The sequence below is a fragment of the Nyctibius grandis genome, chromosome 1, assembly GCF_013368605.1.
Source record: "Nyctibius grandis isolate bNycGra1 chromosome 1, bNycGra1.pri, whole genome shotgun sequence".
In the NCBI taxonomy this organism is placed as follows: domain Eukaryota; kingdom Metazoa; phylum Chordata; class Aves; order Nyctibiiformes; family Nyctibiidae; genus Nyctibius; species Nyctibius grandis.
The window spans coordinates 53,799,245-53,871,333 of NC_090658.1; the positions used below are offsets into that span (position 1 = coordinate 53,799,245).

Below are 72,089 nucleotides of genomic sequence, written 5' to 3' on the forward strand. Positions count from 1 at the left end.
CAAACGATCGCACTAACCAGAAGATTAATACGAATCGTACATGCAAATGTCAAAATCAAATACAAATGCACAAACAAACGACTGCACTAACCGTATGATTAATACAAATCGTACATGCAAATGTATGCCACCCGGCGGGGTTCTCACGAACCGCGACTTATGAGTAGCTCCAAATGACCGGTCCCAAAAACAGAAACAAAAACAAAACAAAACAAACACAGAAAGAATGCCTTTTCTTACCAGTGGTCCTTGTCTGTCCCCACATGGATCCGCCGAATCGGAGAGTCCCTCCAGAGAAGTCTCCGGGGCCGGCCAAGGGAGTCTCCGACCCAGGGGTCCTGCAGCCGGACAGAGAGTCTCCTGCCTGGCTCGCCAAAACTGATACAAAAATCGGAGATCTCCAAACCCCCTTGCTTTCTAACTTTCCTCACCGAAGTGGGAAGCTAGGTGCGGCTGGGTAAGGAGTCCGAAAGAAAACTCAATAACACCAGAGTGTGTTATTAAGCAGGCATTCTTTATTGCAGCGCTGGGCAGCACTGGGGATTATCCACCATGAGTGCTCCGCCGGTTTGGCAAATTTTCAGAGAATATATACCATAACGTTATACATAGTCATAGGATTTCCGAGAAGTCATTTACATAGCCATGAGATATGCAAATGTCCGTTCGCATGCGCAGTTGTTTTCCCTGGTGGTCGTCGGGGGTCTTCAGATGAAGGCCGGTAGTCTTCCTCACTGTGTTCGCTGATTGACCCCTGCTTCTGCGCAAACTCAGTCTGAGGATCACGTAGGCCACATCCTTCGGGTAGCTGTTGCAATTCCCTTATCTCATGCATTGCCCATCCTATGGCCCAGCCATCTGAAGTGAGACCATCCTGGAGTCTCCTTATCTTACAGCCATTACCACTCTTCAAATTGTAAAAGCTTCCCTTTGTTTTGTATATCTATGTTAATCAAGTGTCTAAGGTATTTTCAACATCCCTTGCTCTGGGGACCCCAACTGTTTCATGGTCCCACAGAGAATTGGTTATGACAACCTTCTGCAAGCTGCATGAATTGTTGTCATCCTATGAGTGAGCTAAAGGAATAGCTTGAAAATGCTAAAAAAAAGGCTTGTGACATTTGGACCATTTGCACTACAAAAAACAATGACACAAAAGCTTCATTAAAATCCAGTACATAATCTACAGAACAGTGTCCCTACTGCATATCCAATGGAAAATAAGTCAGTCTAGTAAAGCAGATCCTCTCTTTGAAGCACATCTGTGACTGTCATGGGTTTTCACAGCTGTGCTTGTATCTACCCTACTCTCAATATACATACTTTGAACTTGGTATTTGCAAGAGGTGTTCCTCAGGACAACTCCACTAACACTGTCACATTCCAGGGCAAAACTGTCTGACTCTGGTCTCACCCTTTCAAGCTGAGTCACTAATGATCTCAGAAGATCTTACTCTCAGGTAAGAGACAAGAACTTACTCTCAGGCTCAGGACAGCTCCTCATAAGTAATTCCAAGTACCTCATTGTTCTCTTAAAAATCCTTCAAACACCTCATCTCTCTATGCTCTGTCTCAAAAAACTTGGTATCTGTTGCCCTGAGGTTATGGTCATTACCCGTCTCACCAATCAGTATTGTTTTCCCATGTCTTAGACTGTGTTACCTGAGTCTTGGACTTTGCTGTCTGTGTTTCTACCAGAACTAGTTCAATGCAGTTCCAGTCTTGTAGCTAAGGTTAAGAGTGATTACACACACACATACACACAACTCACAACAGGATGAGATGTTTAACTGGTAACTTGATACTGTGCTGATTCAAGCTTCAAGGACTTTCCTTCATCTTAAATTTGAATGCACTTGTTGCCCAGCTTTCACGCCATTAAGTGTTCTCCTTATTATTTACACTCCACAAGCACAGGGGAGTTCTGTCTGTATGGGCGAAGACTTGTCTGAGAAGTTATAGCTCTCTTAAATGTCTGATAAAGGTAATGTTAGCCAAACAAATAATGAAATGCCTTGAGAGTTATGAGTCATGAATACAATGTCTGTTCTTCAAAAGCAGAACAGATGACTAAGCTCAGGTGGGTGGAAATCTTCAAAAACAATACATTAGCCAACCTCTTCCTAATGATGTCCATGGAGGTCTGATCTGTGACAGCAACATGAAGCCAAGGCTGAGCCCTTCTGGCAAAAACCCTTCCTAGCACTTGTATGTGTGGGCAGAATTAGTTTTTGAGTTTTCATTTCTTTCAAGAGTTTTGCTGGAAGCAGTGGATTAGTGCTCTGGATTCACGTTCTGTCTGTACCTGGCATTCAGGTACAGCTGATCCTGCCTTGGAGTGGGAGCTGAATGCTTTCTCAAGATTCATTTTTCATGAGTCCATAAGATCTATGTAGCAATTAAAGAAATAAATCAGATGCTGACTGCACATCTACTTGCTTAAAGGTGTTTAAAGTGCTGCAGATTAGAGCAAAACCACAACCTGAGGTTGTGGCTTACATGCTTCTGTCTATCCAGGATACAGAGCACCACGTTGAAGACTTCCTTACACCCAGAAGTTGCTTTGCTTTTGTTGTGCTAGCAGGAATTCGTATGGTAGAAAGTACTCAAATACACAGCTGTTAAACTACAGCTTAATACATGCCTGTGCATCAGCTCAGACCCAGTAGCTGTTCTTGGGCACAGTTATCTTCATCAAACACAAGATCACAACACTTAGCTTTAAAGTATTTGCAAACTAAGCTCAATATCGACAATCTGCTATTTTCTTCAAGCTGAAAGCAGCGCACTTAGATGGTTACTACAGCCCAGCTAACTTATGGGAATCTTACACTCGATCACATAGGTGCATTCTAAGCTATAGAGGAGATGAGCATATACACCAGTGTAACAAAGTCCTCAGACATTGCACTCTGAATCACTAAAATAAAATTTAAAAAAAATTTACTTTCTAAGAGAATCAATTGGGTTATGGCTTACCTGGCTGGAAAGGAAGATGATAGAGTAGGTAGGAAGTTGCTGTTCCAGTAGTGCTTCCCTGCCTCACTTCGTGGCTAGCTGGATTGCTGATGAAGCACCAGGTGAACTGCAACAGCTTACAGCTCAGTATTCAAGGGCAAACTGAAACCAATGCCAGTTTAGCCATCCATGCAGTGGGAGGAGACAGGCAGTTTGCCATAGTTCCAAGCTCCAACATGTGACACTCATTTCTTTAATCATCTGGGTTGTGATGTAACCCACCATGTTGCACCTGATTTCAATTCCATTTGTCTGAAAAACTTCAGACAACGAGGGTCCTCGGATGCATACAAATTTGTCCATACAGTTAAAAGAAGAAAGTTCCCAGAAATGTTATTCAATGTTAGCAGCTTTTTTTTCCCAAAAAACCCACCCATGTTTTCATGAGATGGCATTCAATTGTTGATTGTGAACAAGGACAATAACTGTCCATAAAGAATAGTCATGCTTTGATAAAAGGGCACAAGGGTGACTCAAAGAAATGCATGCTCTACCAAGGCTTCCACACAGTGCTCAGTGAGGGTCTGATCATCAAGAGATGAGGTATTTTTTTCTTTTTTTAGAATAAGATGAGATGGCACACACTGCATCATATGGCTAGAGGGAATGGCTTGACTTGAGGCCACCTGCAAGGCATCTTTGCTGAGATAGCAAGAGGGCAGCTGCTTTCTAGTCTAGACCATGCCTACACAGCAGACTACATGGCCAGGCAAAAGTCCCCTTCCCTCACAAGAGCCTGTCACTTCACTCACGAACACTGTCCCTGCCACATACTTCTGCGACCCACACCATCCCTGACAGAAAAGGGAAAGCCCAGAACAGCCATCTGCTACTCTTGGGCTACACTTCCCCCCTTCCTTCCCTAGCAGGTCTCTCCTTGTGACACTATATGCCCTCCTGAACACCTACCCCAGCAACCTTCACGTAGCTTATGAATGCTGTTGCACAATCCTGCTGCCCTGACAGCAAATGGGAGCCCAGTACAGGTCCCTGTTGCTCCTCAATGACATGTCTCCCCTCCTTCCCCAGCATCACTGTTCTCGTAGGACTCTAAGCCCATGCAAAAACCCCTCAAAGAACATAACATTTAGGTCATGAACTCCATCAGTGCTGCACACATCTGCCACTAGATCCCCCCCTCACAACAAAAAGAAGCCGTGGCAGCCTGTGCTCCCAGGTGACACTTCCCACCTCTGCAAGTCCACTCTCACAAGATTACAAGCCCACCCAAATGTTCCCCGCAGCAGGGTGGGGAATCGCCTAGCTCGTGAAGGCTGCCAACACCATCCTCTCAGCAAAGGGAGGCCCAGCACAGTCTGCTCTTAGGCAGCACTCCTCTCCGTCTCCTTCTTGCAAGATAACCAGCCTGTCTGAGCACCGCTCAGGCACCCGAGGTTTACCCTGTGACTGCTATCAGCCCTCCTCTCAGAGGCGTATGAAGCCACACACAGGCACCTGCTTCTCCAGGGTGGTGCTTCCCCACAGTCCAACCTCCCCACCTCCCAGAGACCAACACCCCCTGCCTACCCGTGGGGAGGCTGGTGGCCTCTGGCTGCAGGGGGGAGGGTGACTGCTGCAGCTGCAGATCTACAACTGCAGCAGAAATGTGATGCCAGGGGCCCTGATCGTCAGGGTAGAGCAGGGCCTGTGCCAATGAGAAAAGCTACAGACAGTCCCTGGAGCCTGCCTGCTGACCCAGCCTGATGTCTCAGGAGGTTTGTTGCTTGCCAGGACCAGTGATGTTGCATGGGACCTCAAGCTGCTACACCTTGCCCACTTATCCATGTGGGCACCACTAATGCTGCCAGGAGCGACTGGGAGCATACCAAGCAAGAGTGACCGGGTGGCTCTGGGAGCAGGGTGAAGGTGCTCTCTCCTCTCTAGTCAAGGGGAAAGGCCTGAGCAGGACTGGACTCCTTCAGTGGATCAACACTCACCTGTGTGGCTGGTATCACAGGCAGGGCTTGTTTTTTTTTACTACAGGACTCTTTTAGAAACAAGGGCTACCAAACAGGGATGGGATGCATCTGAGAAAGTGGGGCAAGCGTGTGTTTGGAAATAAGCTTGTTAACCTGGTAGGGGAGGCTTTAAACTGGGTATGGCTGGGCAGGGTTACCATAACCTGAAGAGAAGCGAGGGCAAAAGATGACAGGACAGGGTGCACTCTTAGCAAGTTTGGGGATGACACCAAATTGCAGGAAGTGGTTGTAACACTGGGGAGTGGTGATGCTATTCAGAAGGACCCAAACAGGCTGCAGAAATGAGCTGATAGGAACCTCATGGATTTCATCAAAAGTAAATACAAAGCCCTGCACCTGGGCTAGAATAACCCAGTGCCACTGTACAGGCTGGGGCCAGCTGTCTGCAAGCAGCTCTTCGGAAAAGGACCCTACGGTGGACAATATGAATCAGCCGTGTGCCCTTACAACAAAGAAGGCCAACCACGTCTTGGGCTGCATTAGTAAAAGTGTAACAAGCAGGAGTACTGTGTCCAGTTTTGGCCTGCTCAGTACCACAAAGATAGTGACATGCTGGAGAACGTTGAACAGATGCCACCAAGATGGTCAGGGAGCTGGCGCACACAGGGCTGTGTTGCTTCAGTCTGGAGAAGAGAAGGCTCATGGGAGACCTAAGTGCTGTCTGCACGTACCCAATTGGAAAATACAGAGAAGACGAGAAGACGAGCTCAGATTTCTCCTGGAGATACACAGCATTGTCCAGGAGGCAATGGACACAAGTTGAAACATGGGAAATTCCGAATAGATAGCAGGAAAACATTTTTTTTTTACTATGGAAGTGAACTAATACTTTGGTTGCCCAAAGAGGTTGTAGACTCTTCATCCTTAGAGTTGCTCAAGATTTGACTGCACAAGACATTAAGCAACCTGATCTAACTAGACCTGTTTCGAGCAGAGGTTTGAAGATGAATGCTGGAAGTCCATTCTAAACTCTATTATTCTGTGGTTCTAGAAAAGTCATATTTAGAGCTACTTTTGCTAAAGGGCTTAGTTCCCATCTATGTGGCACAGTCATTTTCTAATTTTCTGTTTTCACAAGAAACCGTTTATTTCTGTAGCTATAGGAGAGACTGCAAAGTGACAGAAGTTCAGCCCTCCGTAGATGTGAACTCTGAACTGAAACAAATGTAATAGGGCTTATATACATTTACAGCAGATAAAAACTGCTTTGTGAAGGGGTCTGAAATGGCAGAGCAGCATCTGCACAGAAGGAAAATTTGCTACAGTGACATTAACATGTATTCCTAATAACTGGGGACCTGCAGCCGGTCAGCCTTGATGTGATTCAGCTCATCCCTCTCTTCTTGACTAGCTTTTAGATCTTGCAAGTGTGTAGACACAGGACTTCTTTGTTTATTTTACTGTAGTTATAAAAGCTCATTTCAGACTAGGTCTGCATGAGAAACTCTTCTTGCCATTGCTGTACCACTGAGGATGTGAAGCGGGGCTAGTAAAACAGGTGGACACATAGCCAGATCAGCTTAATACCAGCGAAATGGTCTGCCAAAGAGAAAAATAGTTTTTCTCATTGGGTGACAGAGAGGTATTGACAACACAAAAAGCTGTACCCCTGCAAAATATTATCCCCTCCACTTGCTTGGATGACAACAGGCCCTGTTAAATAGGACTGACTTCAGACAAGGTGCAGGGAGTTAACTCAAGCAACCCACAAGGAAGGCTGATGCCAGTTGGGCTGAATTTGCCTGAAGTTACATGCAGCAGAGAGCAGGGTGGGAAACTATTTCACAGCATATAGACAGCTTCAGGGAAGGACTTCTCTCTTTCAGTGTTTTCATCTTGTGCTGTTCTCAAAGCCGGCAGGAACCGCAACCCCACAAGGGGGCTCTGGCAGTGCAGGTAGCAGTAACACCAACCCTTCCAGTGAGCAGCTCACACTGGTGCCCATTCACATCTTGCCTGTAAATAAGGCTTTTAGTTGGGAGTGTTACTTTTGTGACAAACAGCCTTAAAATAACCCAAAATATGTCTGATTTGGCATGACATGAAAGTACCTCTCACGTGTCAGGGTCCTTAAAGCAGTTTAAATTTCAGGGTGTTAAACTGGAATAGTTGTAGGTATAAACAGGATAACCAGAATAGTAGTTCCCTTTGGGCCACTTCCAGCGGAAGCAGCCAGTAAGGCGCACAACTGATAGCTGCCATATGATTTAACTGTGCCTGGAACATGTGTAAATAAATGGTAACAAGGAAATTACTTGGACGCCTTGTTCCTACTAGGTCTCCCCCAGCTGAAGACACTCGTACCAGCAATAGTTTAAGAAAGCTTAGTATAGACAAAGTTTTTGAGACCAATCAAGTAGGGAAAATGCTACTGCATATGAGAAAAATAGCTTCCTCCAATGCAGAACTGAACATAGTGAAGTGGAAAGGGCATTTAAATAGCACACACTGATCAAGATAAGACAGCTGAGTTTGACCTCTTTATATCTTTTAATACAACCTCCATTAAAATTCTGAAGTGAAAATAACTGTGTAATGGTAATCACGGAAGTATAAGGAGAATATACATTCCAGTTCAAGGAAAGATTTGTCCCTTAAATGCATAAGAAAAATCGAGTGATGAAGGTCATTTAAATGCCATTTCACGTGTGCCTTGGAACAACTGCCTGGGCTCATTGGTAATAGCACCTGTCAAATGCACGGTGTTTGACTGCTCGCTGCTATTAAAAAGCAGCCACTGTGATTAAAGTAGCACTAAAAGAAATACAGGTGTAAACAGCCAGAGCAGCAGTGGCATAAGAGGACAATACACGGAAACAGCAGTGACAAGGTCAGCAGGCTGCTGCTTACTAGCTGGCAGCGGGGATGTGCCCTTCCTTGTGGCACGGGGCTCACATGTCCACCATGATGTCTTCCAGCGGCTTTCGGGTCAGCGCAGGCACAGTAGCATCTTTCTTTGGATAGCCAACGGGGAGCAGCAAGAGTAACTTCTCGTTTGCTGGGCGCTGGAGCAGCACACGGAGTTGGGGGCCACAGTTGAGGGGTGTGGAGGTCACGGTGTACAGACCTGCGTTCTGCAGCAAGACAGACAGCAACAGAGTGAGACAGAGGTCTGTGCTCTGTATTTGTATCCACTACTCTCACCAGACCTGTACAGTCTCCTGTTGACTAGCCCAGAAATGCTGCTTCATTAGACTCTTCTGCAGGTTTTGGAACACCTGATTTACTAATAGCCTCAACAGTACCATGAAAGACACCTCCTTTGCTTACAGAAAAGCACAGCATTTCTCCACTGCAGCAACAGCACAGGCTAATGGATATAACCTTATTCTGCCTGACATGTCTGTATGTTGTACAGCAGGAGCCTGCCTGCAGTGCTCAGTGTAACAGGGGACTCATGGCTACACTGAAGCTGAGAGGCAGTTGTGGGGATATCACTGGAATATCATCCCATGGAGTTCATCTGGCTTATACAAAGAAATGTTTCGGTTCTTGCCCCCGTACAGCTGGCAGGAAGATGTCTTACAGCTTTGTGACCATTTGTTCCTGCTCAAGAGCTGTACCCCACAGGGACAGGGGGCACATGCTCTGCCTCAGAGTTTGTCACGGGAGCCTGTTGCCATCTCTCACAGTGGGCAATCTACGGGCTTACATCAGAACCCCAAAATAAGTCTATGCATCACTCCTCTCATATGAAATCTCATTAAAAAGCTAAACAATCTGACAAATAGTAAAGAGCTGACACTATCCCAAATATGACCCCACACCTGAGGTGCTTCCTCAGAGTTGTGCATGTGGACTTCATTCTCTCTGTCTATGTAAAGCAAGCATTTTGGGAGGCTTTGAGATATGAAAGTCGGACAGGGAGAGGTGCTCAGGCAGCTCATGTTAAGTAACCTCCATGGTCTTCTGAAGAGGAGAAGAGCTAATAGTGGCGGTGCTGAATGCTATGAGTCCATGGCACTGTGTCCTTTAATATCGACAATTAATTCCTAAGAGCTGGGAAAGAGACAGCACTACAGAGCCTAACAGTAGGGAGAAATCTCACCCAGTAGTGGGCCGGCTCAGGGGAAAGCAGAGCCTTGTCACTTCTACTGCTTCTGACTAAGGCACTAGTGACACAGTGCTGGTTCTGCCCTATTCCCTGTGCATTCCCTTTGCTCTCAGCTCCACAGAGGGAAAATAGAGAGCCCTGTGCATCTGCAGAGCAGCAACACCTCAGCAATATGCTTCTTCCCTGCTAACTTCTCAGATTTCCCATCCTGAAGGTCCTCCTAAGGAACAGCAACATGGGCAGGGAGGTGTCACTCAAAACAGAGTGGAGGAGGAACAGCAACCCCTGGTAGGAAATTGGCCTAATATAAGAGGTGGCACCTTGTTGTTATCCTGCTGACAGGCCAACTTAGCAATCAGAATAGCTATTGAAACACTTGTGTGAATACATCAGATACAACAAGCTGAACTGAGTACTGAGAAACCACCAAGAAAATCCAACTGGCTGGTGTCAAACATGCTGAGCTTTAGAAATCAGTTCACTTTCAGAAATGCCTTAGAAAGACTGAAATAGTACAGCCTGTTCTGTGAACTATATCCCTGATTATTTTTCCAGCATTCTATACTAAAAATGATTTGGGGTCAAGCAATCTTTTAGGGATTACTGAAAAGAAGGGGCCAGTGTGGCACTGTACAGCCATGTTTGGGTAATCTGCAGACCCTGTCAGCCCTGTTACCATAAGGCAGAAACCTCAGGGACTGAAGCCTGTGTCGGGAGAAAAGTGACAACTCTGGAAGTACGCTGCATTACATTTTTCTTCTTGTTAACCAGTTCTGAGGGTAGGACTAACCTTCTCAGATGTGAATCTGTGCAGAATAACTTTAAAACTCAAAACTAATACATATTGTCAGGAATTGGAGTAATCCAGAGGACGCAATGTTAAAATCTAAATTGGGTTCCACCCTCGTTTGGGTAGAATAGTCTTGGTATGTAATCCAAACCAATATATTGACTACCAGCATGCCGGTTCTGTCAATGTACCTGCAGTGCAGCAAGCAGGATACCACAGGCAATAGAAACACTGATTTCATTGTAGTAGTGGGTCTTCTTTTTGCCATTTGGAAGCCGCCCATATACCTGCTTGAAAATGAGGATCAGATAGGGAGCAGTGTCCAAGTACTCTTTGATCCAGTTTGTTCTACAAAAGAATAATGTTTAAGACATTTATTTTGTGACCTTCTCACTTTACCATAAGTCACTTTTACCATCTGCAAAGGGCCACTAAAGGTACACGACAATTATAGCAGTAGACTAAAGCTCAGAACATTTACTGCAAGGGATTAAGTATTATCAGTTTAAACAGAAACATTTCTGGGAAAAAAAAAAGCTTGAATAGAGTTCTCAGTTTTAATGGATTCGGCTGAGGAGTTGATGTGCTCACTTGGAAGAGTGGAATTGCATAGAAATAGGAGGTAGTTCTTGACCTCTTATCTATGAACTGGCCTCATGAGCATTTGCCCTTGAGATTATTTAATCCCTGGAATTTTGCAGACTTGCAGCTCTACCTGTTACCAGCAACTGTTACCAACTTTTTTGTGATTGCAGGGAAAACTGCTGGTAGAAAAGTTCAACACTTCTTGCTCTAAGGTGTAAACCTAAATATATTCTCATAGCAAAAAGTGTTATTCTGTTTCTGGGTAGTTCATCCCTGTTAGAATTCATTTGATTCAAAATTTTTTTAACAACAATATATATACTTATGATGTAGGATTTAGGTAAGAAAATGTGTGCTTTCTACTGTTCTCACTCAAAATATAAAAAGTACTATATTTTAGTTATTTACATAGCACATAAATTTACATAGCACATAAGCATCTGAAAAAATAATAACATTATGAAACAAGCAGGGCAAATCAACTCTACAAAGCTTTGCATGTATACTTCATTTGACAAGCCAAGACTCAGTAGATGTCTTCCCACTGTGTGAAGTTAAGCGAGTCAGTCAGACTTTGGAGGGCATTTAGAACAATTACATATTGCATAATTCAGCACTTGCATAGGGGCAAGCCTTGGGGCTACCTCAGTCAGCAGCAAAACTCCCAATGGCTTTGAGAGCTTCATTGTGTGGCAAACAACAGGAAAAAACTGGGACAAGAGTTAAGGCAACAGAGGTTACATAGGAAAAAAATAATGATGGAGCCAAATGCTTGGAAAAGTTTCAAGATAGAGAGTATATAACCCCTTTTACTGGAGGCAATTTTATGAACCAGCCACCAAGGCACAATTCTACACATATTTAAGTTTTTCTTTCCAAACATGAATCTTAGAAATAAATTCAAAGCAAGAAGGAGGAAGAAAAGGAAAAGGACACTAGAAGAAATCAAGACAAGGTTCTTTTATCACTTCAGTTTTCTAGACTGTGGTGCTTTCAGTAAGATTCCCATCATCTTGAGAATCAAGACAAAGCCATGCAAAAGAAAAGGGTGTGCTGAATATCTGAGTCACTTATTTCATCCTTCTGGTCAGACTGAAGTACACAGGCATAGTGAGTTTTTCTTTTGTGTGTATCAGTTGGGTGCTGCATCTCACCTGGCCCTTAGAACAAAGTAGCCAGAATTAGCATATACATATAGAAATTTTTTTTTCAGCTCCTGCTGGGTGGGAATTCTGCTTTCCTCAGACAGGAGTTTCTTCTTCCCAGCTGTAAATTAGCAAAAGGACCACAATATAGTGACCCTGGCAACTCTCTGTCTGGGGCAGTCTCTGACCCCACCTTTCTTCTTTCTCTCTGATCAGGAAGTGGGAAATACTTACAGCAGCACCAGAAAACTGAGGAAGAGTTTAAGGACCACGGACTTGAAAGAACACTTTTAAAAAAAGATTTTTAAAATTGAGCTGAATTTTTTCAGTTAGTTCTTTTTCTTCCTGAAAATAAGGGGAAAAAAAAAAAGTAACATGACTAAAAGTTCCCGGTATAGTCTTTCCTAGAGCAAAACACAGCTCCCTTCAAAACCCTTAGCGAATAGACTTTTTCATACCTCAACCTTTTCAGGTCATTAACCCATCTGTCTCCCATCCTTTTTTTGTAGTTGATTTCTTCTTCTTCTTCTACGATCTCACGAATCTTATGTTTTAAATATGGATCTTGAACTACCACAAAGGTCCAGGGCTCAGTGTGCGCTCCACTGGGTGAAGTACCTTCATACAAAAACAGGGAAAGATGAAAACCCAGTTGGCACAGTGCTGAAGGAGGGTGTGCAGGGAGAGGTAGCAGCTCTTTGTGGGCTTTCCGACTGACCATCACAGCAATGGGAAAGCAAGTTGATGAGATGGGAAGGAAAGGACTGAGATAAGTTCTGGCAGACAACCTCTGTTAATTTGTTTCTTGAAGAATGTGAAGTCCCATTCATTAACAGAGGCTAGTCCTTTCACACAGCCATCTTACAGGAAACAAAAATTAGGGGTTTATAAAAATTCCTTTGTGGTTCTTATGATGAGGCAGTATTACAGTGCGATATAGGCACGCAGTAATGTTAATGAAAAGCATCATACCCAAAGCAACACACTGTCTGAATATGCAACCAACTCGGAGACATGGTTTTAGCTGAAGGGAAAAGCTAATGGCTTTCAGGGAAACAAGGCTAAGAGACCACCTGCAGGAATCTGTCACTGACTGACAAATATGAGGAGCTGCACAACGCAGACATCTGCCATATAGCATACAAGTTTGTTTGTTGTCCCAAAGACAGCTGGTGTATGTAGGTGTGCACATGTTAAGTCTGCACTTCCTTAGTCAGCCTTGATTATTACACACCAACACCACTGAAGAATATTTTAACTGCCTAGCAGATGAAAGCCAGAAGCTGAAGAATATAGTTACCTGTACAAGTTCACAGAGAAATAGGTTAAGGAGACTGTTGAGGTCTCTCTAGCCCCTTAAAAATATTTGAAGGTCTTGAACACATACTGTATTTGGTTATCTAGGCATCAATTTCAGTTTAACAAACACTGAATAAGTAGCTTGAACTATCTTTTACATTAAAATGTGTTTATAATGTGAACCTTGCCTCTCTTCAGGTTTGGGTAAGAACTGATGACATTTATGCTTTGCTTTGTTTTCTTTTCCTCCACACAGCCCAAAGCTTTCAGGGTTACTAAGTACTTCATCTGCACTCCAGGCTTGTTTGCTTTGCTGCATTTGCCAAAACATGCTCAGTGTTTTAATGACTCCTAGCTAATTGGAGGAAGATGGAGACTCATTACAGTGCAGTAACAAAGCTGCTTACAGTTTTTAAAGGGAAAACAATGCACATCAGTTGCTCAGAATCTCTATATTATTAATCTTGCTAGAGGCTACTGAACTTTTCTCTAAGGCAGCTTGTGAACATTTTCTATACTGGTTCACAGAAGAGAAATAATGAGGCTAAAAACCACTCCTGGCTGAAGTCAATGTTACTAAAGCAGAGAGAAGATTAGGCCAGGACATTACAGAGTGATTTAAAACACATAAGTTCTCAAAAAAAAAAAAAATTCTTTTCTGACAGTCAAATAACCTTGATCGGGGTCCTCAACATAACTCTCCAGTCATATACAATAGGGACCTGACACTGATGCTAAAAGGACTGGAAGAGGTTTTTTTTTCTAGACTGAAACTTTTTTCCCCATAATAAACCCCAACCATTTATTTCAACTGAAATATTTCACAGGGCTGGGACAATTTCATCAGTTTGATCAGGAAAAAAACAACAAACAAAACCCACACATGATAAATATCATCATAATGAATGACATTTTAAAGCATGTGAAGTACACATGGTTTGACATTTTTGAGAGAAAACACTTCAATATTTCTATTTGAAAAACGTTTCACTAAACTGTACATCAATTTTATTCTAAAAAACATCTAAAGCTTGAGAATTCAATGTTTTGTTTCATGCTGTTGAAATGCTCTTTTTCCTTTTTGGGTACATGGCAAATACAAAGGAAATGGGAATGCTCCAGACCAGTCCCTGACATATAGTTGTTCAAACTGAGTAATTTCCAGTCAATCAATGGGTGCTCATTCGTTATGGCTACATAAACCAAATGCCAATTCCCTTGGCTTTTCCAGATCGCTTTTACACAGTTGAACAGCAATGCTGATTTTTTTTCCTTTCAGACCTTGAATCACTCAGTACCATACCTGCTGTTCTGATGACATTATCAATAACCTCCCTGGGGACCGGCTCATCACTGAGAAACCTGACAGACCGCCTCTTATTAAGAAGTTCGTAAAACATCTGTGACCTTTTAATCATTTCAGCCTCAGAGTAGCGCTCCGGGAAGAAGGGGACATGGGCAACATTTTCATCAAGTCCTTGCCACTCTTCATCCACCTCTGCAAGAAAACAAAAGTTGTTAGGGATTTTTTTTTGTGGGAAAACACTATTTATATCTTTGGTATTCACCACTGTAACGTACTTTGGCCTGCATTGGCATACATTGCACTTCCACACCACTGGAAAGGCAAAGTCTGAGGTTCCAGTTGACACAACTCATTGATTCCTGGCTCCAGCTACTGAATAAACACCTTGTTTAAATACCGAGAGGCAGGAGGGTCCTGGCTGGCTGTAGCAAATGTGATCCACAAAGAAGTTATGGCCTTCTCCTCTTCAGTCTGCAAGCCTGCCTGTAAAATTGGGTTGCAAGCTGAAGCAGCAGTGAAATGGTGGTCAACCTTTCAGCCCACTTTTCTCAGTAAGTAAACGTGAACATGTGTGTTCCTTCCTGAGCAGTCTAATAAGAAAATAATCAATTAAATTACTGAAGTTAAGGAGAGAGCTTAACTACCAAGATGCATAACATCTCCCCTGAAGAGCTGAATGTCAGCTTTTTCCATATTCATGTTTCATAGCAGAAGTATTACAAGTCCAGGATCTGCACAAATGTGGCTTTGTGGTTAAGTTCTTTGGTTTCATGGTACTTTCAGTATAAGAGGAAATGGATGACAGGCATCTATACTTAAGACAACAACATATCAACTGTAGGATATTGTGTTTCTTGTCTTTAATTTAAGAACTCAAAATGGTTCCTCGTTTCACTGAAAACTGTCTCTCTGGGTTTTTTTTAATACCACAAAATGCATCTTCTGTTGTCTCTGAGATCTCCTCTTTCACCCTGCATTCCTAGAATCAGCAAGGATAGCATTTTTTGTAACTATGATGTGGAAGTTAAGCTATTTAAATTTTACATTTTGACTAGTCAATAGTATTGAGCAATCTGCTACAGAGGGCTGAGTCAGGAAAAAATATTCTAGTTCTTTTTCAGTCGCCATTCGGCTATTATTCCAGAATCATAGCAATCTCCAGCGCAAATTCAAATAGCAATTATTTCTGTGTTTTAGTAGTACGCAGTTGCCTTAGGGACCAGGTTGATTTTTTTGTTCGTTCTATAAACAGCAGTGAAATATTCACAAGAGTGGCTCAGTATGTGCAAGAGGCTGCAATATATCCAGTTTCATATGTTAAATCTAAACATAATGATTCTGGTCACCAAAAAACATACATTTTATTTTGCATACAAAGTAGTCACCCGGAAAGTTTGTTTTGTTTAGCATTTCATGCCTGTGTTAAGCGCTTTTGGTCACAGTCTGCAAGGACCTGACTCCATGGTAATGGGAAGCAGTGACCCATTGTAAAAATCATTTTTGTGGGCATCTGGCACCAACTGAAAGAGGAAGAAGATGTCTCTTCCTAGTGTTCCCTTTGCGGTTTACACTTAGTTCAGTAGATTATTTACTATTCAATAGAAACTGGCTGACTAGGATTTGCCCTTTGCTAGGGGGTTCTGGTGATCTTCTCTTTCAGAAACTTTCACACCCCCTTTTTTGCTGTTCCTCCTCCACACTCAGTGAAGGGAATAGCATGGGGTTAAAAGGCTATGTTTGCACTAGCAAGTAGTGTGGTGCAATACGGTGTTGAGAGGAAGAGCTTCTGCTGGTGACCCAGTATTCAACATGATGCATGTTTTAGAGTGTTGGGTGGCTGGGGAGGGGAGGCAGGGAGACAGAGCTCTGCATCCTTCCCACCTCTTCTACGCTATACATGGTACCATAGGATGCCATTTTCAAGGACCACTATGTTAAGCTGGTAAAAGGCAATATGCAACTTCTCCTTGAATATTCACAGGGAATGCAGTTGTGGAATAGTTTGCAGGATGCATATCTCTGTCTCTTGCATCTCTGCCTGGTGGTTTGAAAGATGGTACAACCCTCAGCCCAGAGGGTAGGGCCCATGTAATCAAAGGCACAGTGACCTTAGTTCAGTTTTCCTGAGACAGTTGCTGTGAAGATGTGAGAAAGGACATGAGGTAAAGCCCTACTGGATGAGAAAGAAAAAAAGTAAAAAGTAAAAGTAAAAAACCTTCCACAAACAGAAGTTGAGACAGTGATGGCTGGCAGCCAAAGGATTTGAGAGAAAAAGTGATGACACAAAAATGTATAAAACCCTAAGGGAAAAAACAGGGAGTTGGGAGACAGCAACTCAGCAACCCTTTCCAACTTCACTGAGGACTGTCTCACCAGTAGAGAAATTCAGAAGGTGTCCATCAATATAGACAGGACAGAAAATCATGCAAGCTTTGGCCACGAAACCTCTTCTGCAAGCTCCTCTCGAAGGACTTACAGGCCTGGAAGCAGGATGGCCTCCTGCAACTGTCTTGATTGGTCCAATAAAATTAATTCTCGCTCTCCAAATCCATCTTGTGTATAGTCGTACTGAAACTACAACCAACATATTTGTTACTGAACTGAGATTTAGCAGTTACACAGAATAACGCACATCTTAATTTTATCCACAGGCACTCACATAAGAGGAGTTTCTAAATGGGAGAAATATTTTCCTTATGATAACAAAAAACTTCCTGAAATCAGCTGAGATTGTGGATTGTCTATCAGAAGGCAGAATCTGACCAGAAAACTATGCTGAAAGTAGGTATTGGATTAGTATCTTGGTGAAAATTTCAGGTTAGACTATATTATTTGTGCTTATATCAATGTGCTGTAGCGATCATCCCTATCCATTTTCCAAGCTTACAATGTTGAGTGCCCTGGGAAACAGAAATAGACTATTTGTTTCTTGTGGCCAGTTGAATGCAGAGGCCTAGACAGCAAACTGGAAGAGCTATCAGTACCTGTACAGAACGTGAAACAAAACGTGACAGGGAGGGAAGAATGGAGAGGCAATAACAACAGTAGTACCTGCTTTGACTTGCCCAGGAAGCATATCAATAAAAAAACAGGTAATAGTTGATGTTGTGGTAGATTGTAAAGAAATAAAAAAGTAGCATGGCTAAAAAAAAGGTTGCTTTTTGAGATGCACTGTCTTCTGGGATAGTGTGAAGCCTACAAAAGCGCCCAAGGTCACATCTAGATCAGGACACATCTTTAAGAGAGTCATATTGCCTCAACCACATCATTGTTACGAAGTACATGGTGGAAGCATAGCTTTCCAGATACAGACCGAAGAGGAATTATGATAATACTAGAAACCAGGCTTCCCAGTTGAAGCATCCAATACCTTAATAAAATGACCTGTTCTTTTCTCATGCAGTGACTCTCTTAGCTTTGGTTTCAGTGAGAGGAGAGGATGTTATTAAGAAAAAAAAAAAAAGTACCCCTAAACTGAGATTATCAGTTCATTCAATTTAGTTGACTAAATGAAAGGGTAAGGAAAAGTAGGTCTATAACTATGGCTCTCAATTTTTAAGGTAACAAACTTGGGGAAAATAAGGGATTAAGAAAAATTAAGTTGGAGAACTCAGGTTGAAGAATTCAGGGATCAGGAAGCAGAGAGATTTGGCATTTCTTTAAATCAGAGGTATAAAAATAATCTTAGATGTAATTGATTGAATATATATCTCAATTAAATGATCTATAGGCAACTAGGAATGGAAGAAAAGGATTAGTTAGCACAGAAACCTAGGCCTTGTAAGTCAGAGAGTATAAAACTTGCAGTATTACCTAAGGCCATTACCTAAAGGCCAAGCTGCACTAAATTTTGTGAGCTTTCCTTGCTTGTTTGGTTTGTTTGGGTTTTTTTCCACGTAAGTAGAAGAGAAGAAAAGAAGGGAAGCTGCTGTGTGGTTTGGATGGTTCAACTTAATAATAATATGATGAAACAAGAAATGTACTTTCAAAAATGTTGAACACGGGACAAAGACGAAGTGACTAGTGATAATGGTGGTATGAGAATCACCGTATCTGAGCTTAAGTTTTGTAAGCAAAACTTAAAAACCTTAATGCACTCAAAACAGGAATACAGGCTGAGGCAGAAGAAGAACCCAGAAGTAAAAGAACTGACACACAAACCCAAAACTCTTCTGGCATTTTTTTTAATAATAAATTCATCTATTATTTATTCTCTTCCACCATGTGTCTATCATTCATTTTTAGCAGTTAACATTATCCATATGCTAAGCTAAAATCGTTATCTGCACCATCTGTTTAGTGCATGCTCTCTATATCTTTAATTGCTGTGTTTGGACATACTCCTGTATTTACAGTCACATTAAACAATACTACAAACATCTTGTTTACATCTCTGCGTATTCCATCATTTGATGGACAACAGACAACCTGCTAGTCAGTCTATTATCTTGCTAGCCATGTTCTCAAGATTGCCATCAATTCTGTTGTACACTTGCAATAGTCATCAGGCTTTCTCCTTTTTAAGCAAATCTGAAATGGTTTTGGCTCAGATATCCCAAGTGAAATCTCATTTTAAAAGTAGTTTCTTTAACTCTATCAGAAATTCGTTTCTGGATACATTTTAGGATGACGTTTGTGTTCTTCCCAGCAGTTCATATGAGAGGTTATAATCAGCTTACAAATCATGTAAAAAATTTTGCCTCAGTTTATAGCAAAAATTCTTACCATGAGTTCCTAATAACAAACTCACACTGAGAATAATGACTTGTCATTTCATTTCTGTTGGCCACTTATTTTCCCTAGACTGACACTTCACTGTGTTGTTGGCTCCCAGTTGTTTATCATTAAGAAATTTCACTTGTACACTCCTTGTTTTTACGCAAAGACCAGTAGATAATATTAACAATTGGTCCTGAGACTGATCCTTGAGAAACCTCACTTGTAACCTCAGTCTAGACCAATGCATTTGCTTTCCAAAACAGCTCTTTCAGTTTGTTCTCTAAGGAATTGCTTCCTAAGCATAGAATTCCTCTCCAATCCTCTTTTTCAGTGTAAAGACATGATGCGTAGCAAAACAACTAAATGTGTATAAAGAAAGCTTTCAGATCTTTGGACTTAAAACGCTGGGCAACTGACCCTGTGTTTTTTTGCTTGATTAATGGCAGACTGCTACATAATCTGCCACTACAGGAATCCCAGCAGTGAATCTAATCCCAAACTATATGTGTGGCTAATAGGGAACTAAAAGAGATGGAGTCCCTTACTACTGGGCTATAAATAGTGGTTAGCAGGCTGATCTTGGAAATCTCAAGAGCTGGTCAGGGATCTTAAGCAAAAGAAGTATCAAGTGGGAGAGGCAGACCCTGGAAGAAAGAAGCCAGCATCAAAATATTGTAAAAATTACTTCAAACTGGAATATAGTTGCAGAAGGTTTCTTAAGATCTTCAAAGGAATGGAGTGGCTGTTTTATAAAGAGAAGATTTGCTGGTTTACCTAGTAAAAAGGAAGCTGAAAGGTAATCTGACAGCTGTCTATAAACCACAGGAGGGTATGCACCAGGGCTGGAAAAATAACCTTTAAATTAACAAGAGGATGGAACAGGAAAAATGGGTATAGAGTAGTATTAGATAAGTTTGGGCAGGCAGGCAGAGGAGTATTTTTAACCCATAGCACAAAGTTCTGGAATAGCCTTCTAGCAAGGTTAAAGAAATGGGGTCAAAAAAGACCAGTTTTCATGTTCATTCAGCTGATGACAAAGGCTGGAGGTATCTGCAGCAGCAGGGAGATAAACACAGTGATGCACCACGTCCATCTAAGTCCTGAGCTCCTAAATGACATAAAGCATGAATTGTCATTGAATTGGAAAATTAAACTGCTACTGTCTCATTCATGTCAGTAGTATTATTAAAAGATATGGGAAGCTTTTAAACTTGGGGAGAGAAGAAATGCTTCTAAGTAGGAGAGGGTAAGAAGCATCACAAGCAAAGAGCAGTGCATTTTCAGAAGAGATGGGACATTTGGGCTTTTGTACATTGCTTTCTAGTGCTTAAGTAGTGTACCTCACCAAAGTCTCCACAATGAAATATGTAGTAATAAAATGCCTTTACTATTAATCTCTCCAACTGATCCCCAGAGTAACAAGGATACAAATAAAATTCAACCTCATCCTCCACACCACTGTAAACTGAGTCTGTATTCACCTTATCCATCAATTGTATTGATTTGAGTATATGACCAAGAAAGTGACCAATACACAATAACCTTCCTGGGATAAGGACTGAACTTGTCTTTGCAACAGTCCAGATCTACTTGTGTAAACCTGACGCAGTGGGATACAAGGTACCACTGCTTTGGGATCAGATGTCCACCAGTAGAAGAAAGCCCTTGTGACTCATTGTTCAAGGCAAGGCTGAAGAAACATCTTTTTCATCTGTATCTAACTGGTAATCACACATGGCCTAATGCAAGGCACAGACAGATATACACACATACAGACCGTTCTTGCCAATCCACAGCACAACAATCTCTCATTCTGGATCTCATAAATGAAGGAAAAACTTACAGGACAGTGGGTATGCAAACAAATCTGAAGTACTGCCAGCTAAAGCATTAAACAAATGAACTGAGTGAATGCTTTCCACTTAACGACAAAACTGGGTTTCTGGCTGCTCTGAGAAACATCCTTCTCTTCAGCTGCCGAAAGCATAACACAGACAAGCTCAGGAGCACTTGGCTCTCCCCCTTCTGCCCTTCACTGCCAATAAGTGACTCTACTGAGTCTGTCCAAGCAGTTCAGCTGATTACACCTCATGCTTTGCTGCTCAAAGGTATGCTTCTCTCAGGGGAAACGTCCCTGGCAGTGCCACTTGAGGGAAGGTTGACGGGGCTGATAATGCCCGAGTAAGTTCAGTGCTTTTCTTACAGAGCACTTCACTCTCTTGGCAAAGCACCCTCACCTTGGTCATGGACATGTATTGAAAGACTTGGTCTTCAGCTGCCTCTTCCTGTTAAGGGGCTGTTGAAAATTTAGCTTGTTCACCTATGGCAGCCCTAGATTCTAGCTTTAGACAAGGCCTTAAAAATGCTTCATTCTCACCTAACTCAAATTCTCTTTAGAGGAACTTTGTCTTTAAATACAAGCCACCTTGAGACATTTAAATAGAAATGAGGTTTTCTGATAAAGTAAGATATATTAGTAAAGTAGTAGAATTTGCACAGCAGGTAAAATATTCTCTACTATTAAGAAAAAATCTCTTTTTACATCCATGTTTCCATTTCAGCATCTAGTGTAGTCAGTGAAAATTTTAACACTGACAACAAGGTGATTCTGTTTTGATCCTCAATTCTAACACCAGCAGAGTAGCAGATCCTTACCAAGGTGGCCATATGCTCTTCTCATTCAGGCTGGACTTTCCCCTGCTGAAGAAATACTTCCCCAAGCATGATGCAATTATTTTAGTTTTTCTGGGGATAAAAGACATGCCTGTTTTGCAAAGATGTTGGTTTTGAACCACACAGCATTAAGGGAAAGTTGATTATTTGTTGTTAAAAGCAACATAGCAAGAAAGACTAATGTTGGGCTACATGGTACACTGAGAGAGGTTTTCTTTAAAAATAAATCAATCCCCTTATAGCAACAGCACAAACGTGTCTACCTACCTGCCATTTTTTTGTAAGCAATTTAAAACTAGTACAGTTTTTAATTTAGTATCTGAATAAAAGGGAAAACAACAAAGACATAAAAGAACAACATTTTATATATGGAGCCGTGGCAATGAGGCTCCTTGTTAAGAGCCAATAGGTTTGTTTATTTAGAGGATTGACATTTTTAAACTGATTGAAACAGCTGTAGTCAAAGATGTCACTGACAATTCATAGATTATCACTTGAACTACCCATGTGAATTTTAATTTGCAGCAATTTAACTGAACTAGTAAGCCATTAGTGATAAATGAAATATGGGATAATTTCATACAGAATCTATTTTTCATTGTACTGATGAAGGTACAATATTGAACTAACTTTTAAAGAGATTTTGTATATTTGGGAAATAGTAAGCATGGTTTAAAAGGTTCCAGGTGTCAGCTATTTCTGGAAACTGATACACAACACTTACTCAAACTACACTGAACACTGAGAAATAAAGAGAAATAATGGTTTTTAGAAAAAGGTATATGTGCAGAAAAACAATGTAAGTTTCAAGATTCCTAGAAGCTGACTCAGGCAATGTGTCATTATGGGACAGAAAACACACAAAAATCCTTTGAAACCAGCTTGGGTAAAAAAGGCTGTAATAACTGCAAGTTTTAAAACTTCATAGGAACAGAACTCTTTAGATTTTTATTTCACAAGGAAATGAAGGGAGCTTATGGAGGATAGTCAGGAAGCAAAAAGAAGGAAGGGTACATTTTGTGCTCAGACTTTTGTCCAAGCCGGGCACCAGAAATCACTACTAAAAAAAAGGGGGGGGGGTGTTATGTACAGGTTCAAACATGCAGTTGAGTGAACAGAGATTAGCACCATCACCACATTTTGTTCTTAAATATTTGATCAACATACCTCCCAAATGATCCCAGTGCTAATCCAGCTAAAGCCCTCATGGACATTCACAGAAATCACAAATGGAGGAATTTTGTAATAACTGTAAGATACCCATTTTCAACTTTTCTGAGGGTGCCGAGATCAAATATGTAGCACTGGATGGTAAAGTGGGATGAGATGTCTACAAAATCAGCTTGCAGATGGAAACTCTCTGCTCAGGTCTTCCCTTTGCTCACATTAATGAGGCCTGTGAAGAGGCTAGGGGGACTTCAGCAGTATCTCCTTTCTTTTCCTACATTCCCCACAGAGTCCCTCACAGGTCTGAGATCTGCTGGACAGAGGGGCAGACAGTGGTCCTTCAAAATGCATTTTCTTTTTGCAGTCTGACCTGTGGGATCTGGAGGAAATAGAGATTTACACCAAGAGTGACATGACATCAGGACAGCCTCCTTCCACAGAGCTGACAAGCTCAGGGCACAGCAGCAGTAGCACTACGCATTTCCGTCACCGTGGAGAAGTCGAGAAGATCACTTCTTATTTATTCATATTGGCAGATCAAATTCAAACAGCAAAACTGCTCAGATGGATAAGATTTTTCTTACCTTCTTCCTCTAAGTGGTGGTCAGTGCCATCTTTTAAATCTTCATCCACCCATGGGCGAGATAGAGGCTTGCTTTTAGTCTCACGTTTTTCCTTCTCTCCATTAGTCTTCTTCAGTATTACCCCAATCAAAACACATATAATGGCTATAAAGACTGGAGTTAAGGAAGAAAAGAGTGCCATGACTATGGAAACATGGAGCCTTCCTTTCAAGTACAGTAGCTTCTCCTGAAAAGGAGAGAATGAACTGGGAAGAGCAGAACAGCAGTAAACAGTAAGGGGCGGACCCAAGGTTCAGTCCTTGACCCTGTCCTGCTTCTACTTTTCAGCCACCTCCCCCACAATCTTATCTGTGATGTGCTTCTGCTGTTAAGCAGACCCAGATTTATATATTTTTCTGGAGAGAAACTGCTTATAAGCAGCAAGCAGAGGCACTGACCATATACAAACACATAAATGCTGTCAAGTGCAAAATAAAAAAAAAAAAAAAAAAAAAAGATCTTTCAGGACCCCAGACTAAGGCAAAACACTTCTCCTCATTTTTATTGTTAGGGTGATCCCAGTAATCTTGCTTGTAACAACGATTACGAGAAAGAGCCAAGGAGGAATGTGGCTTTTAAGAACTGATGGCATCTCTTCAATGTTTAACTCATAAAATTAGTCATGTTGCACATATCCCAGGAAATCAGAATATCACCAATTGAATAGCAGCTTGCAGCACTACCCTTGGCTGGCTATATAAATGGGTCGATAAAACAGATAAGTGGCAGCATTGCCTCCACATGAAGCCTGAATGAGATGATTCACAGAACCCTGTATTCATCTGGGATGTCCTGGGGGAAGAAAAAAAAATAATTCAGGGAATCAAAATAAGAAATACTTGAGGGATGAAAATCTACGCTGCAGTGAACTTTAAGACTGTGATTCAGCTGTCTAATCAAAGGAAAGATTAAAAAGTCATAGGATGCTGATCTAATCCAAGAATGGTCAATGTCTAACTGCTTAACCCATTTTTTACCTCAGCCAGCTGCTAGGAAACTGAATCAACACAGCAGCACTGAATCGATGTCTTTATCTGGGACTGTTGGGACATACTGGATAATGAAGTGCCAGATGACAGTGGGTGCTGAGGGGTGTCCTGGAGAGCAGAGTACAGGGGTACTGACTGCATGCAGACACCAGCACCCATCAGCCCTATTTAGCGCCAGGTAAACACCAGCACTGCCAAGTCTTATCTCGTGCTGTACAAGGCCAGCTCTGAAGTCTCTGCATCCATGGTAAATTAATCTGCATTTTGGATAAGCCCTTGCCAGGATAAGTGGGAGCAGTTTGTGGCCATAATCGTTTCAGGAGATGGTGTGCCCCAGGGCCCTGGCATATCACGCACTGCAACTGGCACCTGCTGGGGGACATTGCAGGTCCTGCCTAGGGCACCCCCTGTTTTCTTGATATGGAAACTGGGGCACATAGGAGAGAGAGAAGTTGAAGTATGCACAGGTTTCATCCTGACAGGCTCTCAGTCCATACCCTAGCCACTCACATCTCTCACACCACTAAGCACACCCTTACTGGTCCCATTTGACACTACTACTCCAAAGGCTCCCTGCTGTACACTCCCTGCCTTCCCATGCTTCAGTGAATGTTGCTGGCTGCCTTGAAGAAGGGTCAGCATGTCAGATTAATGAGCAACTTGGTGCCTAGGCAAGGGAATGTGTGGTCATACTGGTTGGCCACACACGATGATAGCCTATATGACAGTCTAGTCAATCTCCTTGTATTAAAAGGGGCAAGGCGAAGAAAATTGCTCAGCTGTGCATACATTATCTAGATGTGCTTAGAAGCAAAATGAAGCTGCCTCTCAGCTTGTACTCAGACTGGACTTTCCCAGCTGCCCAGCTCAGATACAGGATAAACATTTCACTGCTATTGCAGTGCATTCTACCCAACACACAGTCCCTGGGTCCAAGTAGGTCCTGGTCCTTACGGGCAATATATGGGTACTGTATAGGAAGAGTACCCCCAGAACCAGCCAAATAACTGCGTAAATCCATCAGAGATGAAATAAAGAGGACATGCAAAAGTTGTGCTTAGGTTTCTAATCTAATCCAGTAAAACTGGCAATAGACACGCACCTACCTCTGGCTAAAAGGGTGACCTGCTTGAAAACCCAAGCCATTAATCTTCTCTTCCCTACTTTCTAGTCAAGTTGTGACCTGGGACACCTGCTTGGTTCGTTGGTCTTGGGTTGCATATAAAAAAAACAACCAAAAACCAAACAAAACCCATGCAGTGTATAGGAATAGTATGGACAACAATTATCATGTGCAGAAAAAGACTTAAATTTATCCTCTCTCTCCTTGATTTAGAGCGGATATTTAAACTCATTTGTCCTGCCTACTGGCCATCCAGTCATGGGGAGAGATACTTCACCTAATCCCAATTAGAAACATTAAATTTGTTCATGAGAGTAGAATAGGGACCCGCAGTTCCATTAGACACATTTTCAACAGCCTTCTCTATGGCAAGGAAGTAAAAAACACTGCGATCTGAATGGCACTGACTGTTTCTCCCACAAGGAATATATTCTTGTTAACCTTGAATATTCACATACACATAAATTAGGATCTGGATGCTTTGCAGCTGAGAATCTATCCTGCAGAGAGACAGGTCCATGCTGAAAGAGCAAGAAAAGCAATATAGAAGATTGAATGCTATTGTTTAAAATAACTATCTCTATTTGCAATGCTGGGAACTTTATAATCTCTTACTCTTCTGGAATAACTTTGACTTTCTTAGAGGTGCTAAGATATCAATTTCTTTCTTGTAGAGCAGCGAAAGAAAGCAAGCTAAATAAAAGTCCCTGTGGTATTAACTTAAGTAAAAGCTGTATTTAGTGTTATATATTCAAGATTGTTAACTTGAACTTCAGCCCCACAGAAATCCCACAATACCTTATTTTATTAAAATCTGATTTAGTTTCAATAACTCCATGCTGTAGACATTCAAAATACAAACACAGTGATGCTCTGAGGAACTGTGGGAAGGAGTGGGTAGAAGCAGTCAATTTTTGTATGGCAGATTTTCATCAGTTTTTCTAAATGCACTGTTGGATTTTCTTCAATCCAAGTTTTATATAAATGTAATTATTATTATTATCATGTCAAGTTCAAGCAAATTTACTACCATTATTTCTTCTGTTCTACCCTAAAGCCTGGCAGCTGGATTTTTTTTTTTTTTTAGTTTTAAAAAAGTCAGGAGAAACATTACAAATAACCCTACTCCTAGGAGTTAATGAAGCTTTTCGGACAGACTTGGAAAGAAGCTAGAAAATTCTGATAGAAATATAGCGATTAAGAACACAAAAGTACTCAAGTCTTAATGCATGAAATCCTTGTCAACACTCTTAAAAGATACAGACCATCATACTAAAAGCTTTTGGACCAAAAGTTCTTTCTTTAACGTTTCCCATTAAATTCTGTGTGTATTTGTTGTTGTTGTTCTGAAGAAAAAAAAAAATGTGCTGAAGTATCAAATGTGGCCCTTTTTTTCTCAAATCAAATATGTGATGAGCAAGGGTCATTTATAGGCTAGAAGGACATGTCTACGTTGTACAGTGCAGTGTGTTAGCTCTGCACTAAGTTCAAGTGATTCTGCTTCTGAGGGTTGTGGGACCCACATACTACCTCTGCTGTTTTACCATCCTACTGTAGAAACACTGTGTGAAAGCAAAGCCACCTTTCAGCACCCAGCCACAAGCTCTATCTTATGCAGCTCCATCTCTGCTTTGGATATTCCCCATGGGTTCTTCCTATCATCCCCATGACCTCAGCATACCCCCTCCTCCTACTTAGAGGAGTCTTACAGCATTACTCTGAGATAGTCTCATGGCTAGGCTGGGGCAAGTCTCTTGATGAATTCTTACACGCATATGGGGTCTAACAGAAGAGTTAGTTACACAAAAGATGTGAATTATAGAAGAGCCTCCAAAAGCACAAATTATCAATGAACATATTATCTGTATAGAATGAATGTGAGCTACACAAATGCATGCAAGTAGAAGAGAAAAAGACTGTGAATGGCCAGACAGAATCAAAATCATCAGCCTCCCTAGTGTTTCCTACCTATGTTTTTCTACCGCTATTTTATTGGAGAACTCTTAAGACTTCACACGGGATGCTATAGGAAACCAATAATGTCTAGACATTCAAAAAGGCATTCAATACATCTGTTCAGATTGAATTAACTATCAAATGCACAGTATGGTAGTTTAAACACTGAATTCAGGAAATCTCCAAACTTCTGACTGCTGAGACTTGGGAAGATATATGGAAGGAAGGACCATATCATGCAGTCCTTAGCCTTCTCATTTTTCCTCATCATCTACGTTTGGCCATGGACAGACACAGACTATAGCGCTAGATGGCCTCATGGCTAGGACTTGGTATGAGAATTCAAAGGCAGATCTGCGTAAAGGAGAGTAGTAGTAGAAAAAGAAGAATGCTAAGAGGGAACGTACAAAAAAGCAGTAGGATGAAGGAGGTAATAGCAATAAATATAGCACAACTCTAAGAGAAAACGTGTTTTTGGGTGCTGACTACAATTACCATTGCACATGTCTCTTGCTGAACATCATCAGTTACACACCTACAAAGAACACATGCACTATTTCTGCTACTAGTTAGTGCATAAACCACTGTTGGGACCCTCAAGTGATACACCAATATGAGGTGGTGAAAGCAACCACACAGACAACTTGTGTTTCTAGTTAGAAGCAGGAAAAAGTGCCCACAGAGTATTGTCTAGAGATGCAATGAAATATTTCATTGGCATCAGGGACAGATGTGAATTTCATATTGGAGTTGGTATTTATTGAAGAACAAAACCAAAAAAGGCTATTCCAATGTCATCCATGATCAGCCCCCAAATCAGTGTATGTTTGCTATGGGCAAGGCAGAAGCACACATGAAATACTTAATCCAATTTCCCAATCAATAGAGACAAATGTCTGGAATCAGCTGAAACTTATACATCATCAGGTATCAGTATTATTAAAAATATCATTAGCTTGATATGCATCTTCATCTCTGTGATACATCTAGCACATACTCTCCTGCCTTTGTCAGTGACCAGCACGCAGTGCTTCTGAGCAAGATGACCCTCACTTTTCTGCTCTTTCTTGCGTCTTCTGAGCTCCACACATACAACCGCCTCCTTCCCTTCCCCCAAGTCAGCTGTACGATCTCTTTATGACCCCTGGAGATATCAGATATCATGCCCTATAGCATTAGATTTGATTATCTTTTTCATTAACTTAGCTCAGATTGCCACAAATGTTATTACTGCTTATGAACTAGCCTTTTGAAATCTAACAGTACAGTGGGTAATACAATTACATCCTGTAGCAATGAAAGCACGAGACAACAATGCACAACAGAGTAATTCTTTCCATTTGTCCTCAGTATACTGCCCTTCAGTTGCAAGCTCCCTGTATTTATATATTACAGGGCAGAAGAAATAAATAACTTAGCAATAGACAACATGATTCATTAATATCTTTCTAAATAAATAGTCCATTTATTAGGATCTGTGGTAGCAGATAAACCATTACTCATGCCCAACCAGACAATAGTGGTCCTAAAAATATTTCTGATTTCAGAAAATAACTTAATAACTCAGAGACTAATTTACCCCCAGATTCATACCAGAAGGAGCAATTTGCTACTGCTGTACCAATGTTACCACCACGAACATGTAGGAGTAAGTTCACCAATGGCAGGAGTCTGGTAGACATTAACAGTGCTACTCATTGAAGTAAAGCTGCATGGGTGAGTTTGCAGGAACTCACTAAAACTTTCAGCTCTGTAAACAGAGATCCTGAAAACATCACTGAACTTACGTGAAAAAACCACCAAGGGTCTGCAGATAACGCAGACCTTGAAAGTTATTTGCCCCAACTATGGGATTACATAAACACATAAAAACAAAATATTATTTTTCCATAATCACTTTTAGGCATAGGCTCACAACAGGCTATGTTAAAATCTGTTCTGTGAGCACCACTAGATTAACTTTGATACCAGCCCACAGGGAAAAGCAAGAAAAAATAAAGGGCCATTTCTAAATAGCCGCTTGGTAGGTGGGAGAGCACAGCCTAATAGAGGCTCTTATAACCTCTTCAGAATATGGGTGTTCAGGGATGAGGAAGGAAGGGTAGCAATGGTCCCCTCCCAATAGCCAGCAAGTTGAGAGTAACCTCTTCCAGATTGTCACAGTTTAAAGCTGGGCCAGCTATTAAACCTGTGGCAGACGCTCTCTGTTAACCCTCCCCCCCCAACCCGAAGGGAAAGGGAAAAGAGAGAGAGACTTATGGGTTGGAAAGTTAAAACAGTTTTAATAAACTATAGTAATGAAAAAGAGTATAATAAGAATAATAGAAATAATCAAATATATACAAATATATACAAAACCAAGATCGAGAGCTTGGAAATCCTCCTCAGGCAGAGTTGCTCCCCCCAGCACAGGCAGAGGGGAAAATGCAGTAGCTCCCCTGCCATCACACCTGCAGGCTTTTAACTGCAGAATTGGCAAAGCTGGTACCAATCAGTGGGAGACAGGAGGGCCCCTCCCTCCTGGGCCCCACCTCCAGGAGGCAGTGGGTTAGTGATAAATAGGAAAGTGAGAATGACATGTATGGGATGGAATACCTCGTTGGTCAATCTTGGGTCACCTGCCCTGTCTGCTCCTCCCTGCAGGTGCGACCCCCCTTCGGCTCTTCACTTGTAAGCAGTGAGGAATTTAGCAGTGACCTTGGGTTCTCTAAGACTAATTGGCCTGGTTTGGGCCAAACCAGGACACAGATAAAATATCACAGCAAGTTATTTTTCTGCGTATCAGGCCAGAGAAGGGAAGGCAAAGGCAAAAGGCAGAGACAGAAATTCAGAAGGCAGATTATGTCCATATTGCCCAAGGTGTTGGGGCCAAAGCACGTGTATAGATAGACCTGAACCAGCACCATTATCAGAGCCACATAGTTATTGTGATGCCAAAGGCATGAGGTACCAACTTACCCATGACCCTAGGCAAGCACTCAAGCAGTTCCCCATGCCAGCAGCCCTGCAGCCTTCATCCCCAGGTACACAGAGCCTATACATGCTCTGCCTGGGCTTCCGATTGCAGCAAAGGCATCAGCCCAGATCTCTCTTCCTCATCAGTTCGTGGCACAGAAGAACGTTTACAGTGAATTTATAGCAGTGTCCCATATGACCGGAGTTCAGGAAGTTCAGGTTGGACATTAGGAAGAATTTCTTTTCAGAAAGGGTTATTAGACATTGGAATGGGCTGCCCAGGGAGGTGGTGGAGTCACCATCTCTGGATGTGTTTAAGAAAAGACTGGACATGGCACTTAGTGCCATGGTCTAGTCGACAGGGTGGTGTCAGGGCAACGGTTGGACTTGATGATCCCTGAGGTCTCTTCCAACCTGGTTGATTCTGTGATTCTGAGTTTTCAAATCATGCTGTGAAGTCAAGTAACAGCAGTAGAGAAATTAGAACTGGATACCCTTTGTAGCTGATGTAAGAAACACTGCTATTGTCTTTTTGATGTAAAGAAGAAATAGGGGGGGAGGGGCAGGGAGAAAAATTAAAACAAAAGGTAAAAAAAAACCCCTACTTTTCAGAGGTGGATTTTTATTTCCAATTGCTAATAGACTTTTTTTTGTGTGCTTACAGAGAAGAAAATTGTCTTTCGTTCCATACTGTTATGACAGGACAGCTGAATGGCAGCATGCAGCATTTAAAATCAGCATTTCAAAGCCTCAGCTATTCCTGGAATAGCTATTCCTATTACTTCACTTCTTATTTGCACCAAATCAAAACACAGCTAGCTTATTTGAAGAGTTTCTTAGCTGATTACATCTGAGCCTCTAAAAACTTCATCGAGCAAAACAGTTTCTAGCTATGAACATGAAGGAAACCTTGAATTCCTATGTAATCATAAACAGCAATGTTCAAAGGGTTTGGGCTTTTTGTGGTGGTTTTTTTTTTTTCTTTTCTTCTTCTTTATATGCTTTGAATGACTTTCATTTTCCAGCCTCTTGAGGAAATGCATCACAAGGCTGAAGCCCTGTCCTTACCACCGAGGACATCCACAGCCTCCTCTCTTCCACGGGGTGGGTCTGACCATCACTAGCTCCAATCCTCCTCCAACTTCTCCCCTTCACAGGGGCTACCTTGCTGTCTACAGCATTGCTTGGACAGTGGATTGGCCACACAGGCTTCTCGCCCAGCCTAACAGCAAGCATCTCCCCTTCTTTGCTCTCCCTAAGGAGCCTTTACAGCCCCCTGGAAATGCCTCCAAGCAAAACCCTTCCTCACTGCTGATCAGTAGCATAAGTGGCTAAGCATTAACTGTCACCGTGACTCTGGTTCGGTTGCATCAAGGATGCTGCTGCTCCAGTATTTCCCTCTCCCTTGCTCCAACATTTGTTGCTTGCGAAGGGAAGCTGGGAAGTGAAAACAGCCATGCTGGTTCATACACAGAGTCCAGATCAGCACATATGCTGACCCAGCTCTCAAGTAAACCACAGAGGCATCAGGCACTGTGGGAGACATTTTTAGAGTGTTTGAGAATGTGAAATATCTTGGTATCCAGGGAGGGTGGGATAGCTGGGTGGTCGGGTTGGCATGCTCCATAGGGGCCCTGAGGCTGGAAAGCCACATGCCAAGGGACCCAGGATTACAGATCTCCTTCCCATCTTGAGTGACCCTTTTAGAGGGCAATCTCAAGCACAGACAATTTAAAGGACCACCACAAAGAACCTGACAAACATTTTCACCCTTTTCCCTAAAGCCAGAAAGGAAAACATTTTTCCCCCTGAACCACTGATCTAAGACTCCATGAGATGCAGAACTCTTGCCCAACTCTACTGTTACTTTTACCTTGTGTGTGAATATTTCTTTCATAACCTGTCACATCAGCAAATTGCTCCTCTCAGGTTGCAGTCTACCACCTGACAGGTTGCCAAGGGGTCATTAACATTTACCATCTTCCCTCCCAGAGAAAGAAGCTGCAGCTTTCCCTGGCTAGTCCACAAAAGGCAGCATTTCTCACAATGACGCCTAGTTCAAAATCCCAGCACTGTTCAAACAATTCACTTTACTCAGCTAACACTTCCTTACAGATAGTCTCGCTCAGAAATGAAACTAGATGTTAGTGGACTGTTTGAAAAATACAACTATGATGTGGCACAATTGAGCTTTTTGAGGTTTGTTACTCCACCAGCCAGTGGACATTACACGTGGTTTCTCCAGTGGGCTAAGATCTGATTTAAGCATACAGAGCTTGGAAATGGGCTCAGCTGAAATTTTCCCTTGGGATCTTTGTGATATAAATTCTTTGAAAAGCTCAGATTAATTACATAGGCAAAATCCACTCTGCATCCCACTGTGAAACTCTTCCCTTTGTTATCTCATCAAAACAATATAAAAGCTCAGGCCATCACAGCCATTTGAAAAGATCTACTTTCTGACTGGAAAAATAAAATATTCTCTCATTCTTTCTGAAATAGGAACATGGTCCTTTACACCAGAATAAAAGTTCTCAAATGGAAATAATGCTCAGTGTTATCTGAAAGATCTACAGGATCTCATGTTACCCCACCACAGATATATTATGGCTGTAGCCATTGGTACGAGGAAGAGAAGGCTCAGACTCCACAGAGGTTATTTTACTTAAAAATTTGTGAATGGGTATTTCAAAAAAAATGATGCGCACCATGACTGAGTAAACTCAGAAATCCAGGCATTCTGCCAGCATCCTTGCCTTCACCTTGCCATGTCGCTGATATAGTGACATAACAGGCTGCTGCCCTCCCTGATGCTCCCAAATTATCTTCCAGAAGCAAGAGTCTCTGTTTACTGCACGTTAAGCTCAATTTGGGACACCTCTGCACGTATGGCTGATGCTCTTTCAAAGATCATCAAGGTGCTGCCCCAAGACCAAGTGTCTTCCCACCAGTGATCAGTCATATCTTGCCTTGCAATCAGTGCACTGAAGTCCATTACAGCTAATCAATGCTGGAGCATCTTCTGTGTACAAAAAGATAAGTAAGCTCATTTTTCAATATTGACTGCAACTGTTTGCTTTTCAGCATGATTTCACTCCAAAATTAAAAAATAATTAGGACCTATATACTGCTTTCTTTGTGCTACAGATTCCCCCTGCCCCTGCTAACCATGAGGCAGTCTGTCATCTTCTAACATGCTTTGCCACTAGGTAGACACACAGAGAGTATCCTGCTTTAGCAGTATGCCAGTGGATTTTTGTAGCTTAAGAACCCAATTGCTCATTTTAGTCAGTTTTTCTCAGTAAATGAAAAAGTATCAGAGCTTTATCTACAAAACCAAGCAGGGTCCCTGTCCTAGCCCTGCTGTTAATTGAGGTGACCCCTGAGTAGCTTTACCTCACACCCAGTGTCAGCTGCCTTTGATGTTGTGCTGACAGCAAAAATAGAGCTGGTATGTGAACAGCACTTGGTTATTTCCCCTTCCTCAGCTGATGCCTTATTATACAAGGCTCGGAGGGATGTGGCTGTACAACTAACAATCTGTGAAAGCATATTTCCCCAGCGGTTCCTTCCGAGCAGCATGAGAGTGTCAGATGAGGACAGAAGCTGGCATTACGCTACTGGCATGACTGAACCACAACAGCAGCTCTGTTGTTAACCATTTAACAGTCTAAACATACTGTATAGCACTGTCCTGTCTGGATTCTGCCTAGCACTATTCCTATTAGAGAATGTTCAGGGAGTTAATTGTCCAGCAAAACTGTGTGATGAGCCTCTGAACAGACACCGGACTGACAGATCCAAGCAATGGTCCAGCTGTACCAGCATCCTGGCAACGGTGGCACAAAATGCCTCAGATGATGCTAAATCCTCATCTCCTTCAAAATCAGGTCCTTTCATGGCAGTGGTTCCTGAAAATAAGTCTTCCCTTCAGAAGGTAAAGACTTGAATTACCATGACCCTTTTGTAGAGGAGTTTCTTGTGCTAGTAGGTGGCATAAGAAAAGGCTTCTTTTCCACACTGTTCATTGCACTTGTATCAGAACTCCTGGGGATACGCTGACAACATGCTGACACAAGCTGACAACAGCAGTCATAGCCATGGGGAAGGCAGTAAGTTCAGACCTCTCAGAGACAAGTTTCTCTTCCCCAATGTCATCTTCTTGGAGCTGCTTGGCAGCAAGCAGCTCCGCTCATTTACTGTCTGCCTGCTCATCTGCTCCATCCCCTCCTGCTGTCCTGCTTCTCCATCTTCCTCTTGCTTCAATCCCCCACCTCTCCCCTCTCCTTTCATTTTCTGCCATCCAGCTCCATAACACATTTTCCTTTTCAGTCTCCATCACGCATCCAAATATCCTTTAACAGCACAGATATTGCCTTCCCTTCCAATTAGGACATAAGAGTCAGTGAAATCCTAACCTGAGCTGTCTGGGTGATGGCAGAGGAGCTCACCTTCAGCAGTCACCACCCATACAACGGATGCCCTCCAGGAAGCACCGCAGGTTCCCCAGAGCTGCACTGCCTGGCAGGAGACCTCCTCTGAGCAAAAGAAGGAAGACAGCACTAATGAAATGCCTCTCCTGTCATCAGTCCCCCATTAAACCCATCACATAACTCGATAGGGTAAATTAATGGTGACATTTGGGATGAGATGAGGCAAACTAAGGCAAATTGTCTTGTTGCTGTTAATTTGGGGACCTCTATTGGCTTCAGGAGGGATTGTTGTAACATTATTCTAACATTCTGCCAATAAATCTAATAAGAAACATGTCACACTTTCCTTTTTCCAGCCCCCCAGTTTACAATTATATTGGTCTCATTATTTCCACAGTATTATTGCTTAATGCATTGCACTACCTCCAGCCACAACAAGATTAAAGGTAGTAGGAATCTTAACCTTACATTTCATTGTTCTTGTCGGTTCAAGTTAGCTACACAACGTCATTATTTTTTTCTATAATAAGGAAAAAAGTTGTACTTCTAGTATTCCTTTTAACTAAATGCATTCTTTTTCTAGGCAGCAGATAGTAAAACTAATGTCTGTTCTCCTAATATTTTATGATCTTGAACATCAAATATTCCTGGTCACTGAATCAATCACAATTCACTGAATCCTATTAATGGTTAACACTGTGTTCTTCAAGCAGACTTTCATAATAAGGCTTTGACTCTTGGAAATAATGCTAGGAAGTCATTTAAGTTACATGCAAGATCTGGTTTTCAGGACTAAGAAACATGAATACATTTATTTTCTTCAATGCATTGATGTGAAATACCAGCCAAAGTCCCCACAGCATAACTATAAACTACAATCTTTTAACTTCATAACTTTCATATACTCCCTTTTATTATTTCGTTGTGTTTCAGGTAGACAGAAAGAAAGACGATTGCTCTGATCATCCTTTGACACAAGACATGGCAAAATTCAGAGTGTGTAAATTTTAAGACAATATCTTTAGGAAATACAATTCTCTAATGTAAGTGGAAAATTCCCATTGGCAATTCAAATGCATTCTATAAGTGATAATAGGGACATCTTCATTTACAGTTATATGCGCAGTTGCACAGACAGTTATACAACCTATCATGAAAAGCCTTGAACAAACCAGATGGATACTTTAAAAACAAAACAAACTCTGTAAAAACAAAACCAGCTCCCATTAGTCTTAGGATTAGGGTTAGGGTTCAGAAAGCCACAAAGCCTACAGCTCCAGGGACACTGGGGCTGGGAAAGGCATGCCAAGGGGAGCATGGCAAGGCACCAACATTGCTCCCTCCAAACACCATACAACTGTCGTTGAAATGTGACACTAATAGAGGATATTTTATGGACATTTTACGTTCCTCTAGTCATAAGCAAATTAATTTATCTCACTTGTGAGTGTAACGTCACTAGCTCCAGTGGTAGTTAGCAGCATAAAGCAAATATTAGGATCCCTGCACACACTGTGCCTCTCAGAATACACATTCCAGAAAAAATTGCTCTCCTGAAAGACCCTCTGCCCTTTTCTAAATGCGGCATACTAAAAACATTGCTCGCTCTCTCTAACAAGTATGGTTCAGTAATTATAAAATCATTTTAAATTCTAAATCAAAGTAATTTGATTTTGAGGAAATGGCAGTTAATTATTCATGCAAATACCTCTGTTAGTTGTGGCTGGACTAATGCATAATCCACTAAGTAGGGGAGAGCACACACTTCACTGTGCCTCAGTCTGTGACATCTTTCATAATACTGAGTAAAACAATTTTTTTTTAATGCAAATTGCTACGTGCTAAAAGTAATTTCCATGTGCAAGTTTTAATTAGAGGTGTAGTTCAACACAAAGAATAACTGTACTCCAGTTTTAACTACTGTTTACAGACTTGCAGCTAACGTGCACCTCTGTGACAGTCCCGACCTGCTGGTCTGCGTTTCACAAGGCCTGGCCCTTTCTGCCATCCTAGTTTCACCTCCAGACCATGAAGAACTTACTTCTGATCACAGACGTGTCTGTACGTATGGGTTTACAGTTCTAAGCAGGGCCCAAAAATTCACATGCAAGGGTTCAAGTCAGACAAGAATCGCCCTGTTTGAAAAGTACTGCCTAAGGAAATGTTTTGACAGAATCACACAGAATCACAGAATGTTAGGGATTGGAAGGGACCTTGAAAGATCATCTAGTCCAATCCCCCTGCCGGAGCAGGATTACCTAGATCATGTCACACAGGAATGCGTCCAGGCGGGTTTTGAATGTCTCCAGAGAAGGAGACTCCACAACCTCTCTGGGCAGCCTGTTCCAGTGTTCGGTTACCCTCACCGTAAAGAAGTTTTTCCTCATATTTATGTGGAACCTCCTGTGTTCCAGCTTGCACCCATTGCCCCTTGTCCTGTCAAGGGATGTCACTGAGAAGAGCCTGGCTCCATCCTCATGACACTTGCTCTTTACATATTTATAAACATTAATGAGGTCACCCCTCAGTCTCCTCTTCTCTAAGCTAAAGAGACCCAGCTCCCTCAGCCTCTCCTCATAAGGGAGATGTTCCACTCCCTTAATCATCTTTGTGGCTCTGCGCTGGACTCTCTCTAGCAGTTCCCTGTCCTTCTTGAACTGAGGGGCCCAGAACTGGACACAATATTCCAGATGCGGCCTCACCAGGGCAGAGTAGAGGGGAACGAGAACCTCTCTTGACCTGCTAACCACACCCCTTCTAATACACAGGGGAAACCGGTGCCTCTTCCATGAGGAGAGACTGATCCTGCTGTGCTCAGCCAGGGCTTCCCGACTCCCTCCCTGCAACACATTCCTTGCACGTTAGCCCTCTCTCCGTCACACAAGGTTTGCAACACTTCACTGGTGCTGTGTGTACACTGTCCCTCCTAGTTTTCGCTCTACTACGGCACCAATTCCAGTAGTAAATAAGGCCCTCACTGTTTGCAGTCTATTTATCCAACCCTAATCCTATGAGCTAGGAAAATACCACTACGCTCACAGCATCATGCAGGGGAGAGAAGCAGAGAGAGACTAAGCTGCAGTACAGTAGGGACTGAACACCTCCCTTCCCATGTGAGCTCCTACCTATGTTCCCTGCCTATGCTTTAAGATAAAAGATGCTGCATGATGTGCCTATAAAGCCCTTCCCCCTGACCACAGCGTTTTTCACTTGAGAACAGTGTGATGTGTCCCCATAGACTGGCCAGAGAAGGGGCCAGGACACCAGCAGGGTGCTGAGCTCCTGGAGACCATCTCTTCAGCTTCAGGATGCATTGCAACATTCAGTCATGGCTATGGATGCAAGTGACACCAATTTTTAGAAAAGCACCAGAAGAGATATAGGAAAGGTAGCCTGACCTTTGAACCAGGGCAATTAGGGGAAGTTGTAATAAAGACTAAAATTAGTAGGCATCTAGAGAAGTACAATCTACTTGGGATGATCACACCAGGAAGAGTTAGCATGGCTTTCATAAGGAGAAGGTCTGCCTTGCTCTCACTGGAGATCTGCAAAGGGATCGACAAACCTGTGGATAAAGGTGATCTGGTTGACACAGACCACTTTGATTTTCAAAAATGTCTGCCATGGTGTTAGAAGAAACCAAGCATCCATGGAAGGTCCTGGCACAGTTGGGAAATACAGTAGCAGCGTTTTCTCAGTGAAGAGTAAGCAACAGTTCAAGAGGAGTCTGTGCTGGGACCTATGCTGTTCAGTGTATTTACAAGCAGTTTCGAAAAGGGTGAACTGAGAAAGCTTACCAAGAATACAAAGTTATTCAGGGTAGTAAGGACTAGCACCAACTGTGAAGAATTGCGGAGGATTCATATGTGACTGAGCAAAAAAATCCCTCAAAAGGTTTATAGCAGAACTAGCAAATGTTCAGAGAAAGGCAGGATAGAAGATGAAAGGCAGAGAAAGCTGCTGTACAAGGAACAAATCAGTAAGGTAGGACACAGCAGTCTGGGAAAGAGTTGACTTCTGGTTATATGAAAAAAAGTCTGCAGAACTGTGACTGGGTGTAGGGAGGGTGGGTAAAGACTAGTTGTCTGCTTCTCTAACAGTACCAGCACTAGGGCAGCATCAACTGAAGCTTGTAGGAGCCAAGTTCAAAATAACAAAGAAAAGGGCAGCAGGAATGCCTCGACAAAGGGCACTGCAGATGATATAAGTTTCTGTGGCTTCAAGGGAAGGCTGGACATATTCTCACTGAGCGGAACTGCCCAGGGACCACATCTAGCCATAAAGTCTCTGAGCTCAAAAAGGTGAGGGCTAGGAAAGCATCGAGTATCACACACACTTGTCTTAACCAGACTCTTCCGCAGGGCTTCACTTATGGACACTCTTAGGAACAGCACTTTGGGCTAGGTGAACCTTGGGTCAGGCTCTGCATCACCAACGTTTTCTTCTAAAAGCACTAAAATCTCTCCTACAATGAGCTTTCAACATCTTTATGGATTAACTCACCTCTGGAGTTCTGTGTTAAATCTGTCATTTGCTTTATCTTCTTCCCCAAACGTTTTATAATACTGAATTGCACATTTTTAAAAAGTTCATAGCTCTCTTCATAGCAGAGGCAAGCCTGGCTGCACCTCCCAGGGTCAGAAATAAAAGCACAAACACCAAAGACTACAAAAAACTTGAACTTAACTCACAACTTCTAGGCTACTCTCCTGATAATTTTAAGGCTTGGCAGCAGCAATAAAGCTCTGTGCACAATTCAGATTAAAGAAAAAAAGGCCTTACAACTGAAAATTCCTGGCGTTGCGACATGCTGTCTCAAGGATGCAAAAATGCTCTGGGAAAGAACTAGGTGGCACACATAAGGACAAGGAAGATCTCTAAGACGTCCAAGAGATGATTTTTGAGTTCTATTTCACTCATTCTCCTAGGCTAAAGGTTGAAAAGAGGAAGAAACGCTGTTGAAATGTGACACTATTTTACACAAGAAGTGTTTTGAGATCTACCGGCCAGGGGGAAAGAGGAATGCAGTGGTAGTAGGAGTCCAGTCATGATATAGTGCTGAGCAAGACCTGCTTGTACTGAATGATTTTTTCCACTGAATTGCTGCCTGCATTCTCCAGCAAATCAGTATGCCAGGCAGGGGAGAAAACATACTGCAGCAAGAAAAGAAGAAAAGGAAAAGGCAGGTGTCCTTTTCTGTTTGCACATTTCTGATACAAAAGGAGAGATACCAGGAAGCTGTCCCTTAAAGCAGAGCTCACTTGGTATTTGTGGTTACCTTCTCAGAACCTACAGAGGGAAGATAACAAACAAAATTGCTAGGCCACTCTCCATCATCTTTGCAAAGTCGTGGGCAACGGGAGAGGTGCCTGAGGACTGGAGGAAAGTGAATGTCACTCCAGTCTTCAAAAAGGGCAAGAAGGAGGACCCGAGTAACTATAGACCAGTCAGCCTCACCTCCATCCCCGGAAAGGTGATGGAACAACTTGTCCTTGGTGCTGTCTCTAGGCACATCAAGGATAGGGGGATCATTAGGGGCACTCAGCATGGCTTCACCAAGGGGAAGTCATGCTTAACCAACTTGATAGCCTTTTATGAGGACATAACCCGGTGGATAGATGATGGTAAAGCTGTGGATGTGGTCTATCTCGATTTCAGTAAAGCGTTTGACACGGTCTCCCACAGCATCCTCGCAGCTAAACTGAGGAAGTGTGGTCTGGATGATCGGGTAGTGAGGTGGATTGTGAACTGGCTGAAGGAAAGAAGCCAGAGAGTGGTGGTCAATGGGACTGAGTCCAGTTGGAGGCCTGTGTCTAGCGGAGTCCCTCAAGGGTCAGTACTGGGACCAGCACTATTCAATATATTCATTAATGACTTGGATGATGGAATAGAGTGCACTGTCAGCAAGTTCGCTGATGACACAAAACTGGGAGGAGTGGCTGACGCACCGGAAGGCTGCGCAGCCATTCAGAGAGACCTGGACAGGCTGGAGAGTTGGGCGGGGAGAAATTTAATGAAATGTAACAAGGGCAAGTGTAGAGTCCTGCATCTGGGCAAGAACAACCCCATGTACCAGTACAAGTTGGGGGCAGACCTGTTGGAGACCAGCATAGGGGAAAGGGACCTGGGGGTCCTAGTGGACAGCAGGATGACCATGAGCCAGCAGTGTGCCCTTGTGGCCAAGAAGGCCAATGGCATCCTGGGGTGTATTAGAAGGGGTGTGGTTAGCAGGTCAAGAGAGGTTCTCGTCCCCCTCTACTCTGCCCTGGTGAGGCCGCATCTGGAATATTGTGTCCAGTTCTGGGCCCCTCAGTTCAAGAAGGACAGGGAACTGCTAGAGAGAGTCCAGCGCAGAGCCACGAAGATGATTAAGGGGGTGGAACATCTCCCTTATGAGGAGAGGCTGAGGGAGCTGGGTCTCTTTAGCTTAGAGAAGAGGAGACTGAGGGGTGACCTCATTAATGTTTATAAATATGTAAAGGGCAAGTGTCATGAGGACGGAGCCAGGCTCTTCTCGGTGACATCCCTTGACAGGACAAAGGGCAATGGGTGCAAGCTGGAACACAGGAGGTTCCACATAAATATGAGGAAAAACTTCTTTACGGTGAGGGTAACCGAACACTGGAACAGGCTGCCCAGAGAGGTTGTGGAGTCTCCTTCTCTGGAGACATTCAAAACCCGCCTGGACGCGTTCCTGTGTGATATGGTCTAGGCAATCCTGCTCCAGCAGGGGGATTGGACTAGATGATCTTTCAAGGTCCCTTCCAATCCCTAATGTTCTGTGATTCTGTGATTCTGTGAAAACAGCATTGGGCAGAGCTTCTGCAGCAGCAGCTGTAATTGGAAGACATCTTGTCACTGCTGAGCAGCAGCATCCCACCTTCTTCCCCTGAAAAGAAAAAAAAAAAAGAAGAGAGATTTTAAAAAATCCTGAGGCAGTTACAGGTCATGATTGTGGGACCAGGATGTGTAACTGGATGACAATCCTGGCAGCAGCCACGGAGCCAGCATTGTGCAGGCACAGTGTCCAAGGAGCATCGCACCGAGATGCAGGAGAGCCACAGTGCCCAGGCCTTCCCGGTGTGCCTCCGGCACAGTCCCCAACATGCCTTCCCAGCCCTGCCTGCTCTGCTCTAACAGCCCTCTTTCTTCCTCATGCACTTCATTAGCAGAACCAGGGGAAGGGGCTGAGAGGGATTAAAGTATTATTTTGCATTCCTGAGTGTTGAAACACACACTAAAATCATCCACATAAATGCACAGAGATTAATTCCCCATCTGCCTTCCTTCACACAGCATTGACGAGTTTACTTATTCCCAACAAGACGAACGAAGCTGGTCTGATGTCCTAACAGCCCTAGAAACCTCCTGGTCCCAGTGCACTACAACCAGCCTGTGGTCCCTCTACCACAGTGACCCACTGGAGCCTCTCCACATCCTCCTAGCAGTCTTCACGTCCTCCCACCTAATCCTGCTCCCTGCTGGCAGCTGAACCAAGGGCAGAACCTGCTGCAAGGGGTTTAAGCCCCATGTGCTGCACAGGGAAGCTGTTGTGCTCCTGCAGAGCCTCTTCATTCCTCCTCTCTAATCGACCGCCTTCACAAAACTTGAAACAATTCCATGTCTTTTGAAACACCATGCCTCTGTTGGATTTGCTCGAGTGACCAGTGGGCTCAAAAATTACGCCTGGAGGAGGAGGGATACGCAGCCTAGAAAGCCAGTGTAGCTGCGCAAGCTTCGTTTCCTTTGGGAAGTTTGGCTAATGTTCCCACTCTCTAGGTCTGGAGATTTCATTCAGCTAATCACCCAATATTTAGCACTCTTAATTTTTTAAGGCTATTATTCCACAAACTTGAATACTTTCTGCTTCCCTGATGCTTGAAAATATTCTGACTGCTGAGTTCAGACAGGGTTAGATTTTGGCGAGCAAGAAGAAATACAATAATTCTCCCTGTTTTCCCATTTATTTCCCTTTTAAAAATCCCAGTAAAAATATAATTCCCTCAAGGAGGCTTCAAGAAATACTTGAGGTCCTTTACTATGAATTGAAAGGACTTACAGAAAAAAAGACGGACATTACTCATTCAGAAAAATGACACTTATAGAAAGAAACATGCAAAGCTGTAAGAAATCAAGCCACATGCCCTTAAGGCCATGATTACACTGCACCTAACTTCAGCTGAAGGCCTCTTTACTGGGATATCTGATTTTCTGCAATGACTACTGCTTAACTTGAGTTCTATTAGTAGAAGTCCCATGTAATTTGGGACCCATTTAGCTGGAGCCAATGGACTGTATGATGTTTAGCCAAGTATTAAGCAAGTGAGGAAGTTTAATCTCTTTTTGATTGACAGAGGAAGCAAAGATCCACAAAATAAGCACAAGCAAAATGCAATGAATTTCACTTTTACTCTTGGTTTCTTTTAAAATCATTTATATTATTTTCATGACCTTCAGGCTTACTCTATAGGATTAAGCCCGAAGTATAGGAGGTCAGACTAGATGGTCACATCAAGCCCTTTTGAAATTGAAGTCTGCATAATCCCAGAAGACACGATTCTTACTGCACCCAGGCAGTGGTGGGAAGGATTTGTGTTCATATGCAACTCAGACAACAAGCTGGAATGACTACCCTCCAGTGTGAAAGTGGGAGCACCTGCCACCTTCACCAGAAACCAGGGGCTTGTTTTGAAAAGCCCAGAGCTCAGGTCAGTGCCTATGTCCCACAAAACCTCAATGGCGGCTAAGCAGATAACTGCCTCTTAGACCTCAAAAGTCCCCTGTATATCCTAAAGAAACTGATTTGTAAACTTGGGTAGATCAATGACAAAAGCAGGGACAAAACCCTGAGTACAGCAGGTAAAAAGAGTCAAACTGGGATGAGATATAAACACATTATCTAATCACTGTAACAGACAGTGCAACCAGTAGCCAAGAAAAAAAACAAATGGGAGCTTTTTCCCGATTCAGCGCAAGAAGTCAGAATGTCACTGTATGTTAAAAGCACAGCTTGCTTCAACCCAGTTTTTGAGAGGGAGAGAGAACATCTTGTGTTTCTCTCTTCTATAAAACCTTCATTTTCAGGCCAGCCTCCAGTCACCTAGCGAGCATCCACGTCCACATCCCTCTCTCCTGAAGTTGCTCCTTCCTGGTGCTGTAGCCACCTCCAGCGGAGCAGGGCCCAGCAGCAGAGCCAGCGCCAACCTCTGCAGCACAGCCTGCAGCAGGCAGATAGGCAACGCCACCGACTCTCTGTGGAAACAGAGAACACAACAAGCAGTATCAAAGAAAGAAAATTTACCGTGAAATAGAGAAGACTTTATGCATCATTTTTAGAGAGCTCTTGTCTGTGCTATCGCAGTAAATGTGAATGGGATGGGAATGCCACCAAGAGCTACAGGTGTAGAGGAAAAAGGTGTCCAGAAGGCAGAATTACCTCCATTACTAGACACTTGGAGTCACCCTGAATTAATGATAGTCCTGCAGGCCTCATCCACTGAAAAAAAAATACGCTTAACAAAGTAACCATTAATACGTTGTACATTGCCCCTGGAAAAGGCAGTGTGAATGCAGTGTACGTAATGAGCTAGTCTAGACTGGGACTCAAGAGAGCTTTACACAAGCATACAGAACAGGTTTGCTCCTGCCCAGACATCTGTAGAGGTCTCTCCCTTATGTCACCATTTGCATGCTCCTGAGTAATCGCACTCAGACGGTAGTTTTGTTGGAATGAACAAGGAAATGAGGTAGCATATTGATACTGCTGAAAGACCATACGTACACTGAGGGAACAGGTCATTTTATGTTTCTACCCTATACAGCCAGAGAACGTGAAAAACAGTCCACAGAAGATGTTTGCATTGCACTGGAGTTCTTGAGACATGAATAGCTGACAACATAACTGTAAGGTAAGCAAAGCTTAGCTAGTTGCCAACATGAGAGTCCAGCCAGGACACACAAAATGAAGGAAACACTGGACTGATTCAAAAATATGTATTTCCTTCTGTGTCTGCAAGAATTATGAGCACTGAGGCAAATCTCCACAAGATGAATATAATCGTAGCCTTTAAGGCTCAACCAGATATCTGCACGGAGCTAAACATTAATATTAAATTCAATGTTGAGAGGTACCAGCTCCATTCCTAGGGTACAAGCTGTACTGATGAGAAGGGAGGTCAGCAAACAGTACAGGTTCTCTGTAACAGATCTTTTGAGATGCACATGCAAATGACCATCGGATGCAGTCAGAGCATTGTTGGAAAAAAACAAAACAAAACAAAACACAAACGTTTTACTGAAAAAAGGTGCAGAAACCTGATGGTTTCATCAAAGCTGGGGCAAAGGAAAAGAGAAACATTTTCCCACTCCCAGGGTTTAGCACATCCCTGCTCTGATGAATACAGAATTTGAAAAGCTCCAAATGATACCAGAGAGCAAGGACTGGTACCTGAGTCTCCTTCATCCCTAACTGGATAAATACACTCTTGCATCCAAAAGCTGGAATTTTGGCTTAAAACCATATGCAATTAGGACAATTATGAATTTTCAAGCAGTCACAACATTGTTTCCAAACAGATAGAGAATGAAAACAGGTTTCAAAAGTTGCCTTCAAACTAATCGTTGCTGCCCAGCCAGCCCTAGCAGTAATGAGGAGCAGCAAGCCACCTCGCAGGAACCCACAGAAAATTTGGCAGGGAAAGATGGGTGCTGTGGAGATATCCACGAGTTACTGCTGTAAGTAAATCTTTCAGGGGTGGCAGATGTAGAAAGGAGGGAGTTAGTCCTTTGCTAATTTTTTGATGTTTTCTGTCCCAGCTGATGTTTCATTTCTTATTGGATTCACTCTTTTATTGCCTGATTTTAAGTTTTGTTATCTTTTCCACTTATTTTTTTCAGCCGTGTTTCAGCTCTTCCCTCTTCCTCTATCAAGTGTACACACACAACTGCCTATCTACCAGCCTTGCTTTCCTCCAGCACTTCTCTTCAGCTTCTCTCTTCTGCTTTCAACCCATTTTTGTATCTCTCTCTCACTCCATCTCTTCTTTCCTTGACTGATTGTTTTGCTCTTCTCTCCACTCACTATATTTTTTTCTCTTGTAGCTAAGATTTTAATTTGTTTTCCTTTTAATTTCCCAACCTTTACTGCCTCAATATTTCCACTTCCCACCCACAGTATCGCACACAGAGCACCACAGGAACAGCTTTCATCCCTGATGGGCTCCCTCATGATAAAAACTCCTAAGGTTTAGACTGACTCTATTTACAATGTGTCTTTCAGAAGCAAGGGAGAGGGCTTTTTTTTTTTAAAAAAAAAGAAAAGAAAAAAAGAAATCCCTTGTTCCTTCATTCTCCTTAGCCTTATCATCCATCAAAGCAATCAGCCCTTTATAAAACAAGTCATGAGGGGAGTCTGTTGGCAGGGAATCTGCTCTGGCTGGAAAGCTGCCAAAGGCTGCAAAAGCACTGACAAACATCATGGTGGGGAGAGAGAGGAGGAAGCCGTGCCCAGTGTCTCAGAAATGGGTTAGTATTATAAAAGGGGAAAAAAGGCACAGAGATGTTTCAGAAAGAGCTAGTGTCTCTAATGTAAAGCCATCACACTTTAGAAAAAGAGTGATTTAGAAATGATTGCTTTTCTCAGCAGTTCCCAGCCCAGAGCTAACGCTGCTCCCCTCCCCGCCTTCCAGCCTCAAATACAACCAGCAGCTGCTGTTCAAATCCCCAGGATGTTGACAGAGCAAGAACTCTGCATCAACCAAATTCTCTCCACTTGGAAAACACCCTTCTGTCAGTAAGTATTTGCAAAAACAGATGTAAAGAGACTCCCACAGGTAACCAAATTATAATATTTAACTCCCTCTAAGTCCTTTTATACAAAATTCCACTTGAGTGTCCATCCAGTGTACCACATGCTGACATCCAGGGGAAAAGTGAGTAAAGCAAGTTAGAAAGGTGATATTTGTATGCAAGTACTACAAATCATCCAAAGCCACTTAGTCAGATTTCCTTCTGGCCTACAAGCATACATCTGTTCCCATGGCTACTTTTTCCATTCGTGCTTCTCCTTTCTTTTCAGTAGTTTGCTCTGTCCATTCATAGCATCTTGGCTTCATCAGGCTATAAGCAATTTGGCATCCACTGCCCAGCACTTGGCAAACTGGGAGTTCAGCACCGACAGAAGCCTGGGGTGCTATAACTGTATAGATGACTGGTGAAATACTATGACATTTACTAATGAAGAAGATGTATTTAAAAAATAGAACCTGAAAGTAGAACGGCATTTAACTCCATGCTCTTTCTTTCTCCTTTCCCTTTATCAGCATGAAGAAAGAGGCTTGAGTGAAGCACATTTTTAACCTGTACCCTGAGAGTTGTCTGTGCTCTTTATCCCAGCATCAGATCAGTGTGAAGTGCTTATCAGTCAAAATGGTCTGCTCATTACAACTAGCAGTAGCAGCTGTGAGTCACTTTGCCCCAGAGGAAGGGATTACATGAGATGAAGGTGGGGACACTTACCTACTGGAAAGAAAACTCATAGTAAATTTGGTTTTATCAGGTTCTGAGGAAGCTGGTTTGAACAAGCCCAGCATCTGCAGAGGGTACCCAAAGCTCTGTAAGGCTGAGCTGGCTTTAAATAGGAACAACCTAAAGGGCGATTTGGAAGATAATAGAAATTGAGCTCACTTTCCTCTCTACAAATAAACTCAAGAACCCTCCACACACATGCAAAGCAAAGCAGGAGAAACTTCTAGGCCTTTTGCCTCCTCCAGCAGTTCACAGAGATCACCATCACAATGTCACTGAGGTCCAGAGCCCTGAAATAGAGCACTAACTAGGGCAACACCTCAGGTAGGGACCTCCGGATGGGCTGATCACTAATTAACAGGAGGTTCCTGGTACATATAAACATAAAGATGGTCTGTCAGTAAATCTACATTCATGTGTCACATTCCTGTGGTGCTAAATATTTCCCCTTTCAAATTTGAAGGATAGAAGTCAAGATTCAGCGTGTCACCTCTGTCAGGTCTTTCTGTGGTTGTGGAACCTCCAGTCAAAGACAACAATGTGAAGAGCTGCAGAAGTTGAGTACTGAGTAGATGTCCACAGGGCACTTGAATCCCAAACCTGGATGTTTCATTCAACTAGTTGTGCTCTTTGTTATGGCACGGTTATATATTACTGGGCATATGGTATTTCTTCCTATCCCTTAGTTATTCCCAAACGATCCTTTATTTCCTGAAAATTGTCACGCTTCCTATTGGCCACCCTCTTCAGGCAAATGCTTCTTCAGCATGGGGACTGTTCACCAAGTTTAATAACCTACTTGAAATTTCTCAATGGCAAGTCCCTAGCTGCTTAAGTCAGGAATATGGTTTTTGCCCTTTTATGAAATACACTGAATCTTTTTAGACATCTCCTAACTTAAGTTTCTGAACAAATAACCCATTTTACCATCTAACAACCTTTCCTTCCTACAAAGACTAACATTCATGCTGATCTGTGTAATATTTAGACTATTGTTTTTCCTTCAGATTTAGTTTGTATTTAATACAGATCATTGTGTTTCTACATATTTAATGACTGTGACTCATGTAACCTATTTCATCTGGGTTTTGGGGTTTTTTTTGTTATTCTCACGCGATTTTGCTGCTGTTATTTTTGACCACCAAACAAGCCTATTTTGATGAGGAAACTCTGAGTCTTCTGGACCTCACAAACATTTCAAGAAAAGTTAGTGTTGATTCAGGTATACATGAATAATTCATAATGCAGCCTCATTTTTAGCACCATAAAGTCAGCCCATTAATTTGCAAATCCATTTTTGCATTATTCATTTTCTTCTAATTGCAGAAATTCTTAAATAAAGTAGGAAGACACTGCAGTGCTAGGAATTGTTGGAAGTCAGAAACAAATATTTTTCATTTAGAACTAAACCAAGAACAGAGGCTCATTTTCCAATCTGTGACGTTTCACCTCAGGGCTAAACACAGCTTGACCTTCTTAGCCCAATTTTTTGTGGAAACACAGCTAGTGCAATCACACTCTGTGTGTGTGTGTGTGCTAGGGTTTTCTTAACCCCTCAGGCCAAATTCAATCAAATTTGACAAAAGAGCAAAATGCCCTTAAGCAGGCTCAGTAATTTTGAGCTATTTCAAGTTGCTTGAAAATAGATAGATAGCCACAATAAATAGCCACAAAGAAAAGAGACATTTTCTTGTTCTAGCTGAATATGTATTCAATTAGAAACTAGGGAAGCCCTATGGAATGGAGCGAAAAAATGCCCCACTTACAAGAAAAGCTCATTCAGCTTTCTTTTTTATTTCAAAAGGCTGCTGTCTAGATCGGAAAGGAAAATGTGTATTGGCAAGCATCAACTTTGAAATATATTCACAAACATCTTGTTTTGTGCTACCATACATCCATATTCTCTGGAATAAAGCCAATTACATGTAAAGGTAATGCCAATGATAGAGACTTATACTAGTCTAGTGAACTAGTGTTCCTCACCCTCTGATTTTACTTGCAAGTATTTCCATCTGAAATGCAGAGACCAGTCAGGCAGTTCATATCATTCTTCCAGTGTCCTGACCCACTAAAGCTGGATGTCCCTGGCAACTGCTGCTGAAGGGAAGGTCATGCAGGCCAACAACTGCTGACAGGTCTCTCTTGTTGGCCATCTACCTTAAGCCCAGATAATATCTATTTATTGTGGCAGTAAATAAAACCAAAGCGCAGCTTTGCAACTAAAGCAGTGCTCTGACTATAAAATGTTTTGTGAAGATACTTGTCTCTCACAGAACTACCTCAGAATTACACTGTGTAGATTTTCTGCCCCCTGCAAAAACATTTCGCCAAGCAGCCCTATGGAAAACCCACAAGCAGAGTGCTGGGAAGTCTTGAAGAACTCCAAGCATTGCTTTCGAGAGGGTGGATAAATACCAATTTGACTGTTGCAATTGCTCATGACTTATTTATCAGCATCTCAGAGGAATCAAGACGTGTTCAAATTCAAACAGGGTTGTAGCTGTATTCAGTGATTTTGGCAGCCAGCCATAGTTATCAGAAAGGATTGATATATGTGTACTCACATGCCAGCTGTGAAAACTTGTTGAAGGCATTGGGGTAGGTATCAACTGCGTTCTGTATCTGACAAAAAAAAAAACAATAATTTTAACAGATGCTGAAAGCTACACCTCAGCCCTGCAACTTTGTTCCCACGGGCATCAATGGCAAGATTGCCATGAACCTGAACAGGATCTTACTTTGGGCCAGTCATGGGTAATTTTCCACACACATCGCACAGTGGGGTCAGACTCAGTATAGCCCCTGCTTGTGAAAGGAGACCAGATTTCTCTTAAGACTAAAACATTCATTATTTATACAGCTTTCACGTGTCATGCTAGCAGATAATATTTTGGATTTTCTCTCAGTTGTTTTATGAAGAATAGCATATAATAGAAATGTATAACAAGAGTGCCTGAAATGTAAATTCTCTATATGAGCATATATCTAAAAAGAAGTGGTACATCATTACTTGGAATCTGGCCCTGTAGGTCTCTGTTTTAAAGAAATATTTAGGCTGGGAGAACTCTAGGAGGTAATGGGGCTGGTACTGGTACTGTGTTGTTGCAATGGTACAAACACAAGGCAAATGATTTGCTTTTTATTCCCTTTAGGGAGGCTGGAGCCAAGAAGTAGCACTAAGCGCTTGTAGTCCGGGGCTAAATGCCCCTTCCCTGCAGCCTGGTCTCTTCCACTTAAAAATATCTCTGGTTTCCATCCAAACGAGTACTAAGCTTACGCTTTGAGAAAGCATTTAAAGAAGATAAATGCAGTTCCAGCATTAGGATTTTGCGAGTTAGCCACCACATTCTTTAAAGAAGACTTAAAATTTATTCTCTCCCTCACTCTGCACAGCTCCCACGAAGGAGCCTCAACCCTCAAAAGACACATCTGAGGATGTTCCTGAAGCAGTGCTGAAAACCCAGCTGCAGCTACTACAAGGCAGTATGATGGCCACAGCTGTAGACGTTTCCAAATAAAACTTTTTGGGAATATCCTTCAAACAGAGAGCGTACCACCCATTCTATCCTGCTGCTTTCTCCTCGTGGACATCAGTAGGAGTAAAAAACTCTGAGACCAGCCCCAGCATGAAGAACACTGTCCACCAAAATGACTTGGAGAGGATCCAGGACATACTGTGTATGCATACGTGAGAAAAACTGGGTCACCACTACTCCTTCCTCCCTTTTTTCTTCTGCAGGAACTCTGCAGTGTGAGGTAAAATCCTGCAACTAGATCAGCAGGATAACATCATTACAAAACCCATCAATAGATCAAGTGCTCAGGGACATAGAGGTCTAAAACACATTGTGAGAGCCTTTTCTTAGCCAGCAGTTCTCCATTCATCTTATCTGCAGTTCAGTGAAGCAAAGTATTCAATCAGAATTAAGTCTTACTATAAAAAAAGTGAAAGCCTGTACATTTAGAAAACCTTAGTGAAGCTTTATATCAATAATAGGGGCAGGCAACAGGAAGTTTCTCTGCATTAGATGCAATTAAAAAAAAAAAAAACACAACAAAAGCCACAAACATATCTCAGTTCTTTTGAAAGAGCCCTTCAAACTGGCTACGTTTGGGCAAAGCCGGGGTCATAAAAGTGTTCTTGGCTCAGAATATGCTCCATCGCCACCCATACGGGGAACACCTCCACCAAGACCACCCATTCTCCTCCTAATATAAAAAGGGCAAATGAAATATTTCTTCAAGATTTTAGTGCTTTGGGATGACTTTCTTTGGATGTGAAAATTCCCTGTGCTGAACAGCAGCTAGAAACATTCACCAAAGGATTGGCGAAGGAGAACTGCATATATATAATACAAGTGTGATTTGGGTTAGCTACCACAAAAGTCAGATTTCTTATTATTAGCTGAAAATGAGAAACAGAGTCTGGGCTACACTCATTCCACATGAATGGAGCGGTCTTTTATGCCTGAAGGTCTGAATCTCTCTGCATGCTCCAAAACACTGAGAGACCCTAGGTGGACCCCATGGTATAGCTAAGGAAGATGCCTCATCCTGCATCAGTGAACACAGCCACAGCAGTAACGCTGCAGCCTCAGCTGCCAGGCCCCTTGAAAAAGCAGGCAGATTGAGAACAGGGTTTTCCACCTGGAAACCCTGCCCTTCTCCTGGCCTTCAAGGTAGTCATCGTTCCCCACACAGTCTGGCCTGTGGGGCCTTGTCTTCACTAATGTCAAACTGGGTAACAGCATTTTGGCTGACTTTCAACTCTTCCTTCTGCATTAGTCTGAGGAGGAAAAAGGACTCACACACAGAATCACAGAATCAACCAGGTTGGAAAAGACCTCTGGGATCATCAAGCCCAGCCGTTGCCCTGACACCACCCTGTCAACTAGACCATGGCACTAAGTGCCATGTCCAGTCTTTTCTTAAACACATCCAGAGATGGTGACTCCACCACCTCCCTGGGCAGCCCATTCCAATGTCTAATAACCCTTTCTGAAAAGAAATTCTTCCTTATGTCCAACCTGAACCTCCCCTGGAGAAGCTTGAGGCTGTCTCCTCTTGTCCTATCGCTAGTTGCCCGGGAGAAGACACTACAACCTCCCTTCAGGTAGTTGTAGACTGCAATAAGGTCCATGTTGGCTTAACCATCTCCATGTGATGCAAGTGACAGAAGGAGACAGGATAAAGGTGAGGGATTCAAGGAGATATGAAATCCCTCCTAAAACTTAAATACCAATTTGGGAAAGGTCAGAAGGAAGAAATCCTATACAGAACTGAAACAGGGCTGAGCAGGTAAAGCTTACATACATTTTCTGCTTGGCTGGAAAAGAACAGAGCTCCAAATCACATTTTTTGATACAGGTATTGTACGTGGGGAAAAAAGCTTTTTGTACAAATTCCTTCACTCCACCCTCCTTTCTCTGTGTGTGTGTATTTTCCGGGAGATGTTTGGGGCGGGGGGGGGGGGGGCGGGGTGGGTTGGGGGGTGTAGCCATGCATTTGCTGAATGTAGACCAGAAACCCACATCTAAAGCATCCCAAGGGCATGCTGAAGGTCAAACCAGAATACTTCAAAACATGCCCCTTTTTCTCCTCCTCAACTCCCTCTGCATGCACCCAGCCTGTACCATATCCAAAATCGGTGCCTGAATCTGAACAAACTTGTCACCAAAGACTTGCTTCATGGCAGTGCGGCACAGGTCTGCAGGAGACAAGCTGCAGAGCTGCATCCACTCCTCTTCAGCACATGACACAGGGTGACCCAGCCAGTGGCTACCTGGAAGCCACAGTCCTTAGGAGTTACCAGCAGTCCAGCCAAAACTTCAGTGCTGGGCTGTTCTGAAAACTCATTCTAGTAGTTTCTTCACTCTATTTAATTTGCCCTCTACAGTAAAACCACCACCTAGGAAGAAAACCTTACGCACTGAACAAAAGTGGAAATTTCACACTTGAAATCTTTTTCAATCATTTGCAACTTCTACTTTAAAAAAAAAAAAAGTATTTTCAGATTTCTGAATGGCTGCCTGGTGCCATTCAGTGAGTGTTCTCCACGTGAAAATGGTTGACATCCCATTCAAGGGATGCACTGGGAATCTGTCTTTTGCCTCGCCTCAGGTCAAAACAAGGCATTGGTTAAGGTCTGAATATGCTTGGGAGGGGAAAGGGGATGTCTAATAGCGGGCTGTTTTCTGTTTAAGACGGGAGAAACTTTCTTAAAATACTATGATGTCTGAAGAGGTTCAGTTGACCAAATCTCTTTGAAACTTAGCAGGATTTTTTAGTTACCCTAAAAATACCAGTCACAGCTAATTAAGAAATATGCATTTCACGAGTATTTTAATCAGAAGTAAAATGTGACTTCATATAGAAAGCCCTCTACCATATGGCACACAGAACATGGAAACAAAAGTACTACAACACTTTTTTATGATGCCAGTCAGATATACTGAAGGCAAGAACAGCACTCCACATACTTGGCATTTACAAGCTGTTCACACAACAATCCTCACTTATATGTCCATCCTTCAGGAACCTAGATATTCAGTGCATAACATGAGCATAACATTTGAAGTGACTTCATATTGTACTTGGGGAAAGCACCGATTTTTCTCCCATTAGCAGTTCCCATAGTAACTGACGCTACTGAAGGAGGGAGAAAGCCAGTGCCACAGGAACCCAATATTTTCACATAAATGGGCAAAAGGCATGAAGAGAAGGCAGAAGACAGAGAGGTTTCATTCAGAGCTCTTTAGGAGAGACTGCATGGCTTGCTGCCCGTGAATAAAAGTTTGTCGGGAGAGTTTAGCCACACAAAAAGCCTGGTCATGTAGTTGCATAGCCAGTCCAGCAGCCAGCACAAAGTGGCTCCCTGAGCAGATTTGGCAGAGCTTTGCCTCCAGTGCCTCTCCCACCCCCCAGGGTGGAGCACCCTATTCCAGTCAGGTTTTATGACACTTGGCTATTGCTTTAACTCTAGACTTGAAATGCAATAGATGACCTTATGCAAGGATCTTTTAAAAATAGAGTGGTAATAATTGCTTTAGAATATACCACACTTGTGTAATATGCTTCTACTGAGAAACCCAGTGTTGTTGATGGCCTTCACTGCAGAGCCCAGTTATTCCTACCAGAAAGTTAATCTCCATCTCAGGTCCTTGAAGAAGGCAAGCAAAGAGACCATGCAGAATCAGACAAAGGATCTGACCAGGATGCAGCTGAATGTAGGAGCTAGTGAATCCCAGGGCACAGATCCATGAAAAAAACACATGCTTGCTTTTGGACAGGTGTCTTCTTCAGGAGAAGGAAGGGTCAAGGAGAGCCTCCACCACTTGCTGAATGAGGAGGGTAGTGTAGTGTCAGGGGATAAGGAAAAGGCAGAGGTGCTCAATGCCTTCTTTGCCTCGGTCTTTAATGTCAGGACCGGTTGTCCTCAGGAGACTCGGCCCCCAGAGCCTGAAGTTAGGGACAGGGGGCTGTGTGAACCTCCTGTAATCCAGTAGGAGACGGTTAGTGACCTGCTGTGTCAATTGAACACCCACAAGGCTATGGGCCCGGATGGGATTCACCCCAGAGTAATGAAGGAACTGGCAAATGAGCTTGCCAAACCACTCTCGATTATCTACCGGCAGTCCTGGTTAACTGGAGAAGTTCCAGCTGACTGGAAATTAGCAAATGTAACGCCCATCTACAAGAAGGGCCGGAAGGATGATCCAGGGAACTATAGGCCTGTCAGCCTGACCTCGTACCAGGCAAGGTGATGGAACAGATCATCCTGAGTACCATTACACAGCACATGCAGGACAATTGGGGCATCGGGGCCAGCCAGCATGGATTCATGAAAGGCAGGTCCTGCTTGACCAACCTGGTCTCCTTCTATGACAAAGTGACCCGCTTAGTAGATGAGGGCAGGGCTGTGGATGTAGTCTATCTAGACTTCAGTAAGGCATTTGACACTGTCTCCCACAGCATCCTCCTGGACAAACTGGCTGCCCGGGGCTTGGATGGGTGGACTCTTCAATGGGTTAAAAACTGGCTGGATGGCCGAGCTGAGAGAGTGGTGGTGAATGGGGCAAAGTCCAACTGGCAGCTGGTCACTAGCGGTGTTCCCCAGGGCGCAGTTTTGGGGCCGGTGCTGTTCAATATCTTCATAGATGATTTAGACGTAGGGATTGAGTGCACCCTCAGTAAATTTGCAGATGACACCAAGCTGGGTGACAGTGTCGATCTACTGGAGGGTAGGAAGGCCCTACAGAGGGATCTGGACAGATTAGATAGGTGGGCTGAGACCAACGGCATGAGGTTCAACAAGAACAAGTGCCGGGTCTTACACTTCGGCCACAACAACCCCATGCAGCGCTACAGGCTGGGGGAAGAGTGGTTAGAAAGCGGCCCGGTGGAAAGAGACCTCGGGGTGCTGATCAACAGCCAGCTAAACATGAGCCAGCAGTGTGCCCAGGTGGCCAAGAAGGCCAATAGCATCCTGGCCTCTATTAGGAATAGTGTAGCCAGCCGGTCTAGGGAAGTGATCGTCCCTCTGTACTCGGCACTGGTGAGGCCGCACCTTGAATACTGTGTCCAGTTCTGGGCCCCGCACTTCAAGAAAGATGTTGAGGTGTTGGAGCGAGTCCAGAGGAGGGTAACCAAGCTGGTGAAGGGTCTGGAGGGTCTGACCTACGAGGAACGGCTGAGGGAGCTGGGGTTGTTTAGCCTGGAGAAGCCTTTCCCCAAGCCGAAGTAGAAAGGCTTAGGAGCATTCGGGAGGCTGAAATGGAGATAGACTGGTGGAGCCAGGCTCTGCCCTCCCTGCAACAAAAATGGGAGCACCCGCCGGAGAGCTCCCAGGATCGAGGGACCCCTGTACTCTGCCCCTCTCAGGTGGAAAACAATAACCTAGAGGAGAGGAGTGAGTGGAGGCAAGTCTATGGCCATGGCAAAAGGCGAGTGCCCTCCTTGCCTACCTCGCCTCCACAGGTGCCTCTGAGCAATAGATATGAAGCCCTAGTGGAATACAGCCGGTCCAATGGGGATGTGGTGGAGAGGCAACCTATATCAGAGGTCCCACCACAGTCAGAAAAACCTGACGGGCGTATAGCTACCTCCTCCACAAGGAAGAAGAGAAGAGTTTTAGTGGTTGGAGACTCCTTCCTAAAGGGATCTGAGGGCCCAATATGCAGAGCTGACCCCCATCACAGGGAGGTCAGCAGCCTGCCTGGAGCCCGAATCAGGGATATCACCAGGCAACTCCCCAACCTGGTGAAGGCCACAGACTACTACCCCCTGCTGATCTTCCAGACAGGTGGGGAAGAAGCTGCATCCCGTAGTCTGAGGGGGATGAAGAAAGACTACAAGGCCCTAGGATGGTTGGTGAAAGAGTCTGGGGCACAAGTTGTTTTCTCTTCCCTCCTTCCATTTTCAGGTGATGACATGGGATGGAATAGTAGGATTCTCTCTATTAATGCCTGGCTACGAGACTGGTGCTACAGGCAGGGCTTTGGGTTCTTTGATAATGGCTGGTTTTATAAGACACCAGGCGTGACCATAATACATGGGAAAGGCTTATGTCGTAGGGGCAAAAGGGTTCTGGGACAGGAATTAGCAGGGCTCATTCGGAGAGCTTTAAACTAGATTCGAAGGGGGATGGGGTAGTAGCTGGGCTTGCACCACTGGGGCAATGCTCTAGTGTTGAGGTAGACCAGGAGGCCTCCCATCCCCCTGGGGTGAAATCGGCGTGCTCAGCTCGCTCCCTGAAATGCCTGTACACCAATGCGCGCAGCATGGGGAATAAACAGGAGGAGCTGGAAATCCGTGTTCGGTCGGGGGGCTATGATATAGTGGCAATTACAGAGACTTGGTGGGATGCCTCGCATGACTGAAATGTGGTAATGGATGGCTATGTCCTGTTCAGGAAAGACAGGCCGCTAAGGAGAGGTGGTGGAGTTGCTCTTTATGTGAGTGAGCAGCTAGAATGTATTGAGTTCTGTCCAGAGGCGGATCAGGAGCGAGTTGAGAGTTTGTGGGTGCGAATGAAGGGGCAGGCTGGCAGGGGTGATACTGTTGTGGGTGTCTATTACAGGCCACCGGACCAGGATGAGGAGGGTGATGAGGCCTTCTACAGGCAGCTGAGAGCAGTCTCGCAATTACAGGGCCTGGTTGTCGTGGGGGATTTCAACTACCCTGATATTTGCTGGGAGGCCTACTCAGCCAGCCATCCCCAGTCCAGGAGGTTCCTCCAGTGCGTTGATGATAACTTTCTGATGCAAATGGTGGATGAGCCAACTAGGAGAGGAGCGCTGCTGGATCTGATCCTCACTAACAAGGAGGGTCTGGTTGAAGAGGTGAAGGTTGAGGGCAGCCTTGGTTGTAGTGACCATGAGATGGTAGAGTTCAGGATCTCATGTGGCAGGACCAGAATAGCTAGCAGAATCACAACCCTGGACTTCAGGAGGGCCAACTTTGGCCTTTTCAAGCAATTGCTAGGGGAAATCCCATGGGACAGGGTACTAGAAGGTAAGGGGGCCCAAGATAGTTGGTTAGCATTCAAGGACTGCTTCTTCAGAGCTCAAGATCAGAGCATCCCAACAGGTAGGAAGTCAAGGAAGGGTACCAGGAGACCTGCATGGTTGAACAGGGAACTGCTGGGCAAACTCAAGTGGAAGAAGAGGGTGTACAGATCATGGAAGGAGGGGCTGGCCACTTGGGAGGAATATAAGTCTGTTGTCAGAGGATGTAGGGAGGCAACTAGGAAAGCTAAGGCCTCCTTGGAATTAAACCTTGCAAGAGAGGTCAAGGACAACAGAAAGGGCTTCTTCAAATACATTGCAGGTAAAGCCAACACTAGAGGCAATGTAGGCCCACTGATGAATGAGGTGGGGGTCCTGGAGACAGAGGATAAAAAGAAGGCGGAGTTACTGAATGCCTTCTTTGCCTCTGTCTATACTGTTAGAGGCTGTCCTGAGGAGCCCCGGACCCCTGAGGCCCCAGAAGAAGTCAGGATAGAGGAGGAATCTGTCTTGGTTGATGAGGGCTGGGTCAGGGACCAATTAAGCAACCTGGACGTCCATAAATCCATGGGCCCTGATGGGATGCACCCGCGGGTGCTGAGGGAGCTGGCGGAAGTCATTGCTAGGCCACTCTCCATCATCTTTGCTAAGTCGTGGGCAACGGGAGAGGTGCCTGAGGACTGGAGGAAAGCGAATGTCACGCCAGTCTTCAAAAAGGGCAAGAAGGAGGACCCGAGTAACTATAGACCGGTCAGCCTCACCTCCATCCCCGGAAAGGTGATGGAGCAACTTGTTCTTGGTGCTGTCTCTAGGCACATCAAGGACAGGGGGATCATTAGGGGCACTCAGCATGGCTTCACCAAGGGGAAGTCTTGCTCAACCAACTTGATAGCCTTTTATGAGGATGTTACCCGGTGGATAGATGATGGTAAAGCTGTGGATGTGGTCTATCTCGATTTCAGTAAAGCGTTTGACACGGTCTCCCACAGCATCCTCGCAGCTAAACTGGGGAAGTGTGGTCTGGATGATCGGGTAGTGAGGTGGATTGTGAACTGGCTGAAGGAAAGAAGCCAGAGAGTAGTTGTCAGTGGGACAGAGTCCAGTTGGAGGTCTGTGTCTAGCGGAGTCCCTCAAGGATCGGTTCTGGGACCAGTTCTATTCAATATATTCATTAATGTCTTGGATGAGGGATTAGAGTGCGCTGTCAGCAAGTTCGCTGATGACACAAAACTGGGAGGAGTGGCTGACACACCGGAAGGCTGCGCAGCCATTCAGAGAGACCTGGACAGGCTGGAGAGTTGGGCGGGGAGAAATTTAATGAAATATAACAAGGGCAAGTGTAGAGTCCTGCATCTGGGCAAGAACAACCCCATGTATGAGTACAAGTTGGGGGCAGACCTGTTGGAGAGCAGCGTAGGGGAAAGGGACCTGGGGGTCCTAGTGGACAACAGGATGACCATGAGCCAGCAGTGTGCCCTTGTGGCCAAGAAGGCCAATGGCATCCTGGGGTGTATTAGAAGGGGTGTGGTCAGCAGGTCGAGAGATTCTCCTCCCCCTCTACTCTGCCCTGGTGAGGCCGCATCTGGAATTTTGTGTCCAGTTCTGGGCCCCTCAGTTCAAGAAGGACAGGGAACTGCTAGAGAGAGTCCAGCGCAGAGCCACAAAGATGATTAAGGGAGTGGAACATCTCCCTTATGAGGAGAGGCTGAGGGAGCTGGGTCTCTTTAGCTTAGAGAAGAGGAGACTGAGGGGTGACCTCATTAATGTTTCTAAATATGTAAAGGGCAAGTGTCAAGAGGATGGAGCCAGGCTCTTCTCAGTGACATCCATTGACAGGACAAGGGGCAATGGGTGCAAGCTGGAACACAGGAGGTTCCACTTAAATTTGAGGAAAAACTTCTTTACGGTGAGGGTGACCGAACACTGGAACAGGCTGCCCAGAGAGGTTGTGGAGTCTCCTTCTCTGGAGACATTCAAAACCTGCCTGGACGCGTTCCTGTGTGATATGGTCTAGGCAATCCTGCCCCGGCAGGGGGATTGGACTAGATGATCTTTCGAGGTCCCTTCCAATCCCTAACATTCTGTGATTCTGTGATTCTGTGTAATTCTGTGAGAAGAGAAGGCTCAGAGGTGACCTTATTGCAGTCTACAGCTACCTGAAGGGAGGCTGTAGTGGAGTGGGAGTCGGCCTCTTCTCCCAGGCAACTAGCGATAGGACAAGAGGACATAGCCTCAAGCTTCGCCAGAGGAGGTTCAGGTTGGACATTAGGAAGAATTTCTTCTCAGAAAGGGTCATTAGACATTGGAACAGGCTGCCCAGGGAGGTGGTGGAGTCACCATCTCTGGATGTGTTTAAGAAAAGACTGGACATGGCACTTAGTGCCATGGTCTAGTTGACAAGGTGGTGTCAGGGCAATGGTTGGACTCGATGATCCCAGAGGTCTCTTCCAACCTGATTGATTCTGTGATTCAAGTACCCACACAGAGCACAAGCCATCCCCAGGAAGCTTCATGCAAGTCTTGCTTCCTTTCCACTTAAGCCTCATGCTCACATACAGAGCATCTGATATGAATTCATTGATAAAAAGAAAACAAAAACCTAACAGCCAAGCAAACTGCAGAGTGGAGCATCTCTGAGTGCCCTGTCAGAGAGCTGTGGCACAGTAGTTGTGGAGCTCATCCCGTGGCTCCAGTCAATGGTTGTTCCACATGTCAAAACAGAAGATGCTAATAGGAACCTATAAATAAGGCATCTGAGCAGGGCTCTGCCACTGCCATTTTCCTGCTTTGCAGCACTAACTTCAAGAACTGCAAGAAGTTAGAGAAGGTTATCACACAGACACTTCCATCCAAAGTAATACTCTATTTTTTAAGAGCAGCCAGCTACCACAGTTAAGCTGACAGCCTATTGCTAGCATTTAATTTATCTAATAATACTATTGTCTACCAAACATATTCTGCACAAAGTTCAGCTTGAAGCCTGGCATACAGGTGGTCTTGCAGAATTTGGAATAACTCACACTTGCTGTGAAGGGAACTACAGCCTCAATTATTTAGCAGTCATTGGCTCAATATATAGCTCACATTACTTCAGTGCAGATATTTAAGCCTAAAGCACTCTTCTTGTGATGAAGAAAAATGCACTGAACAGGCCAACATCATGGTTGCAAAATGCAGCACCACATTTAATACAGAAACAAGTAAGATACAGGAACTTAAACAGGAGAAGCTAAGGGCCACTAACAAGGTGATACAAGGTCTATATAATTTCTTGTGTATTAAGCTGGCAGAAGTTGCTGCAGAGGTTTGAGCGCACCTCACTCATTCATCTGTCTGAGTGTGATGAAATATATACACAAAGCATACTGTTTCTTCACTTGCCTGTGTTCTCTTCTGAAGGAAAAGCCTCCAGACTCTTCTGCACGTCTCAAGGTCAATGTACAGCAAGTTCTGAATATGCATCAGTCCTCATACAAAATCACTCGCTGTCCCTGTTTCCTACACATCCATCTGCATGTGCACACACGCACCCCCTCCCCGTCCCTCTTGGATCCCAGCAGTGGCTTGCTGCTTGCCCCAAAGCTCTCCCTTACAGTACAGGCTGAGTGCCATACCTGCACCAGCCCCCTTCTCTCTCGAGATATAAATCTGAACCCTGACACCTTGCTCCTTTCTGGCACAGGCAGAGGCAAGCCTTGCACAGGAGCAGATCTGGTTAAATCACACAGGATGGCTTTGGTAGCAGGAGGGATTACGCCTGGAATTGCAATGGATCACCCAGAAGAGAGCGTCGCAAGGTGCCAGTCCAGTGGTTTTATGAATGCAATCCACAGAGTCCCCCGACTTCTTGCTTTTTCTAAGGCACGCTGTAAATCACTGCCATCTAGTTCAATGAACACACTGAATGAAAAGGTCCATTTGTCTCTTACAGCACTGCCTGAACAGCATTATGCTCCCAAGGGCTAAAGGAAGATATAATGCATTCATGCACAGAAGTATTGTAGTGGGTGCTAATCAAAGCAAAACCACAGAATGGGGGCACTTGCTTCCCTGAAATCATTTAATGAACATCTTGTTATAACACATGAATGACCTGGGGTATTTCCCCTCTCAAAAAAAGAAGTGGGAGAGAAACAGGCGGCTTCACTACTAAAGAGCTCACAGAATGGTTTCTCAAGTCAATTTAAATCATATTTAATAATGAATGTTAGAGGGGAAAATGCCTTGACATGCCTATTGTATGGTAAACTTAAAATGCCATCTTTAAAAGAAGACCCATTCATTGAGAAATAGGGTTGTGTGGAAGGAAATATGTTATGTTAAAATGAAACTGTTCAAAGTCGGGGGGACTTTACATCCTATTTTTAGGATGTAAGGAAGTAAACTCCCTGCCACAAAGAACTAAGCAACACAAATAATTTTCATTTCCCCAGGCTCAGACATTTTGATGTCAGCTGTGATCTCTAAGAATTTCAGCCTCAGAGTTCATGTCAAATGCCACTTTGCTATCCCAAGTTGCTGTAATTTAATCTCTGCTGCCTCTGACTGCTATCCTCCCGCCTGCCCCAAGCCAGAACAGTCAGAAGAGCTGACTCACAGAAAAGAGGTGCTCAAAAATCCCCCTCTCTCCACAAGAGATTGTACCAATTTGGCCTCTGTGCTCCCATCTTGCTTGTATAATCAACATGCTCACCTCATCCTGGCTCCACACCACGACTCCCCAGTCCCACCAGTAGCAACCTGGGTGCTCATGTTCTCTCTGCAACCTGTTTTCTGCACACCTGGCGGTGCAAAGATACGAGTTCTTTGCTTTGGTAGATTTCTGTTAGTTTGCCTTTGGATAAGGAATACAATTGATTTGCATTTATTAGGGAAACTAAAGGTCACTACGCATCAAGGTCTATTACCTATCTTTCATACCTCGCTCTACAGCAGAATCTTAATAGGCAAGCACTGATTCTTCCTTTATTACCGAAACCACTGATTAAAACTAGCAATAAGGAACGCATCAATGTTAACGGTCTCTCCAAGACAACAGCATCTGCTGAGCTGGTTCATACTCCCTGACGAACATTACCATTGCAGCGTGAAGACTAAACAGATGCAACCATACATCTACATCAGAGCCCTTTCTCCATTCAAAACCACTCTGCTGAATCTTTTGTTGGCCTGCCTTCTGCGTAGCTGTGCAACAAACGGACTGAGCAGAGAATAAAACCCCTTTCCAACTCACATGCACCTTTATAAAAAGCTGCCTTACCAGTGCAACAGTGGCAAGTCTGACCAACCACTCCAAACCAATGGGCGAAGGCTGCCTGCAATGGCCCCAGAGGGATTTACCGGTGATCAGGCAACTTTCTGGTGAATTTAACATTCAAGACAGAGGCAAGGTTTTTCATGGCCTTCAGCAGGTCAAAAATTGCTTCTGGCTATACTATGCTCAGCTGTCTGCTTGTCCTCCTCTGGAGCTGCCACCTCTGTGCTGGAGACTGCAGAAAGCACAACATGACTTAACCCTCACTCGCTCTTGCAAACAAGCTATGCCAAATCTCATGGGGATATCCTGCTCACTTCCAGAGGCAAGAAACCCCAAAAGAAGGGCAAAGCAAACATTTCAGGACTACAGTCTCTTCATCTGCCCTTCAGCAAACTTATTTTGTCTTCTATAGTCTTCATCAGCACAGAGGTGCAGCTGCAGTTGGCCATCCCCAGGGCTTCAAGCTGACCAGAGATGCGGCATCTCAGATCTTCTCCCACGCACTCTGCAACACCTGCACAAGCCATCCAGGCACGTAGCTGCAGTAGCTGAGGTGCGGATGGAGTTTTGCTGCCTGTTGCAGGTTATTGCAGGGCACCGTCTGGCTGTGCTTTCTGCTCATGGGCAGTCCCACTCATACTTCATCCTTTAATTGGAAACACCCCATCTGAGTGGTGAGACACCCTCCTATAGCTTTTTGAACAGGTACCTACTTTAAACAGGTAGCTCTAACACATGTTCCCTGTGTCTCACAGCTGAAAACTTTTCGTAAGCAAACGCAAATGGCTGAACAGTTTTGGAAGCAATTTTTCCAGGCAAAACTTCCAGGTTATGGTGATGGAAAGAGCTAGAGATGCTTCGCTATCTGGTGACAGGAAGCCTTGTAGAAAGCTCAATGCTTACCCACAGAAGACAGAAACATGTTGACTCACTGCTCTGTCTGCTGCTAATAAGAGGAAAAGGAAGAGTGGGTGGGCACATTCTGGTTAACAAAGGAAAAATATTACCTTGGGAGTAAAGCAATACACACAGAAGACCAGACAGCAGTGTTTTATCTATCTAACTTTCCTTCTGTTCAGGCACAAATATGGCAAATACCTAAGTTACTCTCAGTTACCAATGACAAAGATCTCTCCAACTTCACTAAGTAATTACATGGGGTTCCTCCATTAGTTAGCCTGGGCAACACTGAGGGAAGCAGCATGCTTTCAGAGAGGTAACAGGACTGTGCAAGTACAGGAAACGAGAAATGCCTTGCTGATAAACTTACCAGCTTTGGAGAACAGAATACAACAGGAGTAGGTAGAAGAGATGAAGAATAAAATACATGAAGGGTAGAATCCTAAAAAAGCCAAGGGGTGCTCAGAAAACAAACATAGAAAGGTATCCTAATTCCTTAACTATTTGCTGAGCTTTTCACAAAAGCAATTGTGCTCCTCAGTGATTATTGCTTCAAGTATCAGATTGTTTTTGCAGACTAGGAATAAAAGTGTTATGCAAATAATTTCTAAGATTTTGCGTTGGGTAAAACAGATGAGCAGAAAAGTATCAGCAGCACTATTCAAAGAAAGTATAACATCAAAGAGAACACAAAATAGAGCACAGAAGAAGGGAAAGCAGTTCAGAAAAGGTTTTGAATTTAAAAATACTACATCAGAACAACATAGGATAGGAAGAAAATGGAGTCTCAGAATAATTTTGTCCCACAGCAGAATCACCTTGTACCTCTGTCTTTTCCAAAACAGATTTGGCTAACCTGTCCTAAACACTTCCAGTGACAAAGCATCACCAACATTGCCACGCTGGAATCTATTCCAGTCCTTTGCTATACTTATTTTAGAAAGATTTTAGAAAGATCTTCCCAATGTCTAATTTGAATCATCTCTGCTGCACTACCAGTAGAGTCAAAACCCCTACCTACCTAGCTACCATAACTATGGAAAGAACGTATCCTCCTCCTTGCAAGAATCTTTCACATATTAAAAGACTGCTCCCCTGTTCCCCTCCATCCCTCTGCATCAGAGTAACTGACCTCATTCTTTCATCCCAGTAGGTGATGTTTTCTAGCCCTCTAATCATTCTCACAGTTGCTTCACATTCATCCTCCCAGGCAGTCCTCACTTTTCTGTAAGCTTACCGCCCAAAATGAGGTGCAAAGCCCTAGCCCTGGCCTGGCCTATTCAGAAAAAGCACCAGGTATCTGGTTGATTCCTGGTGTTTCACCTTCCTCTCCGCACCAGCTGCAAGGCTGGCCTTCTTCACGTAGAGCTGCTGATCCTGTTTAGCCTCTGCTTCTCTAAGTCCCGGACCCTCTTCTGGCAGGCTGCTACCTTGGCACTTGCCTCCCTTCTCATCCCTGCATCAACTACTGCATGTGTTGACTGACTGCCTCAGGGCAAGTATTGACTGCTTCTACTTATTAACTACCTCTGGGTAGTGCCTTGCACTTGTTCTTATTGAACTGTCTCCTTTCATTTTCTAGCAATTTCTTCAATTTACCAAAATGCTTTTGGACCCTAAAAGAAAGAGAATCCAATATATACTACCCAAATACCCACTTGATCTGTCCTTTCTCTTTGACTACAAACCTTTGACACCACTTGAGAAAATGGGTACTCAGTAAGTTTTGATCCTACACTACAATTTCATTTTGACTATTTTTCTGTAGTTTACTTGTAAGGACATGTGAAATAATGCCAAATGCCAGCTCCTGCTGATTCTTTCCTACCTGTAAGACATGTTACCATTTTGTAAAAATAATTTAGACTGGCTTAACGCACTTTGTTCTTGAAATACTCATAATGGATACTACTTACTTTGTTATCTCAAGGGTGCTTACAAAATACTGCATAACTATTTGTTTCAGGATTTTTCAGAAAACTGAAATGATTGCTTAAAAATAATTCTCCTGCTTCCCCTTTTTTAAATTATCAGTATCATACTTGTAATTTTCTAGTTTTCCAGGACCCTGACTGTTCTGTCACCTCTTCTTCTCTCACAGAGGACCATGGACTGTGTCATTTCATTATCACCATCATATAAATTGCTCTCCAACATAAACTTCTCAACTCTTCCTCCTAGTAAGAAATAAACCTTAAGGACTTTCACTCCCAGTTGCTTTCACCACCCTGTATCAAAACTCTCCACCAGTACACTAAAAGCTGGATGAACCATCCGTGTCCCGTCGTCTTCTGTTTTCAACAAATATCTGGGTAACTAAACCCCCACTGACAACACATCCTGCTCCAAAGGATTCTGTGAGTTCATTTTTGCTGGGACATCTCTGCCAATCCTTATCAGCAAGCAAGTTACATTTGGTGATTTCTCAGTCTGGGGAGATTAGCTGTAAGTTCTCAGGGATCAGATCTATTCGGAGGCTACCTAGGCAGGTAGCCTTCAAGAGGAGAAAGACTGCCATGTCGTATCATCAACACATAGCAGCTCTTCACTTTGCACAGTGCCCCGAATCATAGAATTCATTCTGTTTGCAAAGATTCACGAGAGTTTTATTCTTGTGTCTGAGAGCATAAGAAATGCCCTGTTAGGTTAGCATGCTGAACCTGGAAGATCCAAGCTAGTGTGCCAACTAGAGCTTCTTCATCCACATTCTCTGATGCACGTATAAAACTTGAGCAGAAGAGCAAGGCAGGATCTCACTGCAGTGATGGAGGCTTTCCAAGCTAGCTGTGTTTATTCACACTTTCAGTGACCTTGTTTCTTACACTAACTGGCCAAGGGTGGAAATCAGACTCACTGCTCTGTACATCCCTGGATCCTCTCCAGTCCCATTTCATAGGTAGGAATTACATAGGCGATCCACCAGTCTGTTGCCACAGTAGCTACGTGTAACAATCACAGAATCACAGAATGTTAGGGATTGGAAGGGACCTCGAAAGATCATCTAGTCCAATCCCCCTGCCGGAGAAAGATTGCCTAGACCATATCACACAGGAATGCGTCCAGGCGGGTTTTGAATGTCTCCAGAGAAGGAGACTCCACAACCTCTCTGGGCAGCCTGTTCCAGTGTTTGGTCACCCTCACCGTAAAGAGGTTTTTCCTCATATTTATAAGGAACCTCCTGTGTTCCAGCTTGCACCCATTGCCCCTTGTCCTGTCAATGGATGTCACTGAGAAGAGCCTGGCTCCATCCTCATGACACTTGCCCTTTACATATTTAGAAACATTAATGAGGTCACCCCTCAGTCTCCTCTTCTCTAAGCTAAAGAGACCCAGCTCCCTCAGCCTCTCCTCATAAGGGAGATGTTCCACTCCCTTAATCATCTTTGTGGCTCTGCGCTGGACTCTCTCTAGCAGTTCCCTGTCCTTCTTGAACTGAGGGGCCCAGAACTGGACACAAAATTCCAGATGCGGCCTCACCAGGGCAGAGTAGAGGGGGAGGAGAACCTCTCTTGACCTGCTAACCACACCCCTTCTAATACACCCCAGGATGCCATTGGCCTTCTTGGCCATGAGGGCACACTGCTGGCTCATGGTCATCCTGTTGTCCACTAGGACCCCCAGGTCCCTTTCCCCTACGCTGCTCTCCAACAGATCTGCCCCCAACTTGTACTGGTACATGGGGTTGTTCTTGCCCAGATGCAGGACTCTACACTTGCCCTTGTTATATTTCATTAAATTTCTCCCCGCCCAACTCTCCAGCCTGTCCAGGTCTCTCTGAATGGCTGCGCAGCCTTCCGGTGTGTCAGCCACTCCTCCCAGTTTTGTGTCATCAGCGAACTTGCTGACAGCGCACTCTATCCCCTCATCCAAGTCATTAATGAATATATTGAATAGTGCTGGTCCCAGTACCGACCCTTGAGGGACTCCGCTAGACACAGGCCTCCAACTGGACTCTGTCCCATTGACCACCACTCTCCGGCTTCTTTCCTTCAGCCAGTTCACAATCCACCTCACTATCCGATCATCCAGACCACACTTCCTCAGTTTAGCTGCGAGGATGCTGTGGGAGACCGTGTCAAACGCTTTACTGAAATCAAGATAGACCACATCCACAGCTTTACCATCATCTATCCACCAGGTTACGTCCTCATAAAAGGCTATCAAGTTGGTTAAGCATGACTTCCCCTTGGTGAAGCCATGCTGAGTGCCCCTAATGATCCCCCTGTCCTTGATGTGCCTAGAGACAGCACCGAGGACAAGTTGTTCCATCACCTTTCCGGGGATGGAGGTGAGGCTGACCCGTCTATAGTTACTTGGGTCCTCCTTCTTGCCCTTTTTGAAGACTGGAGTGACATTCGCTTTCCTCCAGTCCTCAGGCACCTCTCCCGTTGCCCACGACTTAGCAAAGATGATGGAGAGTGGCCTAGCAATGACTTCCGCCAGCTCCCTCAGCACCCGCGGGTGCATCCCATCAGGGCCCATGGATTTATGGACGTCCAGATTGCTTAATTGGTCCCTGACCCAGCCCTCATCTACCAAGACAGATTCCTCCTCTATCCTGACTTCTTCTGGGGCCTCAGGGGTCCAGGGCTCCTCAGGACAGCCTCCAGCAGTATAGACAGAGGCAAAGAAGGCATTCAGTAACTCCGCCTTCTTTTTATCCTCTGTCTCCAGGGCCCCCACCTCATTCATCAGTGGGCCTACATTGCCTCTAGTGTTGGCTTTACCTGCAATGTATTTGAAGAAGCCCTTTCTGTTGTCCTTGACCTCTCTTGCAAGGTTTAATTCCAAGGAGGCCTTAGCTTTCCTAGTTGCCTCCCTACATCCTCTGACAACAGACTTATATTCCTCCCAAGTGGCCAGCCCCTCCTTCCATGATCTGTACACCCTCTTCTTCCACTTGAGTTTGCCCAGCAGTTCCCTGTTCAACCATGCAGGTCTCCTGGCACCCTTCCTTGACTTCCTACCTGCTGGGATGCTCTGATCTTGAGCTCTGAAGAAGCAGTCCTTGAACGCTAACCAACTATCTTGGGCCCCCTTACCTTCTAGTACCCTGTCCCATGGGATTTCCCCTAGCAATTGCTTGAAAAGGCCAAAGTTGGCCCTCCTGAAGTCCAGGGTTGTGATTCTGATAGCTATTCTGGTCCTGCCACATGAGATCCTGAACTCTACCATCTCATGGTCACTACAACCAAGGCTGCCCTCAACCTTCACCTCTTCAACCAGACCCTCCTTGTTAGTGAGGATAAGATCCAGCAGCGCTCCTCTCCTAGTGGCTCATCCACCATTTGCATCAGAAAGTTATCATCAACGCACTGGAGGAACCTCCTGGACTGAGGATGGCTGGCTGAGTAGGCCTCCCAGCAAATATCAGGGTAGTTGAAATCCCCCACGACAACCAGGCCCTGTAATTGCAAGACTGCTCTCAGCTGCCTGTAGAAGGCCTCATCACCCTCCTCATCCTGATCCGGTGGCCTGTAATAGACACCCACAACAGTATCACCCCTGCCAGCCTGCCCCTTCATTCGCACCCACAAACTCTCAACTCGCTCCTGATCCGCCCCTGGACAGAACTCAATACATTCTAGCTGCTCACTCACATAAAGAGCAACTCCACCACCTCTCCTTAGTGGCCTGTCTTTCCTGAACAGGACATAGCCATCCATGACCACATTCCAGTCACGCGAGGTGTCCCACCAAGTCTCTGTAATTGCCACTATATCATAGCCCCCCGACCGAACACGGATTTCCAGCTCCTCCTGTTTATTCCCCATGCTGCGCGCATTGGTGTACAGGCATTTCAGGGAGCGAGCTGAGCACGCCGATTTCACCCCAGGGGGATGGGAGGCCTCCTGGTCTACCTCAACACTAGAGCATTGCCCCAGTGGTGCAAGCCCAGCTACTACCCCATCCCCCTTCGAATCTAGTTTAAAGCTCTCCGAATGAGCCCTGCTAATTCCTGTCCCAGAACCCTTTTGCCCCTACGACATAAACCTTTCCCATGTATTACCGTCACGCCTGGTGTCTTATAAAACCAGCCATTATCAAAGAACCCAAAGCCCTGCCTGTAGCACCAGTCTCGTAGCCAGGCATTAATAGAGAGAATCCTACTATTCCATCCCATGTCATCACCTGAAAATGGAAGGAGGGAAGAGAAAACAACTTGTGCCCCAGACTCTTTCACCAACCATCCTAGGGCCTTGTAGTCTTTCTTCATCCCCCTCAGACTACAGGATGCAGCTTCTTCCCCACCTGTCTGGAAGATCAGCAGGGGGTAGTAGTCTGTGGCCTTCACCAGGTTGGGGAGTTGCCTGGTGATATCCCTGATTCGGGCTCCAGGCAGGCTGCAGACCTCCCTGTGATGGGGGTCAGCTCTGCATATTGGGCCCTCAGATCCCTTTAGGAAGGAGTCTCCAACCACTAAAACTCTTCTCTTCTTCCTTGTGGAGGAGGTAGCTATACGCCCGTCAGGTTTTTCTGACTGTGGTGGGACCTCTGATATAGGTTGCCTCTCCACCACATCCCCATTGGACCGGCTGTATTCCACTAGGGCTTCATATCTATTGCTCAGAGGCACCTGTGGAGGCGAGGTAGGCAAGGAGGGCACTCGCCTTTTGCCACGGCCATAGACTTGCCTCCACTCACTCCTCTCCTCTAGGTTATTGTTTTCCACCTGAGAGGGGCAGAGTACAGGGGTCCCTCGATCCTGGGAGCTCTCCGGCGGGTGCTCCCATTTTTGTTGCAGGGAGGGCAGAGCCTGGCTCCACCAGTCTATCTCCATTTCAGCCTCCCGAATGCTCCTAAGCCTTTCTACTTCGGCTTGAAGCCTTTCAACCTGGCTTTGCAGCTGTGCCGCTCGGCCGAGCAGATCATCTACCTGCTCACAGCGCACACAGCCCCCTGTCCCCACAGAGACGCTGTAGCATTCCCTGCAGCCTGCGACCTGCACCATTGCCTCCTTCCGTGGGAGCTCTGTCTGGGTTCCCACATCCATTTTGGTCTTCTTCCGCCGGGTGGAGACCATTGTTCTTTCACTGAGCTGGGAAATACCTGTTGGTGCCACCCCTGGTTCACAGCTCCTTGGCACCTTCCTCGCCTTGTGCACTGGGAGGGAGTCAGCGCCCTCCCCAACGAGCTGTAAACTGCTGCGGCCTCCCCCACCCTGGGACACACCCAGTCACTGCTGACTCACACAGTCACTGCTGACTCTCCCTCTACCCCCTGGGCAGGGACTAGTCCCTGTCCTCCAGGAGGCTTTTTATCACCCAATCAATCACCACCCCCAATCAACAGGGGGTGGTGCATTTAAATTGCCCGCGGTGCCTCCGGCTACACCCCCTCCTCTCCTGTTTCGTTGCCGGGAACCTCCCGGTCCGGGGTGGGGGGGGAAGCAGCTCAGGACTGCTGCTCCGGGGGGGCCAAGAGTACGAAAACCGCCCGGTTACAGCCCTATGTCGCCCTCGCCCCCGCACTAACCTCAAGTCGCTGTCGCTGCTGCCGCTGCTGTCAGCTGTTTGTTCTGATGCGTTGCACAGGCAGAAGTTCAGTAACTTCCCCTCAGAAATCCTTCAGAAGTCCAGGCTAGATGCCATCTAGTCTCAAGGACTTACTAACTTGCCTGCTTGGTCAAACCTAATCTGGCTCCTATGACCTTTCTGCTGTGAAGAAACTGTTGGGTGTAGGAATCTCCCCAGCAGCAAAGACCACCACGAATACAGTGAGCTTCTCGGGTGTGATGCACTGAGCGCACAGTTGCACTGAGAGCATCTTTCACCTTCGGTCAGCAAGTGGTCCCACTGATTCCATGGCTTCCCAATTCTGATGCATTTGAAGAACTCGTCACTAGCAGCTCAAGCATCCTTTGCAAGGCTCTCCAAGTTTTAGGGATTTCTTTAGTCCTCCTAATTGCCTGTTTACCTGTTATAAATTATGGGCTTTCTTCATCTGGGCAATTTCCCCATTTTTTAATATTGATCCTCTCCTTGTGATAGCCTCAACTTCTGCTTTCTTCATCTGGGCAATTTCCCCATTTTTTAATATTGATCCTCTCCTTGTGATAGCCTCAATTTCTCTATTAAGCCTTGAAGG

The 72,089-nt window shown here is 44.2% G+C and overlaps 1 protein-coding gene across 1 annotated transcript; it reads right to left on the reverse strand.

Moving 5' to 3' along the window:
* Positions 1 to 7,627: 7,627 nt before the first annotated feature.
* IYD (iodotyrosine deiodinase) lies at positions 7,628 to 23,500 on the reverse strand. The gene is made up of 5 exons (XM_068409617.1): positions 23,320 to 23,500; positions 14,174 to 14,368; positions 12,030 to 12,189; positions 10,033 to 10,189; positions 7,628 to 8,071 (listed from the first exon to the last, which is right to left on the reverse strand). The coding sequence occupies exons 1-5, from the start codon at positions 23,498 to 23,500 to the stop codon at positions 7,889 to 7,891; spliced, it is 876 nt and encodes a 291-aa protein (XP_068265718.1). The 3' UTR covers positions 7,628 to 7,888.
* Between the last annotated feature and the right edge of the window lie 48,589 nt (positions 23,501 to 72,089).

What these genes read in the sequence shown, in the direction of transcription:
- IYD (XM_068409617.1), bottom strand. Translation starts at nt 23,500, where the DNA reads ATGGCACTCTTTTCTTCCTTAACTCCAGTCTTTATAGCCATTATATGT. An exon ending in TAATGTCATCAGAACAGCAG is followed by an intron (nt 12,190 to 14,173) that starts GTATGGTACTGA and finishes TTTTGTATGAAG; the next exon opens with GTACTTCACCCAGTGGAGCG. An exon ending in AATGACCTGAAAAGGTTGAG is followed by an intron (nt 10,190 to 12,029) that starts GTATGAAAAAGT and finishes ATTCTTTTGTAG; the next exon opens with AACAAACTGGATCAAAGAGT.